We start from the raw sequence: 72089 nt of genomic DNA on the forward strand, positions 1-72089 counted from the left end.
GATTTCCTTGCAATGAAGCAAGATGAGATGAAGACTGTTGATCAGAAGAAGAAAACTCGAACCTGTGTCAAGTGTGGAAAAAGTGGTCATATTGCCATGAACTGTTCACAGGCAATTCAAACCAAACAGGGAGTTTCTAAACTAAAAGAGAAATTAATTGAGTTTGAACCGCCAATTGATAGAACCAAACTTTTCAAAAATTCAAAATTTGAAATTGGTGAATGTTCAAACAGGTTTTACAAGAAAAGAGCTAAATCTGACAACCAGAAATGGGTGTTAAGAAGTCTGTTGATAGTTCTAGCAATGATTCTGATAGGTCAAAATCAGAGGAGCTATCTTCTGGCGATGAATCTGATTCCACAAAATCAGAGGAGCCACAGATTGTAGAAAATGGTGAAGAATCAGTTCCGACTGTGGATGATGAGAATTTTCTACCACTTCGGGCTGAAAATTTTAAGAAGAAAATTGGTAAAGTTGAAATTTCAAACCAATTTTATTCTGACAAAAAGGTTTTTGATGTTGAAAAGGCCTTTAATCCCAAAGTAAAACACATCTTTGGAAAAATGATTGACCGAAAAGTCAAAGGGGTTAAAGAGTTCTATGAGAAGAAGTTGGAAGGTAAGAAACCGAGTGTTGGTAGCTCGGTAACACCCAAGGCTGGTCAGGCTTGGGTGGATATATTCTTTGAATAGAAAAACCTGACTTGCCGGAGCTCCCAGGTTGGTAAGCGAGGAGCAGGAATCAGCATCTTTCTTGACAAATTCATGAAAAGTGATTTCGTCTTTCTAGTGGTACAAAGGTTTGATTGTGCATACTTGAAAGTGGTAAATCAGGGACATTAACTTGTACTTGATTTCCTACAAGTGGTTAAAAATGAACAATGTGATGAGTTTACCCCGAACCTAATCAACTAAACTTATTTTCCGGAAAAACCATTTTGATTAAAACAAACTTAAGTGTTTTTGAAATCTTAATGGGAAAATAGTTTGTTGTAAGGGGGAGTTCTGATTGTTTATGCCAAAGTGGATGGTGAATTGAGGCTTGAAACAACAGTTGTCAACTTTGTTTGTACAGTTTCTATTCAAATTTCTTTAAATGTGTTTGCATTTTAGGGGGAGTAAAACTTTCAGAAAATCCAAAAACATTAGAAAATTTGAAATAGCCAAAAACATGGTAAAATTCAAAATGAGTTTTGGTGTGAAAAGAGGAAATGATAGTACATCAGTGGACTATCACAACACGCTAAAGAAATGTAAAGTAAAAAAGTGATAAACAATCTCACTGCGGATGTGCCAGTAGGTTTTTACACATTCAGTAAATTGTTTTCGAGATATAACCTAAAATTTCAAACTTACTTATCTCGTGGGAAACATTTCTTGGATATATGGGTAGCCCCCGAAATCTTGTTTGAAAGGTCCCTCTTTCTGAGATACTAGGTCTTTATACTCAGTGATATCTGGGGTATTATCCCGGGACTTCTGATTTTGCGGAAGCAATGGCCTAGTCCCCGTATAATACTTTTTACAAATTATTTGAAATATAGCACCGCCCCTAGCAAAAATGATGAAACAATAAAATTTATAATCATTGTTGTTGAAGTAAAGATCCTCTAAAGGGGACTCACCAAAAGTCGAACCGTCATCTCTCTGCTGAACGGAAGTTCTGACCTGAGCTCTCACGGTTTCGCATCTAACCCCTCTACAGATATCATCTGTGGTATACTCACCTGTAAGACTGAATATTGGGATCTTGATACGGGAGTATATTCAAGTAGTGGGACACGCAAATAAGTTAAAGTGCTTAAGACATTAATCTCGTATCTCGAAACAGTTGAAGTTTGTGTGAAAATTTAAATGGATCAGTATACTGACAATCTAGGTGAATTGTTTAGAACTTAAAATGAAATCAAGCTTAACGGTGTTGGCGTTTTGTCTCAGAAACTGATATGATCCTCTTACACAAACTCACAAAAAGATTGTCTGTAAATATTTCTTTACTGCATTCCATATTATTCAAAAATCCAAAAGATTTTAAGTGTGTTTTAGCATAAATTTTGAAAAATCCAAAAAGATTTTCGACAACGGTTGTTGGAAAGCTGATGTTCAAAATCTCAACTGCTAAACATGACGAACAGGTTTGGGAAGATTGTGTTTAAAATGTTTTAAAATCTATTCTGCAAGTGGTTTGTAAGAAATCTGCAAGTAGTGTCTAAGATAGTCAAATATTTATCATAAAAAGCTTATGGTTTGGGTAGAGATTTGTGCAAGATAAGAGCTAGGAGATCTTGGGATAAAAGATTGAAAGACAAAGTTTTGATTTAGAACAGAGAATAAGCCAGTCAACGATCCTGAACCTGTGATTGCCAGACTGCGATCCCAGCTTACTGAGAGGGGGAGTCTGAATGATAAAGAGTCAGGTTCTAATCCTGAGATTGCTGGTGATAATGACTTTAAAGATTCAACATTCGAGGAGGAGAGTATTTGCTCGAAGGGGGAGTTTGTTGGTGATGATACAGAAGAAAAGTGAGAGATTTGAAGGATGCTTTACAGTGTAAGATACTTTGAAAAGAAGCCCGAAGACTGATAAAGACTGAAGAAATACTCGACACTGAAGACGCGTCAACATTCGAGGGGGAGTTTGTTGGTGCATGCGTCTGTCGACTTCGTCTTGTATCGAGTCTTGTACAGAACTAGTTAGATCAGGGCACGAAAATCAAGAAAGTGGAAATTAGTGGTGATTCCGCTTGAAATGACATCAGGTCATGTTCAAGCGAAATCAACAAAATTCTAATTTCGCTCGAGTTAATCTTGGTGATTTCGCTTGAAGCTAACATGTTAATTCCACTTGAGACGTGTTCAAGCGGAATCTGATGCCTATATATAGGCTAGTTCAAGCGAAATCACATATGAGTTTTCCGGTTTTGCAACGAAGTGCTGTCGAAGTGTCGTCACGCTGTAAAACGTCATTATTTCAATCAAGTCGACAGTTTAAAGTGATTTGTGTGCTGAATTAACCTCAGTTTGTCTGTTTCCGCCGTTCAAACTGAGTAAAACTCTTCTGATCGACTCGTTCGGGTCTGAATACGATCCTACATTACAAGAGTCATTAGCACGAAGATTTAGACTAAGAGAGCTTCCTAGAAGACCAGGATGCTTCAGAGAATTCAGATTGAGAGTTTGTTTGTGAATTTCTTTGAATTGTGCAAGTTTCAAGTGAAGAAGTGAGGCCTATTTATAGTGATTTCCACTTCACAAGATCAATCCATGTGTCCTCAGGTGGTTTATGATGCTAACAAGTGTCTAGTGGTTTTCTAAAACAGTTAACATGTGTTGGTGCATCCATTTGTCGACTATGTCTTGTATCGAGTCTTACGTTGTATAGGATTGAACAGGGCACGAAAATCAAGAAACTTGTAGTAGAGGTGATTTCGCCCCAAATGACATGTGGTCATTTGGAGCGAAACCCCATTGTTCTGATTTCGCCCATGTGTCAAAGCCCTGATTTCGCTCATAGTGACAGTGTATGTAGGAGCGAAATCATATCACCTATAAATAGGTGTGTCTAGGAGCGAAATCAAAAGCATAGTTTTAGGTGTTTTCTTCCAGTGAGCCACGAAGTGCTGCCGAATTGTTGTCAGAGCTTGTAATTGATCAATTGAGCAATAATACAACAGTTAAAAGTGAATACGGCTGAGATTGCACCAAAGCATTAGTTTCCGCCTCTTGTTTTGGATAGGAATTCTTCTGATCGACTCATTTAGGGCCGAAAACGATCCTACAAGTGGTATCAGAGCTCAGGAGGAAGATTTCTTGCCATTTCAGCTGCATTTTCTGATTTTCTACACCTTCTTTGTCAGTTTTGAAAATTTTTCTCGGTAAAACCAGCTCAATTTCACACACAGCACCCGTAATCATATATTAATCAATCCTTGAAAGTTTCAAAGCTAAAATCGACCTAAATCTTAGTATTTTTGAGGTTTCGCTCATAGTGACTCGTGAAAATGATGACGTCATGATGATTTTGTTCGTAGTTGACATCTGATTTCGCTCGAAATCACAAGTTAGTTGGTATTTCGCTCCAAGGTTCAAAGCTGATTTCGCTCTTGTTGACCAAAAGATCTAATTTCGCTCATAAGTACAACCTGATTTCGCTTCAAGGGCTTAGTGTGATTTTGCTCCAACGACTTAGTGTGATTTCGCTCCAACGACTAAGTGTGATTTCGCTCCAGATTACACACTACATCTGATTTCGCTCCAAGGTCAATTAGGGATTTCGCTCAAAATTCAATTTTTGCCTAAACTTGGAAATTTGTGAACTTTTGGGACATTTGAATTGTTTGACAATTTGAACAATGGACAACGAATTTTACAACACCTTTGCTAGTCCAATGAACATAACTCAGAGTGCCTTGCTTGAAAATGAAACCGGAACGTCTCAAAAACCACCTAAGCTCATGGATATTGATGATTACAATGCGTGGTCTGAACGGTTTGGAAACTGGGTTGAGGCATATCATTTGGATGCTTGGGAACACACTGAAGAGCCATATGAAAGGCCCACAAGGAATAATAAGGAGTTAACAATTAGAGAAATGAGTACTGAAGATAAAAAGAAATATAGATATGAGAAATTGATGGTGAGTCTGCTTCAGCAAGCGATAAAAGAAGATATTTTGATACTGCTTCAACATGATGGAACTGCTTATTCAATTTGGACAGATTGGAAGCGAAATTTGTTGGAAGCGATGATATGCTCAAAAACAAAATGTCTCTCATGAAGAAAGAATTTGATTTGTTTCGTGGTTTGAAATCTAAGAACACCAAGCAAATTATCGAGAGATATTGTAACTTGGTGAGAAATATGTCAACACTTGGTATTAAAAAGGATACTGATGAATTGATTAAAAAACTTGCAGATGCGCTACCTCATGAAATCTGGGGAACATTTCTGATGATGCTGAGATCCAACAGAAAAGATTATAAAAATATGACACTAGGAGATTTTATCAAACATCTGGAAGCTCAAGAGATGGAGCAAAGGAAGATCGCCAGGATGAAGAATTATGATGGAGAACAGGACATCAGCTTGTATTACAAGAGTGGTGTTACTGGAACTACAAATTTTTCTCCAAAAGTTGAAACTGCTTTCAGTGTGAAAGACTCTTCTGAAAAGAAATCTCAGGGATCAAGCAGCACAAGATTTTCATCATTCGATCCAAACATTTCTGCAACGAAGAATGGAAGAAAACTTCAGTGCAATATTGTATTAAATCTTGAGAGTGATCAAGATTATTCTGAAGAAGTTGCTAAAAATCAAATGTCTTTGTTGGGAATGGTGTTGGAATCCTATAGTAGTTTTGTGGCCGGAAAGATCGGTAATCCAATGCTCACGAAAGAGGATTACGATCAAATCGATGCCGAGGAAATGGAATTGATGGATATTAAATGGTGCATGGCCAGTGTGTTGAGACGAGCCGAAAAGTTTAAACAAATTACAGGCCGAGATGATTTTCGTGAAGCTCATGTTTCACCTTTAGGTTTTGATAAGACTAAAGTTACTTGTTTTCATTGTAGGGAAAAGGGGCATTTCAAGAGAGAGTGCACAAATCGAGAAGCAAGTGGAGCTCAGAACCCTTTCGAAAACAACGACTATCACAAAAAAGCGATTTATCATCAAATCACACCACCAGCACCTCATCAGGCACAAACTGCTCATGGAAGAAGTATTGAAGATTCAAAAAGAGCATGTCTAGTTAATCAGGGCAAATATGATAATTTTAGCTGGGATAAATATCTTCCAACAAACAGCAAAGTGTGTTTGGCAGAACAAGATGATGAAAAGTTAGCTGAAGGTTTCTGTTGGGACAATTTTTGTCCAGACCAAGAATTCATGGCCAAAGAGATGACCAAAGACACTTCAAATGTTAAAGCTTTCATTGCAAATGCCTACGATTTGAAATGGGCGGAAAAGTGCAGAAAAGTAATGGAAGCTGTTGAAGAAAGACGAAAAAAGATTGAAGAAGAGGAAGAAGAAGAAAGGCTAAAAGCTGAGGCTGAAGCTGAGAGAAAGAGAAGGAATAAATTTTTCAAGTCAAACAGAACAGTCAAAGATGTTCCAGAATTTGAGATCAAAGTTGATACTGAAGCAGTTAAAGTTCCTGAAAAGTGCATGAACTGTGTTTCTTTAATCAAGCAGAACAATGAGTTGTTGCACAACATATACAGATTGAAAGAATCATATGATACAATGAACAGAGAAATCAACAAGTACACTGATTCAAACTGCGAACAAGCTGTAGCTATGAATACACTCAAAGGAGCATTATCGAACAGCTTAATAATGTCAACTTTCACATAAAGAAGTGTGCTGAGCTGGAATTAAAGCTGGAAACACAAAGAATCAAAACTGAAAGAGTCAACAAGTTATTAGAAAGTTACTCATGTTCTACTTTTGTTGTTGACAGGATTTATCCAATCGTGGAGGAATTGAAGACGTTTGATGGAGTAAAGACGTCAGAAGAGAAGAAATCTGTGACAGAAGAGAGAGATAAAGTGGAGATTTCTGGTAAGAAACCGAGTGTTATCTATCATAGATGTCCGCCCCCGGTCGAAAATGGATATTAACCTCGAAATCCAAATTCCGAGAGAGTCAAAAAGGCAATAAACTTACAATGGGAGTCTGGGCCGTCGGATAACTTGCCAGAAAATATTGATGTCACGTATACGTCATCCGACACTGATCATGAGTCAAAGTTGATAAAAAGGGTAGTCGATCAAGTGTTAGATAAATATGATTGTGAGGAATCAAAATCGGAGTCCAAATCCAAGTCAAAGTCTGAGTCCGATACGTCAAAGCCAACAATTAAAAAGGACAAACGAGTTTATGATACAAAATTTTTGCTATCAAAATCTAATTTGGATGATGAACCGGTCAAAGTGGCATATACTTTGAAAGATTCTGACAAATTATATTCTGATGAAACTTTTCCAATAAGAAGTGTCAGATTTGAAATGATTCAAAAGGTTTTCAAAATTACAGAAATTAATATTTCTGAAATAAAAGATTTAAATCTTATCGGAAAACCTAAACAATACACTTCAAGAGAACAACAAAGAATTAACAAGAAAATGGGTTACAATTGTGGTTATAGTTTCCAAAAGAAATCAAACCATAATCGTAATTTCAAAAAGAAAGGTCTTGGATTTAATCAACCGAAAAATTATAAAAATGAAAAAGTTTATAAACCAAAAACGGTGTTTGTTTCAGGAAAAACATCAGAGGATGAGAAAGAACAAACATTCAGAAAGCAGACAAATCAAGAATTCCTTGCCAAGAAGCAAGAAGAGTTGACGAAGAATGTTGTTCAAAAGAAGATTGAAAAGAGAACCTGTTTTCAGTGTAAAACTGTTGGTCATGTTGCTAGGGACTGTCCAAAGAAATTCAAACCAAAACAGGAAGTCTCTGGTAAATTGAAAGAGAAAGTTGTCGAAAAAACTGAACTTTCAACCCGAAAGTTTACTGGCTTTGAAAATTCAACTTTTGAGAAGGGAGAATGTTCAAAGAGTGCTTCGAAAAGAGAAGAAAATGTAAAAAATCAAAAATGGGTTGTGAAAGGTTCAGGTAACAATTCTGGTGATGAATCTAATTCCACAAAATCAGAGGAGCCACGTGTTGAGAAAAAGGATGAAAGAACAGTTCCAACTATGAATGATGAAAATTTTCCACCTTTGCGTGCTGAAAATTTTATGAAGAAAGTTGGAAAAACAGAAATTTCAAATCAATTTTATTCTGACAAGAAGAAATTTGATGTTGAAAAGACTTTCAACGGAAATGTGAAATGTATTTTTGGCAAAATGATCAATGGTCAAGCCAAAAGTGTCAAAGATTTTTATGCTTCTAAAAGACGTGTTCACAAGTCCGTTAAAAGTAAAGATGAAGAAGATGTTGTTACACCCAAGGAAGGTCAGTCTTGGGTGGATATATTTTTCAAAGAATAAAAACCTAACATGCCGGAGCTCCCAAAATGATAACCGCGGAGCAGGAATCGGCATCATTCTTTAAAATTGCTTATAAAATTTGTTTTGAAAAGCAGGAATTGCCGGAACTCCCAGGTTTGTAAGCGAGGAGTAGGAATCGGCACCTTGAGAATTCAACCAACAGATGTTAATTGGTTGAAAAACTGGTTTGATATGTTTGATTGTGATTGATACAAGTGGTTTAGAATTTGAGGCCATTTGATCCTACAAGTGGTTAATCAAGGTCATTAAATTGAACTTGAGTTAACTATCATTCATAAGATTGGTAAAACAAAGTGATGATTTGATCCCCAAACTTTACAAGTGGTAAAATCAACAAAACTTATTCTCCGGAAAAACCATTCTGATTAAAACAAACGTAAGTGTTTTGAAATCTTAATGGGAAAATAGTTTGTTGTGAGGGGGAGTTCTGATTGTTTATGCCAAGCGAATGGAAATTTGAGGCTATTCAAAATCAGGTGTCATGTTCTGTACAGTTTGTTTTTCTATTTTCATTAGATGTATTTGAATTTTAGGGGGAGTAAGAAATTTTCAGAAAATCCAAAAACATCAGAAAATTTGAAAAAGCCAAAAACATGATAAAATTGAAAATTTATTTTTTGTTGCATAAAAGAGGAAATGATAGTACATCAGTGGACTATCACAACATGCTAAAGAAATGTAAAATCAAAATGTGATAAACAGTCTCACTGCGGATGTGTCAGTAGGTTTTTATACATTTAGTAAACTGTAATGAGATATAATAAATTCAAACTTGCTTATTCTCTGGGTTAACAACTTCTTGGATATATAGGTAACCCCTGAAATCTTGTTTGAAAGGTCCCTTATTCTGAGATACTAGCTCTTTATGCTCAGTGATATCTGGGGTATTATCCCGGGACTTCTGCTGAATGGAAGTTTTGACCTAGTCCCCGGATAATGCTTTCCGCAAAAGCTTGAAACATAGCTTCGCCCTCAGCAAGCTGATGAAACAATAAAATTGATAGTCGCTGCTGTTGTAATCAAAAGATCCTCTAAAGGGGACACACCGAAAAGTCGAAGCCGTCATCTCTTTGCGTATACGGAAGTATCGACCTGAGCTCTCACGGCCCTCGCAATTTAACCCCTTTACAGATATCATCTGTGGTATACTCACCTGTAAGACTGAATATTGGGATCTGGATACGGGAGTATATTCAAGTGGTGGGACACATGAATAAGTTTAAGTAATTAAGATACTAATTGCATATCTCGAAACAGTTGAAATTTGTGTGAAAATTTAAGTGGACAAACATACTGACAATCTAGGTGAATTGTTTAGGGCTTAAAATGAAATCTAGCTTAACGGTGTTGGTGATATGTCTCAAAAACTGATATGCACAAACTCACAAAAATATTGTATGTAAATATTTCGTTTCTGCATTTACTTTCTTTTAGAAAATCCAAAAAGATTGTAGTGTGTTTTAGCATAAATTTTGAAAAATTCAAAAATATTTTCTACGACTGGTGTTGAGAAGATGATTTTTGAAATTCCAAGTGCTAAACATGAAGAACAGGTTTGGGAGAGAGTATGTGAAGTTGCTAAGTTTGCATAATAAGAGCTAGTAAAAGAGTCTGAATATAAAAATCATTATTGTAGTTTCTTGCAAAAGTTTCTAACAGTTTAAAAAGTTTATCTTTTAAGAAAATTTATGTGTTGGGTAGAGACTGTGCAGGTGTAAATCTGAGCCAGGTGACGATACTGAGCTGAAAGAGAGCCTGATAACGACCTTGGAATGAATCTTGAAGCTGAGAATTCCAGACTAAGATCCCAGCAGATTGAAAGGGGGAGTCTGAAGACACCGTAATAAAGCATGGAAAAGCCAGTGCTGATTCTGGATTTGCTGATGCTGATGAAGTTTAAATGATTCAACATTCGAGGGAGAGAAGTTTGTTGATGATAAAGAGAGAGAATGAGGATTCTTGCAATGACAAATACTTCAGAGGAAGATCGAAGACTGATAAAGACTGAAGGTTGATATCTGAAGACTCGACACTGAAGACTCCGTCAACATCCGAGGGGGAGTTTGTTGGTGCATCCGTTTGTCGACTATGTCTTGTATCGAGTCTTACGTTGTATAGGATTGAACATGGCACGAAAATCAAGAAACTTGTATTAGAGGTGATTTCGCCCCAAATGACATGTGGTCATTTGGAGCGAAACCCCATTGTTCTGATTTCGCCCATGTGTCAAAGCCCTAATTTCGCTCATGTGGTAATGTTGTGATTTCGCTCATAGTGACAGTGTATGTAGGAGCGAAATCATATCACCTATAAATAGGTGTGTCTAGGAGCGAAATCAAAAGCATAGTTTTAGGTGTTTTCTTCCGGTGAGCCACGAAGTGCTGCCGAAGTGTTGTCAGAGCTTGTAATTGATCAATTGAGCAATAATACAACAGTTAAAAGTGAATACGGATGAGATCGCAACAAAGCATTAGTTTCCGCCTCTTGTTTTGGATAGGAATTCTTCTGATCGACTCATTCAGGGCCGAAAACGATCCTACAACATGCTGCTGTTTTCGACCCAGTATTGCAGAGTATCAGAATGGAGATTTCAGGTTGCAGAGCTGGGCAGCTGGCAGTATGGCTGGAAAACCATCTTCGTCGCGCCACGCGCCAGACCAGGTAGGTCCTGGCGCGCCACGCGAGACAACACGTTTCAAAGTTTGTTTGTTTGTTTGCATGTTCAGCCCCTGCACTTTCTGAACATGAATAACTGAGTTTTTCAGCATGCATGGTCAATGTAATCAGGTCTGGGGTGTCCTAGGGAGTGTAGCCATGCATTTGTAAGTCTTGGATGCTTTGAAAATGTCCCTCGATTGAAGAATTGCTATATTTACACTTTTGACCCTTGTCTTGGAATTTTTAATTTACATCACAATTTTGAACCGGAACTTTATGAATTCTTTATCAGATATTCATGAGGTTATAATAATACATTACAAAGCTTTGGAAATGTTAAAAGGCCATTCAGAGGTAAGAATTAACATGTTGACACTTTTAACCCCTGTGTTTTGTAACTTTTAAATTTTTAAGCGCAAACGGCTTCTAGTGTCTGACAATTTATTCAATAACGAATACGAACATTATATAAAGTCATTCAGTGGCACAAGTTTGGCATGTTGACGCTTTTGGTCCATCTAATTACATCTTTACACTGTTTGACAGTTTTAGTCCCTCAATTTATCTTTTAACGTGATCAGGGTTTAAGACACGTGTCACCACTGTATTGGACATGATTTTGCGAGGTGTTACACCTTCACCATCAATCGTGGCGTGTTTATTGATATTAGTACCAACCACAACATTCTCATTGTCTGTGCTTTCATTTTTCCCTTCTTTGGTGCTTTCATACATAAACTTTGACATGCTCTTTAACAAGGTCAGACATGGTTGTTTGGATGTTCAAGCTTTGATTGATCTAACAAAGTCTTCATCTTGTTATAGCAGTCTTCTAATTCTTTGTAGGGGGCATTTCCTGTAAAATGAAAAAGAAAAATTAAGTATGGCGTTTGTTTTACTTTCGTGCTTTTTGTGAAATTCTTAATTGTATAACATACCTCCTCAGCTTCATTCATGGCGTTCTTTTCCATCATACCATTCTCTTGTTTCTCACAAGCATCTTGTTCACCATGTTGTGTTAGTACTATGTATAGAGCATGGTTTCCTGAGGCAGAAACTTCAAACACCCTATTTTGGCTTTCTAAATCCTCTGTAGCAATTCTTTAAATATAAGCTTCTTCCTGCTCATCATCCATAGCCATGGCTTTTTGCACATCAGGGTCGAGATCTACATGATTGTTAGCGACAGATGTGTGGTTTTCCATTTGTGGTGTTTTTTAAAAGTCTTCAGCATATTCATTATCAACATCATGATCAAAACCATCATTATCATCAACCTCATCATGAACATTATTAGCACCATCATCAACATTATCAACATCATTATCATCATCATTGCAACATCACCACCATCAGTATTATCTTCATCAACAACCGGTATAATTTTAGCCCTTTTGGACGTGGCTTTTTTCGAATAACATATTCAAACTGTGGCTTCTTAGCCTTCCTAACAGTTGTTTTCTTTTCAGCCTTCCCATCATGGTGTTTCGGTTCACCACCATGTATCCTGTTAAGTAATGTTTCCACGAACATTTCTAGAACTCTCACTATAACCCATTCTATTGGGTAACCTTCTTTTCTATTGAACCTTTTTTCTCTCGCAAGCATCATTCACCAAAGCCAGCTGCATTAAAAGATATTGAGTTTTTAGGTTGTTGTTGAGCAAACTATGCTATATAAATTTAGTTCATACCGCAAGTACGATTAAGGGCCCTGTGAAAATGCTTTATTGGCATCCATGCACTTTTTTCTTGTTCAAAACATTCAATGAGGTAATCACACCACTTCATTTGGTTTATTTCATTATGAAAAAATTGTTGGTTAACAGTTGCGTTATCACTTGCATACCCAATGACGGTGAAGAATGCAACAAGGAAGTTTAGTTTGAAGTTTCTTCCATAATCATATATTTGAGGTTGAATGTTATCAAAGTATGACTTCATACCTGGTCTTGCTATCCAGGCCGTCTCATCTCTCTACTCAGCGACTACTTGGTCGCTTTTTGATGATCTTTTCACCTTTCCGGCCACATCCCCGTTTGGGATACCCATTAATGAGTGGATTAATTCTGGGTTGATATCAATACAAAAGGCTCGATACATTTCTCGTATTTCGTGCCCTGATCTATCTAATCTAATACAAGACTCGATACAAGACGAAGTCGACAGACATATGCACCAACAGACTCCCCCTTGGATGTTGACGAAGTCTTTAGTGTTGAGTCTTCGGTATGTCGCATCTTCAATCTTTATCAGTCTTCATGCTCTCTCCAAAGATTCTCCATTGCACGGATCCTCAATCAATCTCTTTCTCTTCTTCTCTCTCTCTTCCAGAATCTCAACCTGTCTCTATCTTCTCTTGATCAGATCTCTTGATTCCTTAAGTTCATCAGCATCTGCAGCTTGCGTGGACACAGTTTCAATGATTAGAAACTGGTTCTATACACTCCCTCTTGGCTGTCTTTAGAATTAGCAGCTGGCAAGATCATCAGGATTCGAATCTGGCTCTTACGACTTCAGACTCCCCCTTTCAATAAGTTGGGATCGCAGTCTGAAATTCACATTTTACAGGCCTTTAGATCAGAAACCTGACTCTTGCTCTAGGATCGTGACCTGGCTCACACTTTGCAACTTTCAAAAGTTCAGGCCCGTTGCCTGACTCTTCGTATTCACAGAATCTGGAACCTGGCTTTCCGATATCTTCAGGAGTCGTATCCTGGCTGCTTCTGCCTGCAAACACTCTACCTCAAACATAAATTTCACAAATTTAACAATTTGACAATTTATATATCACTTGTAGGTATCGATCAGAATGATTTAATCTTTAATGACCACATGAAAGAAAAACCACTTTTCCTCATTTCTAAAAACACACTCCCAAACCAAATATTCATCATGTTTAGCACTCATAATTTTGAAAATCAGCTTTCCAACATCAGTTGTCAAAAATCTTTTTTGATTTTTGTTTTTAATGAATTGCAGTAAAGAAATATTTACAAACATTATTTTTGAGAGTTTGTGTAAGAGGATCATATCAGTTATTGAGACAAATCACTAACACCGTTAAGCTTTTAATCAATTTAAGTTCTAAACGATTCACGTAGATTGTTAGTATACTGATCCACTTAAATTTACACACAAATTTCAACTGTTTCGAGATACGAGATTAATGTTTTAAGCACTTAAACTTATTCATATGTCCCACCTCAGAATATACTCCCGTATCCAGACTTCTATATTCAGTCTTACAGGTGAATGTACACTAATGACATCTGTAAACGGGTAATGCGAGACCATGAGAGCTCAGGTTAGAACTTCCGTTCAGACAAAGAGATGATGACTCGTCTTTCGGTGTGTCCCGTTTGGGGATCTTTTCTTCAACAGCACATGATTAGCATTTTTCAATGTTTCATCATTTTTATGCTGAGGGTGAGCTTTACGATTAAAGCGGTGCAAAGTATTATACGAGGACTAGGCTATTGCTCCCGCAAAATCAGAAGTCCTAGTATAATACCCAAGATATCACCACGCATAAAGACCTAGTATGTCAGAAATAGAAAATATTTCAAACAAGATTTCGGGGGTTACCCATATATCCGAGAGATATTCCCCACGAGATAAGTAAGTATTTGAAATTTATGTTAATATCTCGAAAAAAATTTACTGAATGAGTAAAAACCTACTGACATATCATCAATGAGACCGTTTATCACTTTTAACTTTCCGAATCTTTAGTGTGCTGTGATAGTCCACTGATGTTCTATCATTTCCTCTTTTCACAACAAAATTCATTTTTGAATTTTTTCAATGTTTTTGACTATTTAGATTTTATCATGTTTTTGGATTTTTCAAATTTTCGAAATTTCTAATAAAATTTTTACTCCCCCTAAAATCAAAAATATGTTTCAATTTTTGATTTTCAAGGAAAATTTGAAAACAAACTATACAAATAAAGTGACAAACTGATTTTTCAAGCTTCAATTCTCCATCCATTTGGCATAAACAATCAGAACTCCCCCTGTCAACAAACTATTTTCCCATTATGATTTCAAAACACTTAAGTTTGTTTTAATCAAAATGGTTTTTTTCGGAAAATAAGTTTTGTTGATTTTTCCATTTGTAAGATTGGGGTTATGATCATCACATTGTTTTCCAATTACCACATGAATGAAAGTTAAAACAAGTTAAATTTAATGACCTTGATTAATCATTTGCAGGTGAAAACCTCTATTTCAACCATGTGTAGGTTCAACCATATCATTCGAAAATTGAAATATGACAATTTTAAGAATAACTACCACTTGTAGGTTGAAATACCATTTGTAGAAAGATGCCGATTTCTACTCCATACTTACCAACCTGGGAGTTCCGTCAAGTCCACACTTGACAAATTTTAACAAATTTTTCAAAAAAAACAACTTTTCAAGAATGATGCCGATTCATGTTCCACGATTACCAACTTGGGAGCTCCGGCAAATCCAGATTTTCAGTCATGATAGGTTCTATCCCAGTTACTAACCTGGGATGACCCATCTTCATCTTGTTTCTTCATTTTCTTTTTATAAAATTCCTTTACCCCTTTGACCTTCCCGTCAGTCATTTTTCCAAACATATTTTGAATTGTGGGGTTAAAGGCTTTTTCAACATCAAATTCTTTCTTTTCAGAAAAAAATTGATTTGAAATATCAACTTTGCCAATTTTTGATTTTAAATTTTTAGCCCGCAAAGGTGGAAAATTTGCATCATCCAATGGCGGAACTGATTTCTCTTCTTTTAGCACAACTTGTGGCTCCTTTGACTTTGACGAGTCAGATTCATTACCAGAAAATAGCTCCTCTGATTTTGATGAATCAGAATCATTGCTAGAACTAACATTAGATTTCTTAACAACCCACTTTTGGTTGTTAAGCTTCAGTTTTCTTCTGTAAACTCTTTGAAAATTCACCAACCTCAAATTTTGAATTTTTAAAAACTTTGAATTGTTTGGTTGGTGGTTCATTTTCAACCATCTTTCCTTTCAGTTTACCAGAGACTTGCTGTTTTGTTTGGATTGCCTTTGGACAATTCCTGACAATGTGACCAACTATTTTGCATTGAAAACAGGTTCTCGTCTCCTTCTTCTTCTGAGCAGCTTCCTTCATCATACCCTCTTGCTTCTTAGCAAGGAATTCTTTGTTTGTCTGTTTTCTGAACACTTGCTCTTTTTCCTCTTCTGATGATATCCCTGAAACAAATACAGTTTTTGGTTTATAAATTTTCTCATTTTTATAATTTTTCGGTGGAATAAAACCAAGACCTTTCTTTTTGAAATTACCGTTATGGTTTGGTTTCTTTTGAAAACCAGAACCAGAACTGTAACATTTTTTCTTGTTTAACCTTTGTTGATCTCTTGAGGTGTAATTTTTTGGTTTTTCAGAAAGATTTACATCTTTTATTTTAGAAATATTAATTTCTGTTAGTTTGAAAACATTTTTAATTATTTCAGTTTTAACACCTCTTATTGGAAACTCTTCATCAAAATATAATTTGTCAGAATCATTCAAAGTATATGCTACTTTGAATGTTTCATCATTCAAATTAGATTTTGATAACAGAAATTCTTTATTATAAACCTGTTTCCCCTTTTTGACTGATGGACTTGAAGTGTCAGACTCAGACTTTGACTCTGATTTTGACTCCTCCGTTTCATCTTTATCCAACACCTGATCGACAACTTCTTAATTATCTCGGACTCATGATCAGTGCCGGATGATGTGAACGTGACATCAATGTTGTCTCGCAAGTTATCTGAAGGCTCAGATTCCCACTGTAAATTGGTTGCCTTTTTGACTCTTTCTGAATTTGGATTTCATGGAGAATATCCATTTTCAAGCGGGGGTGGACACTTGTTATAATTAACACTTTGTTTCTTACCGGAATTCTTCACTTTAGTATCTTCTTTTGTTTCAGACTTCTTCTCTTCAGATTTGACTTCTTCAAATGTCTTCATGCCTTCAGCTATGGGATAAATCCTGTCAATCACATAAGAAGAACATGAGTAACTTTTCAATAATTTGTTTACTATCTCAGTTTCGATTCTCTGAGTTTCCAATTTTTGTTCAAGCTCAGCACACATCCCGATGTAATAATTGATCATTTCCTGCTTTATCATGTATGCTCCATTGAGTGTTTTCATGGTTGTAGCTTGTTCACTGCTTGACTCGTTGTATTGATTCATGGCTTTATTCAAAACATCATACGATTCTTTCAGTCTATTCGTGTTGTGAATCAACTCATTGTTTTGCTTTTTCATAGTCTCACAATTTTCACAATTCTCAGACACCTTTTCTGGAACAACTTCCTTTTTAATCTCAAAAGCTGGAATTTCTTTCTGCTTTATCACTCGAACCTCTTCTTCATCATTCTTACCTTTCTTTGTTTCTGCATCTCTCTCGGCTTGAAATTTTAAAAGCTCTTTCATCCTTTCTACATCATAATCATCATCACTATCATCTTGTTGTTTAACCTCCTTTTTCTTTGCCATTCGAGCATTTTCAGCATTTCTCTCATCATCTCTCTCGGCTAGATACTTTAAATGCTCTTTCATACTATTTTCCCAATAATCATCATCATCATCTTCAACTTTTTGAGCAACAAACGCTTTATGATCTGCTGTTCTGTTAGGATCAAAATCATCCCAATTGAAATCTTTTGGAAGCTGATGTGTGTAAAATGCAACATATAAATCACATCAATTAAGGCATAAAACTAACCCTTTTTAAGTACTAATGTTGGAAAAAGAGTGTTTTTGTCTTCCTTTTGTATTTTCAGGATGAAATGAGCTCAAAATCACAAAAGAAGCAAAAAGACAACTAATTCTAGCATAAATACAAGAAAAGGAACAAAAGTAGACTGCCCGGACCCTCAACGGCACCTCCCAAGGCAAAGAAGAGAAAACAGAGACTGAACACGCCCCGTGTCCAGTGAACACGGGGGCGTGCCCAGAAAGCAGCAGAAAAGACAAACCAGTAGAAGCTTCCATTGCCCACCACGGGGCCGTGTCCAGCGGGCACGGGGGCGTGGTGAAAGTACAGCAGGCGCATTAATTGTAATTGCGAATTACAATTAATGAAGAGAGAGAATGTCAGACGGGCACGGGGGCGTGTCCAACGGACACGGGGCCGTGCCCAGCCTTCTGTTCAGCCTATAAATAGGGGTGCTTGGCTTCATTCCATTTCATCCCTTGGCACACCACCTCTCTCACACTTCATCCACCACCCACCACCACCATAACACCATCATCCACCACCATCATCCATTGTCCATCGTAGAGTGTGTGAGTCGTCTCGGGATCCAAGATTGATCGTAAGAGTTCTTGACAATCAAGGCCATGTTTGCCTAAGTCTCTTACATCACTTGGTGAAGACAAGTGTTTAGTATAATACTTTTTATTTTTAATCTTTTGCACTTTTTATTTGGTTTTGTATTAATGACTTTAATAACTAGTTACTTATGTTGAAGGTGATCTTTCCTTATCGTTTGTCCGTGGTGTCTTGGCGTTATTTTACTGTCTATATAAAATAAAAGATTTTCACCATTCATATCTCCACGGTCTATATGGAGGTATGTTGGCTACCTGGTCGGGGGTTAAGGGAACGGTTTGGTAAGGGTCTTGCCCTTGTTCAGCGTTTAGAGGTCCTGCTTGGGACCTGGGTCAAATTTAGTAGGATCTCCTTCAATGCCCATAGGTATTGGATGGCGGGGATCCAAACTCTTTGACCCCCTCATAAGTTAACTACTATTAATACTATAACCCGGCTATTTAGGACTGTATCCCTGCTGACTCAGACTACTTAGCCGAGGGTAACGTCACCGCCGAAAGCGGGGCCTACCACAATTTGCATTAATAACTTAATTCATTATCTTTCAATAATCCGACCCTTTAGGATTGTATCCTTGCTGACTCAAACTACTGGGTTGAGGGTAACGTCGCCTTCAAAAGAGGGGCCTACTACAATAACTAAGATAATCTCTTAAACAAGTGCAAAAGTGCGAAAATAATCAAAGGTTATACTAACACACGTGTCGGATCCAAGTGATTCATCTTGTCTATCTGTTTTTATTTTATTTTATTTTTCAGCATTTAGTTAGTTTTTATTTTTCTTAGTTTAAAACATTTTTCTCACTTTTTGATTTGGTTAGACGTTGAGGATAAACCGGTATTAAAAGCTCTTGTGTCCTTGGACGACCTCGGTATCTTACCAACACTATACTACGTCCACGATGGGTGCACTTGCCCATATGTGTGTTTAGTGTTAGTAAATATCGTGTTTTATAAATTTAAAACTTGGCTAAAAGTGTAAAAAGGGGCTTAAATATACATCTAAAATATATACACACCGACACGCATCAAGTTTTTGGCGCCGTTGCCGGGGACACAAGGATTTTAAGAAAGTTAGGAATCAACGGCCTAATCATATTTTTATTTTTCTTTTATTTTTTAGGATTTTTTCTTAGATTTTCAGCTTCTGCAGAGCTCAACACGGGGTCGTGCCTGGTCGGACACGGGCCGTGTTCAGCATCGTCACTGGCAGTTTTTGTTTTCCAAGTTACAGAAGGCTGACCACGGGGCCGTGCCGGTGCAACACGGGGCCGTGTCCAACTTCCAGTAACTGGGATCTGGAAAACAATCACTGAAATTCCGACCACGGGCCGTGTTCGCTCAACACGGGGCCGTGGTGAACCTTCTGACCAACATTCTTTTTTGTTTTTATTGCAGGACTTGGAACCCGACGCCACCCTCACGTAGTGTATGAGCTCCAGTTCCAATAAAGACATACAAGAACCACTAGAAGAACCCGAACGCTTTCTCAGAAAAAGGTTAAAAGCCAAAAACCAAGAGAAGGTTTCGGGTAATCCACCTCCAATGGCGGACCAACGTACCCTTATGGATTATCTACGACCCACCGTAGGTAATCTAGGCGCCGCTATCAATGCTCCGAATGTCGAAGCCAATAACTTCGAACTTCGGCCACATTTGATACAAATGCTCCAAAACTCCGCAACCTTCCATGGGCTTGCGGACGAGGATCCCCATCTACATATAACTAATTTCTTGGAAATATGTGATACCTTTCGGATCAATGGAGCATCAAACGACGCCATCCGCCTCCGTATGTTTCCCTTCTCACTAAAAGACCGAGCGAAAGCTTGGCTCAACACCCTCCCAGCTGGATCGGTAAACACCTGGGATGAACTAGCCCAAAAATTTCTATATAAGTATTTCCCTCCTTCTAAAACTGCTAAGTTAGTGGCTGAAATTAATACATATTCACAAGAGGACGGGGAATCCTTATATGAAACTTGGGAAAGGTTCAAGGAGCTATTACGCAAGTGTCCCCATCACGGCCTCGCAATATGGCAACAAGTATCCACTTTCTATAATGGATTGTTGCCACACACTAGGCAGACACTTGATTCTAGCTCCGGGGGACTTTTAGGTAATCGACGCCCACACGAAATATATAATCAAATTGAGGAAATTGCTCAAACCAATTTTCAATGGCACACCCCCCGGGGAAATAAGTCTATCGCCCCGGGCGCCCATAAGGTCGATGAAAGCACTTCTTTACAAGCCCAAATCGAGGCTCTTTCTTCAAAGATAAAAAAATTGGAAATGACAAAAACAGTCTCGGTTATGGCTTGTGAAGGGTGTGGTGGGTCACATGAAAATTGGAGTTGCATGAAAGAAACAGACGATCAACAAGAAATGGTAAACTACATTGATAATAGACCTAGGCCGTCGGGTCCTCCAACGGGAACTTACAACCAAGGATGGCGAAACCACCCAAACCTTGGTTGGAGGGAACCCGGCAATAGTAGTAACCAACAAACCCAACGAACAAACTTTCAGCAACCAAGAAATGAGTCACAAAATTTCACTCAACAACAAGGTGGACGAGAAAGGCTCGAAGATACTATATCTCGCCTCGTCTCTGACACAGATAAGAAAAACTCGGAAAGATTTCTACAATTAGAATCTAATTTTAGAAATCAACAAGCTAGCATTCAAAACATAGAAAAACAATTAAATCAAATAGCTCAAAATTTTTCCGAGAGACCGCAAGGCGCATTACCTAGCAATACCGAAACAAACCCAAAGGCGCAAGTTCACCTCATCACACTACGAAACCGCACCGTAGGGCCTGCAGAAGTACCACCGCCAACGGAAGAAACAGTACCGACACCTCTGCAGGAGAAGAACTCTCCTCCATCACCAGAGCCGACCAAGGCTCCTCGAGTTCCGTACCCCGGTAGGTTAATTCGTCAAAAGACAAATGAGCAATTCGCAAAATTCGAAAGTCTGTTAAAACAATTGCACGTCAATATTCCTTTTATCGAAGTCCTAACCCAAATGCCCAAATACTCTAAATTCATGAGGGACTTCCTTACGCATAAGAGAAAAATTGAAAATTTGCAATTAGTTAATTTAGGCGAAGAATGCTCTGCCCTCGTGCTCAATAAACTTCCCCAAAAGAAAATCGATCCCGGAAGCTTCACGATTCCATGCTCAATAGGGGAATCGCCCGTTCGCAATGCCTTAGCCGACCTAGGAGCTAGCATTAACCTCATGCCCTCGTCAATGTTCAAAAGGCTCGGCTTGGGAACCACGAGCCCTACAAAAATGAGCATACAACTCGCTGATCGATCCGTCAAATTCCCACAAGGTGTCATCGAGAATGTCTTGGTAAAGGTAAGCAGATTCGTTTATCCAGCTGACTTTGTCATACTCGATATGGAGGAAGACACCGAGGTCCCCCTTATACTAGGGAGACCCTTCCTTGCCACAGCCCAAGCAGTGGTGGATATGAATGACGGGACACTCACCTTGAGGTATGGGGATGATGAAGTGAAATTCGGAGTTGGGAAGAGAATAGAAGATGACGACCCGGTCAATTACATGAAGGTTATTGATTCGAGCTTGGATGCTGCTCTCCGACGGTGTAACATGGGACGCCAAGCATCCCACTTAGAAAATATATAACCTCGAATCGGGTCTAGCCAAGGACCCTTATAAACGTGGCGCACCACGGAGGCATTCCGCGGAACTATCCTTAGTTTAGTTTAATCTTTTAGTCTTATTTTGCAGAATAAAACACACTCATGGTGGTAATGGATGAAAAAGGGAACGAGAAAAATGGAACCATGCACGAAGAACAGAGCAACCCGACACAAATCTCCATCACAGAAGGCTCAACACGGGCCGTGCCCAACCAACACGGCCCCGTGCTGAGCCACCTGCAGGAAAACACCCAGTTCAGGTAACTGGACACGGGCCGTGTTCAGCGGACACGCCCCCGTGTCCAGGCTTCTGTTTAAATTCTCTAATTTTTGTTACTGGCACTTGACCACGGGGCCGTGCCCGGTCACCACGAGGCCGTGTCCAGGATGCCAGTAACAAAAATCTTTGCTTTTTAAACCACTTTTACACATTCTAATCAACCAAAAAACCTTATTTTTGGACACATTGAGGACAATGTGTAATTTAAGTGTGGGGGGGGTGCTAAAACCTTGAATTTTGCAAATCCTAAATACAAGCCTTACACAAAACTCTATTGGAACCGCTAAACACCCCAAATTTTTTTCAAAAACTTTTTCAATTTTTTTATTATTTACTTGTCTTAGTTTAAGTTGGGAATAACAAGTTCTAAAAAGGTTATATTTTTACAAGTTTACAACCGATGGCGTCGTGATAACAAAGAACCAACATGAGAAAATTATGAAACGACATAACAAGTCTAGTTAAAAATTCGATTATATATACTTGATCACATTAAAAACCCATTCCCACAAAAGTGAGTTTTGAGCCTTTATTGAGCATAAAAATATACATATTTAGACTAAATGCTCATTTTTCGTTTCTTGTGTGAATAGCCGCTTGGTTCTTACAAATCTAGAACTTGCCACAACAATACATTCCCGGTCCTTACCAACTTAAACCCAAGTAAGTAAGTGATGGAGGCATTAGGACTAACCATTTTTTTTTCAAAACCATTATTTTTCATTTTTTTTTATCACCTACCCAAAATCCCCCTAGATAGCCCCTTTGAGCCTAAACCTTTCATTTCATTACCCCAAAAACCCTTTTTACCCACCAAAAAAAAACCTTTTTTATTTTTCACCCTTTATTTTAGTAACAAGCTCGGTTTTTCGTAAAAACTCACCTTTTTATGTGATGAAAAAAAAAGCACAACAATGATGAAGTCAAAAACAAACAAAAGCTATATAAAAGCTTGTTTGGAGAAATACTTCAAAATAAAAAGTCACTAAAAACAAGGTATTTCACGAAAACCGAAGCTTTTTACGATTTTCGCCCTTTTTACTAACCACTAACCCAACCACCCACCTTTAACCCAAGCCTAACCCTTCACCCCAAAAGTCCTCTTGATATTTACAAAGGTAAAAAGTTAAAAAGGAGGAGGATTGATTGCTTGGCAAGCCTATGGAAGGCGTAAGTTCCATGCCGCTCTCGAGTGATTCACTAAAAATATACACCTTCGGCCGAGTGTTGAGTGATCCCCCGTGAGGTATGTGAACTTGTATATAAATGGAATTTTAATAAGGCATGCTATGCCCAGATAAGTAATTTATCTTATGAAACGTTCAAAATAAATCATAACGAATAGGATTGTAAATAAATAAAAATAAAACTTACAAAGACCTTGGATTCCCGACACTCTAGGACAAGCTAAAAACTTTCTCTTCTACCTATTCCATTTGGGAGTGTAAGCCACATTTAAAGAGTTTTGCTTGAGGACAAGCAAAAGTTCAAGTGTGGGGGTATTTGATGTGTGTAAAATGCAACATATAAATCACATCAATTAAGGCATAAAACTAACCCTTTTTAAGTACTAATGTTGGAAAAAGAGTGTTTTTGTCTTCCTTTTGTATTTTCAGGATGAAATGAGCTCAAAATCACAAAAGAAGCAAAAAGACAACTAATTCTAGCATAAATACAAGAAAAGGAACAAAAGTAGACTGCCCGGACCCTCAACGGCACCTCCCAAGGCAAAAGAAGAGAAAACAGAGACTGAACACGCCCCGTGTCCAGCGAACACGGGGGCGTGCCCAGGAAGCAGCAGAAAAGACAAACCAGTAGAAGCTTCCATTGCCCACCACGGGGTCGTGTCCAGCGGGCACGGGGGCGTGGTGAAAGTACAGCAGGCGCATTAATTGTAATTGCGAATTACAATTAATGAAGAGAGAGAATGTCAGACGGGCACGGGGGCGTGTCCAGCGGACACGGGGCCGTGCCCAGCCTTCTGTTCAGCCTATAAATAGGGGTGCTTGGCTTCATTCCATTTCATCCCTTGGCACACCACCTCTCTCACACTTCATCCACCACCCACCACCACCATAACACCATCATCCACCACCATCATCCATTGTCCATCGTAGAGTGTGTGAGTCGTCTCGGGATCCAAGATTGATCGTAAGAGTTCTTGACAATCAAGGCCATGTTTGCCTAAGTCTCTTACATCACTTGGTGAAGACAAGTGTTTAGTATAATACTTTTTATTTTTAATCTTTTGCACTTTTTATTTGGTTTTGTATTAATGACTTTAATAACTAGTTACTTATGTTGAAGGTGATCTTTCCTTATCGTTTGTCCGTGGTGTCTTGGCGTTATTTTACTGTCTATATAAAATAAAAGATTTTCACCATTCATATCTCCACGGTCTATATGGAGGTATGTTGGCTACCTGGTCGGGGGTTAAGGGAACGGTTTGGTAAGGGTCTTGCCCTTGTTCAGCGTTTAGAGGTCCTGCTTGGGACCTGGGTCAAATTTAGTAGGATCTCCTTCAATGCCCATAGGTATTGGATGGCGGGGATCCAAACTCTTTGACCCCCTCATAAGTTAACTACTATTAATACTATAACCCGGCTATTTAGGACTGTATCCCTGCTGACTCAGACTACTTAGCCGAGGGTAACGTCACCGCCGAAAGCGGGGCCTACCACAATTTGCATTAATAACTTAATTCATTATCTTTCAATAATCCGACCCTTTAGGATTGTATCCTTGCTGACTCAAACTACTGGGTTGAGGGTAACGTCGCCTTCAAAAGAGGGGCCTACTACAATAACTAAGATAATCTCTTAAACAAGTGCAAAAGTGCGAAAATAATCAAAGGTTATACTAACACACGTGTCGGATCCAAGTGATTCATCTTGTCTATCTGTTTTTATTTTATTTTATTTTTCAGCATTTAGTTAGTTTTTATTTTTCTTAGTTTAAAACATTTTTCTCACTTTTTGATTTGGTTAGACGTTGAGGATAAACCGGTATTAAAAGCTCTTGTGTCCTTGGACGACCTCGGTATCTTACCAACACTATACTACGTCCACGATGGGTGCACTTGCCCATATGTGTGTTTAGTGTTAGTAAATATCGTGTTTTATAAATTTAAAACTTGGCTAAAAGTGTAAAAAGGGGCTTAAATATACATCTAAAATATATACACACCGACACGCATCAAGTTTTTGGCGCCGTTGCCGGGGACACAAGGATTTTAAGAAAGTTAGGAATCAACGGCCTAATCATATTTTTATTTTTCTTTATTTTTTAGGATTTTTTCTTAGATTTTCAGCTTCTGCAGAGCTCAACACGGGGTCGTGCCTGGTCGGACACGGGCCGTGTTCAGCATCGTCACTGGCAGTTTTTGTTTTCCAAGTTACAGAAGGCTGACCACGGGGCCGTGCCGGTGCAACACGGGGCCGTGTCCAACTTCCAGTAACTGGGATCTGGAAAACAATCACTGAAATTCCGACCACGGGCCGTGTTCGCTCAACACGGGGCCGTGGTGAACCTTCTGACCAACATTCTTTTTTGTTTTTATTGCAGGACTTGGAACCCGACGCCACCCTCACGTAGTGTATGAGCTCCAGTTCCAATAAAGACATAAAAGAACCACTAGAAGAACCCGAACGCTTTCTCAGAAAAAGGTTAAAAGCCAAAAACCAAGAGAAGGTTTCGGGTAATCCACCTCCAATGGCGGACCAACGTACCCTTATGGATTATCTACGACCCACCGTAGGTAATCTAGGCGCCGCTATCAATGCTCCGAATGTCGAAGCCAATAACTTCGAACTTCGGCCACATTTGATACAAATGCTCCAAAACTCCGCAACCTTCCATGGGCTTGCGGACGAGGATCCCCATCTACATATAACTAATTTCTTGGAAATATGTGATACCTTTCGGATCAATGGAGCATCAAACGACGCCATCCGCCTCCGTATGTTTCCCTTCTCACTAAAAGACCGAGCGAAAGCTTGGCTCAACACCCTCCCAGCTGGATCGGTAAACACCTGGGATGAACTAGCCCAAAAATTTCTATATAAGTATTTCCCTCCTTCTAAAACTGCTAAGTTAATGGCTGAAATTAATACATATTCACAAGAGGACGGGGAATCCTTATATGAAACTTGGGAAAGGTTCAAGGAGCTATTACGCAAGTGTCCCCATCACGGCCTCGCAATATGGCAACAAGTATCCACTTTCTATAATGGATTGTTGCCACACACTAGGCAGACACTTGATTCTAGCTCCGGGGGACTTTTAGGTAATCGACGCCCACACGAAATATATAATCAAATTGAGGAAATTGCTCAAACCAATTTTCAATGGCACACCCCCCGGGGAAATAAGTCTATCGCCCCGGGCGCCCATAAGGTCGATGAAAGCACTTCTTTACAAGCCCAAATCGAGGCTCTTTCTTCAAAGATAAAAAAATTGGAAATGACAAAAACAGTCTCGGTTATGGCTTGTGAAGGGTGTGGTGGGTCACATGAAAATTGGAGTTGCATGAAAGAAACAGACGATCAACAAGAAATGGTAAACTACATTGATAATAGACCTAGGCCGTCGGGTCCTCCAACGGGAACTTACAACCAAGGATGGCGAAACCACCCAAACCTTGGTTGGAGGGAACCCGGCAATAGTAGTAACCAACAAACCCAACGAACAAACTTTCAGCAACCAAGAAATGAGTCACAAAATTTCACTCAACAACAAGGTGGACGAGAAAGGCTCGAAGATACTATATCTCGCCTCGTCTCTGACACAGATAAGAAAAACTCGGAAAGATTTCTACAATTAGAATCTAATTTTAGAAATCAACAAGCTAGCATTCAAAACATAGAAAAACAATTAAATCAAATAGCTCAAAATTTTTCCGAGAGACCGCAAGGCGCATTACCTAGCAATACCGAAACAAACCCAAAGGCGCAAGTTCACCTCATCACACTACGAAACCGCACCGTAGGGCCTGCAGAAGTACCACCGCCAACGGAAGAAACAGTACCGACACCTCTGCAGGAGAAGAACTCTCCTCCATCACCAGAGCCGACCAAGGCTCCTCGAGTTCCGTACCCCGGTAGGTTAATTCGTCAAAAGACAAATGAGCAATTCGCAAAATTCGAAAGTCTGTTAAAACAATTGCACGTCAATATTCCTTTTATCGAAGTCCTAACCCAAATGCCCAAATACTCTAAATTCATGAGGGACTTCCTTACGCATAAGAGAAAAATTGAAAATTTGCAATTAGTTAATTTAGGCGAAGAATGCTCTGCCCTCGTGCTCAATAAACTTCCCCAAAAGAAAATCGATCCCGGAAGCTTCACGATTCCATGCTCAATAGGGGAATCGCCCGTTCGCAATGCCTTAGCCGACCTAGGAGCTAGCATTAACCTCATGCCCTCGTCAATGTTCAAAAGGCTCGGCTTGGGAACCACGAGCCCTACAAAAATGAGCATACAACTCGCTGATCGATCCGTCAAATTCCCACAAGGTGTCATCGAGAATGTCTTGGTAAAGGTAAGCAGATTCGTTTATCCAGCTGACTTTGTCATACTCGATATGGAGGAAGACACCGAGGTCCCCCTTATACTAGGGAGACCCTTCCTTGCCACAGCCCAAGCAGTGGTGGATATGAATGACGGGACACTCACCTTGAGGTATGGGGATGATGAAGTGAAATTCGGAGTTGGGAAGAGAATAGAAGATGACGACCCGGTCAATTACATGAAGGTTATTGATTCGAGCTTGGATGCTGCTCTCCGACGGTGTAACATGGGACGCCAAGCATCCCACTTAGAAAATATATAACCTCGAATCGGGTCTAGCCAAGGACCCTTATAAACGTGGCGCACCACGGAGGCATTCCGCGGAACTATCCTTAGTTTAGTTTAATCTTTTAGTCTTATTTTGCAGAATAAAACACACTCATGGTGGTAATGGATGAAAAAGGGAACGAGAAAAATGGAACCATGCACGAAGAACAGAGCAACCCGACACAAATCTCCATCACAGAAGGCTCAACACGGGCCGTGCCCAACCAACACGGCCCCGTGCTGAGCCACCTGCAGGAAAACACCCAGTTCAGGTAACTGGACACGGGCCGTGTTCAGCGGACACGCCCCCGTGTCCAGGCTTCTGTTTAAATTCTCTAATTTTTGTTACTGGCACTTGACCACGGGGCCGTGCCCGGTCACCACGAGGCCGTGTCCAGGATGCCAGTAACAAAAATCTTTGCTTTTTAAACCACTTTTACACATTCTAATCAACCAAAAAACCTTATTTTTGGACACATTGAGGACAATGTGTAATTTAAGTGTGGGGGGGGATGCTAAAACCTTGAATTTTGCAAATCCTAAATACAAGCCTTACACAAAACTCTATTGGAACCGCTAAACACCCCAAATTTTTTTCAAAAACTTTTTCAATTTTTTTTATTATTTACTTGTCTTAGTTTAAGTTGGGAATAACAAGTTCTAAAAAGGTTATATTTTTACAAGTTTACAACCGATGGCGTCGTGATAACAAAGAACCAACATGAGAAAATTATGAAACGACATAACAAGTCTAGTTAAAAATTCGATTATATATACTTGATCACATTAAAAACCCATTCCCACAAAAGTGAGTTTTGAGCCTTTATTGAGCATAAAAATATACATATTTAGACTAAATGCTCATTTTTCGTTTCTTGTGTGAATAGCCGCTTGGTTCTTACAAATCTAGAACTTGCCACAACAATACATTCCCGGTCCTTACCAACTTAAACCCAAGTAAGTAAGTGATGGAGGCATTAGGACTAACCATTTTTTTTTCAAAACCATTATTTTTCATTTTTTTTTATCACCTACCCAAAATCCCCCTAGATAGCCCCTTTGAGCCTAAACCTTTCATTTCATTACCCCAAAAACCCTTTTTTACCCACCAAAAAAAAAACCTTTTTTATTTTTCACCCTTTATTTTAGTAATAAGCTCGGTTTTTCGTAAAAACTCACCTTTTTATGTGATTGGAAAAAAAAAAGCACAACAATGATGAAATCAAAAACAAACAAAAGCTATATAAAAGCTTGTTTGGAGAAATACTTCAAAATAAAAAGTCACTAAAAACAAGGTATTTCACGAAAACCGAAGCTTTTTACGATTTTCGCCCTTTTTACTAACCACTAACCCAACCACCCACCTTTAACCCAAGCCTAACCCTTCACCCCAAAAGTCTTCTTGATATTTACAAAGGTAAAAAGTTAAAAAGGAGGAGGATTGATTGCTTGGCAAGCCTATGGAAGGCGTAAGTTCCATGCCGCTCTCGAGTGATTCACTAAAAATATACACCTTCGGCCGAGTGTTGAGTGATCCCCCGTGAGGTATGTGAACTTGTATATAAATGGAATTTTAATAAGGCATGCTATGCCCAGATAAGTAATTTATCTTATGAAACGTTCAAAATAAATCATAACGAATAGGATTGTAAATAAATAAAAATAAAACTTACAAAGACCTTGGATTCCCGACACTCTAGGACAAGCTAAAAACTTTCTCTTCTACCTATTCCATTTGGGAGTGTAAGCCACATTTAAAGAGTTTTGCTTGAGGACAAGCAAAAGTTCAAGTGTGGGGGTATTTGATGTGTGTAAAATGCAACATATAAATCACATCAATTAAGGCATAAAACTAACCCTTTTTAAGTACTAATGTTGGAAAAAGAGTGTTTTTGTCTTCCTTTTGTATTTTCAGGATGAAATGAGCTCAAAATCACAAAAGAAGCAAAAAGACAACTAATTCTAGCATAAATACAAGAAAAGGAACAAAAGTAGACTGCCCGGACCCTCAACGGCACCTCCCAAGGCAAAGAAAAGAAAACAGAGACTGAACACGCCCCGTGTCCAGCGAACACGGGGGCGTGCCCAGGAAGCAGCAGAAAAGACAAACCAGTAGAAGCTTCCATTGCCCACCACGGGGCCGTGTCCAGCGGGCACGGGGGCGTGGTGAAAGTACAGCAGGCGCATTAATTGTAATTGCGAATTACAATTAATGAAGAGAGAGAATGTCAGACGGGCACGGGGGCGTGTCCAGCGGACACGGGGCCGTGCCCAGCCTTCTGTTCAGCCTATAAATAGGGGTGCTTGGCTTCATTCCATTTCATCCCTTGGCACACCACCTCTCTCACACTTCATCCACCACCCACCACCACCATAACACCATCATCCACCACCATCATCCATTGTCCATCGTAGAGTGTGTGAGTCGTCTCGGGATCCAAGATTGATCGTAAGAGTTCTTGACAATCAAGGCCATGTTTGCCTAAGTCTCTTACATCACTTGGTGAAGACAAGTGTTTAGTATAATACTTTTTATTTTTAATCTTTTGCACTTTTTATTTGGTTTTGTATTAATGACTTTAATAACTAGTTACTTATGTTGAAGGTGATCTTTCCTTATCGTTTGTCCGTGGTGTCTTGGCGTTATTTTACTGTCTATATAAAATAAAAGATTTTCACCATTCATATCTCCACGGTCTATATGGAGGTATGTTGGCTACCTGGTCGGGGGTTAAGGGAACGGTTTGGTAAGGGTCTTGCCCTTGTTCAGCGTTTAGAGGTCCTGCTTGGGACCTGGGTCAAATTTAGTAGGATCTCCTTCAATGCCCATAGGTATTGGATGGCGGGGATCCAAACTCTTTGACCCCCTCATAAGTTAACTACTATTAATACTATAACCCGGCTATTTAGGACTGTATCCCTGCTGACTCAGACTACTTAGCCGAGGGTAACGTCACCGCCGAAAGCGGGGCCTACCACAATTTGCATTAATAACTTAATTCATTATCTTTCAATAATCCGACCCTTTAGGATTGTATCCTTGCTGACTCAAACTACTGGGTTGAGGGTAACGTCGCCTTCAAAAGAGGGGCCTACTACAATAACTAAGATAATCTCTTAAACAAGTGCAAAAGTGCGAAAATAATCAAAGGTTATACTAACACACGTGTCGGATCCAAGTGATTCATCTTGTCTATCTGTTTTTATTTTATTTTATTTTTCAGCATTTAGTTAGTTTTTATTTTTCTTAGTTTAAAACATTTTTCTCACTTTTTGATTTGGTTAGACGTTGAGGATAAACCGGTATTAAAAGCTCTTGTGTCCTTGGACGACCTCGGTATCTTACCAACACTATACTACGTCCACGATGGGTGCACTTGCCCATATGTGTGTTTAGTGTTAGTAAATATCGTGTTTTATAAATTTAAAACTTGGCTAAAAGTGTAAAAAGGGGCTTAAATATACATCTAAAATATATACACACCGACATGCATCAGAAGCCTTTCATCATCTTGATCTGTCAGACATGCTTTACTCTCAGCTGAAATATATTTGTCCCAACTGAATTCTTTTGACGATGCGGCAGGGGACGATTTATAACGCGATACTCGTCTAGTTCGTTTATTAATTCTCTCGTGATATATTGTATAATAGTTTTGTTAATTTTGTTATTCGTATATTACAATTTATAAGTTATAAATCTCTAGATAAATCCTTTGTACATGAACTTTGTTCTTTTGGATTTATAAACCAACAAAATAAATGCAGCTTTAAAAATTTATTTATTAATAAAAACAATAACTTTGAAGCAACACATGCATTGAACGCACAATGGTTATGTAATAGGTGAATACCTAGAAGTAGTAAATGGTTACGGCCTCTCAAAAAATTCAATATGCCCCAAAAAAATTATGTAACTATTCCAACATATCTAATATTTCATTTCAGTTATAGTTAAAAATTCAGAGAAGGATATGAAAAACAAACGTATTGAGGTCAACCCATCCCATCCCGACTCAATCAAGCCCATAGATAGTTAGTACTTTTATTAGTCTTGAGCTTATAGCACATTTACACATGTTTTGATATGTTGTTCCCCTAAATAATCCATAAGACTAAAGATTGTCACATTTCTGTTCATTTGGGTAAGGGGCTGTTTGGCAACATCTGAATGGTTAAGTGCTGAATCAATAGTAAGAGGCCTGAACCAGTAAGAGGTCTGAACCATTAAGAGCCTGTATAATGCTTAACCGTTCAGAGGCAAATGTCTGACAAATTCAGATTAGAGGTCTTAACCATTAGACTCTGTATAATGCTTAACCATTCAGAGGCGAATGTTTGAACCATTCAGACATCTGCTCGTGAAACAAACAGTCTGAATCATTAAGTGTTGAACCAATAAGAGGTCTGAACCATTAAGAGTCTCATTAAAAGGTAAACAAACAGCCCCTAAATACTATTTAGTATTTACAAAATTTAATATTGCAACTCGCATGAGTCAACGTGGAAGAAATAGTTGCACAACTAAAAATAGTACAGTTTTACCCACAAATCTTGAGAACGTGCTGATGAAATATGTGTTGTTAACTATCATTCTTTTACTTTAAGACAATGTGTATTGAGACACTAACATAAAGCCCCTATAAAGCCCCAAATACCACTACGAAGGGTTTTATGAGACAAAAAAATGGGGGAGACGCCATATATATAGCGCTAGGTATGGGGGATGTTTTCAAAGATTGGACCAATCACAAACAAGCAAGGTTTTTATAACTAATTAATAAAATTGAAAATTAATAATTAGGTAATTATGTGTAGGGGCTTTATAACTACGGGCTCTAGTGATATAACGCCCCATAAAGCCCCCGTGTGACGTGACATGACACGTGTCGTATAACGTCTCACAAGAGGCTTTATGACTATGGATGACCTAAGAAAAATGAAATTAAGTTTTACATACATCAATTCCATCAGGAAAGCAATGCTAAAAGAGACCCGGTCTAGGTCGTCTAGTAACATCTTTTATAGCATTCATCAAAATGCAGTTACAAGTATAGAAAATAAAAGACCTATAAAAATATTTAAAAAATACTAATCATAGAACTCGAATAAGGGAATGTATTTAAATATAAACCCATTTCACTTTGGGTAATTTTAAGCTCTTATTTTAACTCAGTTAAGATAAAATTTTCTAGCTTCATATTTTTAACCATATATCCAGATATAAAACAACCCAATATAAACGGGTCAAAATTTGTTACACCATAAAGTGAAAATTATAAGGAACAATACCTCTTTAGAATCTTTGAAACCGACTCTCAGTCTAGACCACATTTATACTACTAGACTACAAGATTATAAAATAAATGACAATTTGTAAACGAAAGAATGTAAAAGTGGTACGATCATGTGTACATAGCATAAACCATATATGGTTAAAAAGAAAATGAGAAAGTTATTATATACCAATGTTATGTGTTTTGATAAAAACATTAGATGATGTGGTTATACGATTTTTATAGTTCGCTATGTAAATTTAAATTTTTATTTAATGTATAAAGATAAAATAATCACAAATCATGAGTTATAAAAGTTTTGCGAATATTTTGTAGTTTGTGATATACAAAAGTCAATAATGTAACCGAATAGATTATACTAGTTTTGTGCATTTTAGTATGTAATATAACTAATATTTACATTTTATATTATATTAATTTTATGCATTTTGGTATATTAGGTTTTATATTAATCTTACGTTAACATTCATAAAATACACAATTTAACTACAATTAATATACTTTATAAAACCATATTCCCAAAATACTTTATTTAAATACAATTAATATTCGACTAAAACTCAAGTGGATAACATGTTTTAAACTATAGAGACTCAAAGAAACGAATAATTGGGCATTATGTTAGTTTGGTTAACTGGGTTAGTTATACTGACTCAAGTTGTAGTGCTTCTACAAGACATAGGACTCAACAAACAAAATTTTTAAAATGAGGACGTAAGTTGACACCGAGTTCTTTCCTAAAGGACGGAAATTGCAGTTTACAAATTCTAATATTCTCATTATACTCCTTTTTTTTTAACTTTAAACCTTACTATTCTTGTTAAAGATTTAAAAATAGATGTATTTAATTAATGTTATGTTTTTAAGAAAATTTCTCAACTCAGTTTTGTTATTACACTTGTTTATAAATTATAATAAAGACTTGTAACATAATATTTATAATAATGACTAACTTAACCTTTAAATTAAGGTAAATAAGATTATATTATGTATTCAAAATAAGATTACCTAGTTATAAATAGTGAAAAAGAAAGAAAAATCAAGTAATAGAATCAAAATTCAAAACACCATAAGCACCCTCCATGTAACAAGTTTACCAACTCGCGTATACAATATCAAGAAACATGCATTCCATTCCACAATCCACAAAACCAATCATACAAAAACCACCAGGGGCAATATCGTCATTACAACAACAGCACGTGACCAACATGAAAACAACGACGACGCATCGGAAGATTCCGTTTTATCAAACTGCAACGAATCGACGGCTAACGGCATATTCAACTGGTCCGGACTACACTTAGACTCATGAGAAGGGTGCGCAGTGTACATGATGGCGCGCAATACAGCAGAAACCGTCGGTATGTACGCCGTCTTGTTACGTGCTAGCAGCCACGTCAGTCCCATCAACTGACAGTCTAAATTCAACATCTTACTCCTCCGGTCATCTTTTATTGTTCCATTTTTACCCTCCCCATTTAGCTGCAACAACAATAAAATATTCAAAATAAAAAAAAAAAGTGTATGAAGGATGTCTCTCAGTTTACAATTTACACAACGGTCAACAAACCTTCTCCAACGCAGTCAAACACTTGGTGCAGCCGGAATAAGAAGAGTTCCGGCAGTTCTTCTCTAGGTTTTTCACCGCCGCAGTCGGCGTCGCGTTACGAGACGAAGTCGACAGGTTAAACGCCGCCGGACAGCTGAGCGAACCGATGTGGTGGAGGCGGATGCCGCAAAAGCATAAAACGGCGTCGCATGACGCGTTAGGTTGAGGAATGTGAATATTCCGCTTCTGTAACGAGCTTTGTAACGAATTGACGCATTTCTGAGAGTCGTCAGGCATCACCGGCATCGTTTCTAAGGATGTTGAGTTCAAGGATTTCAATTCCAGTGCCGATCGAGCGTGTGCGGCGAACAGCCACGCGGCGAGAACGGGGCAGCAGCGGCTCCAGTCGAGGTTACGGCCGCAAGCGGCGTTAACGCCACCGAAGAGCTCAGCGGATAAATCTAGGCGGCAGGTCGGAGCGGCGGTTTGGACGGGAAAGGAGGGGACGGTGTTTGGAGAAGAGGAATCTGGGGGTTTGAGAGGTTGAACAGGCTGAGAGAGTAAGCCTGAAAAGGATGGGTGAAACTGAAAACAAGTGAAGAAGAGGAGGAGAATGAGAGTCACGGGATGCAGCATGGTATAGGATGGTAGGGTAGGGTTTGAACTTTGAAGATTCAGAAGATCTTCATGAGAAAGGTGTGATGATATATTAACAACGAAAGTGAAGGGATTCGTGCGAACAGAGAGGGTGTCTGAAAAGGATTTGGATGTTTGTGGGTTGGGGTCTTTCTCTTTTGCCTTTTTGTACACTTTGCATATATAATAATATATAAGTTTTTATATAAAGAGGAATTTTAATAATATCTTATTTTTATTTTTTAACTTTAAAGTAATTGAAACTTTAACTTTATTTAGTATAAAGATTATCTTGTTAAAATGACAAGTTTAAAAATTAAGTTAAAAGTTGAAGACACTTCAGTCGAATCTAACTTAAGTTAGAGTTCGTTTGCTTTAAAAAAAAAAAACTCAAGAGTAAACTGTCATTTTGATCCTTGTGGTTTGGGCACTTTTACCATTTTAGTCCAAATTTAAACTTTTTAAGTCTAAGTCTTTGTGGTTTCACTTTTATTGCCATTTTAGTCCAAAATCCAAAAACCCCTTATTTTGACTGTTGGAAGCTGATTGTTTTATCCTTTTGTTCAGGGGCATTTTGATTATTTTAATTTTATTATAACATATTAATATCTAAAACACATGGCAGACCAACATCTTCTTCAAAGTTCAAACATAAACCCACCCAAACCACAAACCCTACCTTTCACAAACCGGATCTTCCCCAAACAATGACCACTCATCACCTCATCATTAACAACAACCATTTCACTCAATGGCCGATCAATCCAAAACCGTTAGTAACGGTTGGTCCCGCTTTGATTTCATGGTTTAGGTTCATTTGGCCTTTATATAATATGTCCTAAATAAGATATGACATATGTAAGTAAGTTTGATCCAAATCTGTAGAATTGAACAAGTTGTAAAACACAAGATGTTAGAAAGAGTAGTAAAGCTAATTAGTTTAGTTTTAGGAAAAATGGGTGCGGCATTTTGATCAAAGGCGTACCCACCTATTGCCCAAGGTTGGGGGCGCACCCCTGGAAAAAAAATAATTTTAGTGCTAAATTTCTGGTAAAATACCAAGAATTATAATACGAAAGTAATACGAAAGTAATACCAAAATTCCAAGAAAACAAATATATAATTTATACCCAAATTTTGGATAAACCGAACACGAACATATGAACTACACATATATATTCCGGAAATAGATATATAATTTGACAAACAAGTTGAACGGTATTTTGGGAACCGAAAGAACGGAAATTACAATTTTTACAAGTGTTACAAAAATATATCATATTTTTGTCAAATAGAAAATACATTATTTTTTAGTGGAGAAAAATAAATATATATTTTCTTGAACAATTACAAGATATACTATTTTTGGAGAAAACATATATATTTTCTTAAACAAATTAAGAATATATTATTCTTGGGGTGAAAAATGGATTTATATATATTTTCTAAATTAATCTTGAAAATATATTATTTTTGAGGTTTATATGAAAATATAAGTATTTTTGCCAAGGAAGTATTATAACAATTTTCCATAAAAGTTTTCTTAAAATATATATATTTTAAGAATACAAATTGGGGATTTTATTAGTTAAAAATAATATTCCAGAAAATGTAAATACAAAAATTAAGTATATGAATACTTAATAAATACAAGAAAATACGTATTCTCGTACGTACGAATACATACCGGAATACACCACAAATACTTGGCAAAATACACAAGGATAATTATACCCATGCTTGGGAAATATTTATGTGAAAAATACATAATGAACTAAGTTGGGAATTTATTGTTTTAACAATATTTCAAATAATGAGATGAATAAAATTTAACTTAAAATATTATTATTTTAACTAATAATTATATACTTTGAAATATTATAACAACATCAATAATGTAACTCAATAAATACCAAGGTTTCCAAAACAAGTCTTAATGAACAACTTAGACAAAGAGTCGTTACATGACCTAAACGTCTAATAAAACATGGTACGTGTGTAGGTAGTTGTACGACTCATAGAAGGACCTTTGAGCATACGAGATAGCAGGACGCAAACTTGTGAGTTCATGTCCCCCTTTTCTTTTAACTGTTTTCGGATTTATAACTCTCGGGGATGAAATACATGTTACATATGTTTCAATGGTATGATTTGGCCATGAAATGAACTATTAGATCTTGTGAGCATAGGCTAAAACTGAAATGCCAATAACTCTCATAAGAAACATGGACAAAGGTTAGATCTAACGTGTCACACCCTGACTTTTGCGGAAGCGTGGTTATTTGGTGTGACTTCTTAATACCATAGCATTCAATCATAACAACGATATATGATAAAAACCAAAAGATACTCATCCATTAATTTAGTTTCGAAAATACCACACCATTCTTGTTTGAAAACATCGACACCCAAATTAAGTTACAAACCATAACATGTTTAAATGAGTTCACAAGGACTCGACAAAAGAACTTAAACAAACCCGAGCTTAGGAACATGTATCTCGTCCAGGAGTAGGATACATCCCTTAAACTCTACGACCACGGATGACATCTTTTATTTAAACGTAGCTTGAAGACACATGCACACACCTGCCAGATCCACTAGTTCCTTGAAATACATGTAATTTAAAAATATCAACAAAAGTTGAGCGAGTTCATGTGTTTGTATAAGTATGTATAAACCTTTGTAAACAGTGTATGTATGTATGTATGTCCTGGTATGAAAGCAAACAAGGAAAAGATCACCAATGGTTTGCAAGGCCACTAATATGTGTGGCAGTGTAGGAAGACTCAAACCTAGCAAAGTTGTACCAGGCTTCTGGCTGGAAGACATAGTCACCCTATGGGCCACCCTGGTCCTCATGGATGAGGGCTCGCTACACCCAAATAGATCTATCACTCATGCCCCTCGGTCCTGATACGAGGATTAATGGTCCCAAGTATCCGCCTACCCTATCACATGATCTATGGTTCTTTCCTAGGCTAATCATACCAATAGTATTCGTATGTAATCCCTTTTGTAACATGTATTTCACCCCCGAAGTTAATAAACAAAACAGTTTAAAGAAAAGGGAGACATGAACTCATAGTATTGCGTCTTCAGAACTAGTAACTTCGATCTCGTCCGCAAACACGACTACCTACAATGTACTAGTGACTATTAGGCGGACGGGTCGTGCCTTTGGTTAGTATTGATGTTTTGGAGTTACGCTTCTAATGTTATTCCAAGTTGTATAATTATTTGTCAAAATAATTAATATTTCAACTTAAATTATATTTAGTCTTGGAATAATTGTTAAACAGTATTTCTGTATTAATACTTCTCAAGTATTTAATTTCGTATTTTTCTTCCCAAGGATGGGGTATTTTATACATATACCTTTCGTATTCTCGTATTTGTATTCTCAAAATAATATATTTTCAAGTCTCACTTTAGAAAATATATATAACTTATTTGTCAAAAATAATGTATCTCAAGAAAATATATATTTTTCTCAAATATCATATATCTTCTAATATTCTAGGAAAAATATATTTTTACTTTCCAAAAAATAATATATTTTTCTCCTTGTCAAAATATGATATAACTTTGTAATATGTTCAAAAATCATATTTTCACTTCTTTCGTTTCCAAAATAATATTTGCCAAAAATATACTTATAAGAGTATTTTTTTTCGGAATATTTTGTAAGTTACGTTTTTGCCTTCCGTTCCACAATATTAAGTGTGTAACTTATATATTTATTCCTTGTGATTTTTGGTATTATGTTATGTTATATTATTTTACCCTAAAATAATATAACTATTTCACAAAGTATACAAGTATTCACACAAGTGTCTTAATATATATATATATTCTAAATATATATATATTTACCCATTTATAAAACCAACCTCCAATATTTGTATTTTTGTTAATTATGGCAAGGTTTATATTGAAAACCATAGTTAAAATACACTAGTAAATATTTGTTAGAAAATATTTCTAAGTGTTTGTATTTTTAGAAAATTTTTGTCATAGTTTCCTTTGAAAATGGAGGTGTCCATGCTATTTAGCATATCATTTTCTTTTCAAAATCAACACACAATGATCAACAATCAACCCTAAACAATATTATACTTACCAAGTGCAAAAACTATACAATTTACATAACAACATGAACTTGATCTTTTCACAAAAAGTTGTAGTAACTTGGTAAAGTGTTTAGTGGGTTTAGTTACCCTTTAAAGTGTGTTTATTCCTTTGAAAATCTCATTCTTAAGGAAACTAGGTGTTTACAACTTGTAAACACATTTTCACAAAAAAGTTCATTTATTAGATCTTCTTGTTTCATAAGTGTTTATACACTTGTTTTTCCACTAAAAATAGTGTAGGTTTAAGTAAAAACCATGATCTTCCAAAAATCATATTTTAAACTTGGTTCTCTTGGAAAATCATTCATAAGTCTTGGATCTATAAGGTTACTAACTCACTTTGTTTATTATTTTACAAGAAATCTCTTCATTCATCAAGTTCATGTTCATACAAGAAGATGATCATCTTATGTTGTCACATAATCATCCTCTCACTTGCTAGATCATGTGTTTAATCACAATCTAGCAAGCTCTTTGTGATGATCAACATCACAATCTCAAGTAAACAACAATCAATTATCATACATATACTAAGCAACATCATTTCATCCATATTCCATCACATGTTAAGCTTTTGTTCAAGATTCAAGATTATGTCTTTTAGTGTTTTAGTGATTATCAACATACTACAACTTTTAACCAACTAAATATGAAGTAAACAAGGGTTACAAAGATCTTACTACTAGCTCTAAGATAGGGAAGAAATAAGATGAAAATGGAGTGGATAAAACCTTGTGTGAGTGGTCCTTCAAGATCATGAACACCGAGCTTCCTAAAACACCTTGTTACACCTTGAGATGACCTTGGATTGCATGAACTTGAAATGAAAACAATGGTGGTGGTGGTGGCTACCTTCGGCCGAGAGGAGGGAGAGGAAGAGAGTGAGAGGTGAAGTGTTTGTGTGTTGATGGTTATGATCCTCTAAGTCCTCTTATAAACTCATTTTAGTGTATTACCCATTGGTTAGTATGTTGGGATAGTACATAACACAATCTTCTCCTAAATCAAGAGAAGATTACAAGATATAGGCAAGATTATGGAGATCAAGGGTGGGCCACCCTTGAACCGTCCATGAGAAGGGGGGGTATAATGTAAGTTGAGATGATAAGTGGGTAATTAGTTGGAGGTTAAGTGTAATGTCTAGTGTTTTAAGTATATGATGCATTATATAGTGTGTTAAGGTGTTCGGGGACGATAACTAGCCAAGAAATAATAAAACAATGTTTTTAGCAATATTTTGGTGTTCCGGGAAATGTCCGGTTGTTCGGTTAGATACCGGTTCGTTAAAGTGTCAAGTTATTCCGTTTAGTGTTCTTTAAGTACCCTTTTGCGACACTTTTAATTCCCGACACTTAGGAAAGCATACAGGACCATTTTGCCATATTTTTGCATGTTACTAGTTTATTAAAATGCTGAATTTTGCTGAAATATGCAGAATTCTGCACTTTAAGTGGGTTTTTGGCACTTTCCGGCACTTAAACTATCACCTAGTGACGTAGTTCTATGGTCCTTACTTCCCTACACTCCATACTAGTGTAGTACCTTGTCTCTGGCCCATACGGGGTCTCAAAACATTATATGTCTATGTACTGACATTGTCAGCATATTTCTGAGCTATCCGCTAACGATGCTAACTGTGCTTTGTGCATCGTTTATGTCACTAAAGTTTATATGCAATAAATGACGTGACAATATGAAATGTGATGCACATGTATGTATGATACAGAAATCAGGAAGCAGTTTAAGTCATCAGTTGTAATTAAGCACAGTCATTAAGCACAAATTAATATTAATTAATTGTACGGATACCTATAATTATGAGGGTTTCCACATTCTCCCCCTGTTAAGAAAATTTCGTCCCGAAATTTTAGTTCTGCTACTAGATGCAGGGGTCTTGGGGAACAAATGTGGGTATTTGGCTTTCATGCGATCCTAATGCTCCCAAGTAAACTCTGGGCCGTGACGTGCATTCCATCAAACCTTGACGAGTTTGACACTACTCCTGCGTGTTTTGTTGACCTTCCAATCAGTGACCTCAACGGGTTCTTCAGTAAGGTGGACTGTGTCATCAATATGAACTTCGTCGGCAGGAATGACAACTGTTTCTTGAGCTGGATTCTTTTTCAGGTTAGATACATGAAATGTATCATGAACGCCATTTAGCTCTGCAGGTAGATCCAACTTGTAAGCTACCAGACCAATCCTTTTTAGGATTTTGAATGGTCCAATGTATCTTGTGTTCAACTTCCCACGCTTCCCAAAGCGTGCTACACCCTTCCAAGGTGAAACCTTTAACAAAACCATATCTCCTACCTCAAACTCTAGAGGTTTCCTTCTTCGCTCCGCATAACTCTTTTGGCGATCACGAGCCGCCTTGATGCGTTCTCGGATCTGGAAAATCTTGTCAGTCGTTTCTTGGACCAATTCCGGACCAACAAGCTGTCTATCACCCGCGTCTGCCTAGCATAACAGTGATCGACACTTACGCCCATAGAGGGCTTCAAACGGTGCGGCTTGAATGCTTGCATGATAACTGTTGTTGTACGAGAATTCTACCAAGGGTAAGTGAGTGTCCCAACTACCACCCAAATCCATTACGCAAGCTCGTAACATGTCTTCCAACGTTTGAATCGTTCGTTCACTCTGTCTGTCTGTCTGCGGATGAAAGGCAATACTCAGATTCAACTGAGAACCAAATACTTCTTGGAAGGACTGCCAAATCCTTGACACGATTCTTCCATCTCTGTCAGAGATAATCGAGAGAGGCACTCCATGACGTGCAACAATCTCTCTAAGGTATAGCTCGGCAAGCTTACTCGTGTTGTCTTTCTCCTTGATTGGCAAAAAAGTGTGCAGATTTCGTTAAACGGTCTACAATCACCCAAATCATATCATGGCCCTTGGGCATCCTTGGTAACTTCGTTATAAAGTCCATTGAAATCTGCTCCCATTTCCACTTGGGTACTTTAGGTTGCTGCAGAAGGCCTGAAGGCTTTTGATATTCGGCCTTTACCTTGGCACAAGTTAAACACTTGCCAACATACGTTGCAACATCGCCTTTTAATCTTGGCCACCAATAAAAATCCTTTAAATCTTGGTACATTTTATCCGATCCTGGATGGATCGAGTACTGTGACTTGTGAGCTTCATCAAAAATAACATTTCTCAAACCACCAAACAAGGGAACCCAAATTCGTTTCATGAAGCACAACGTTCCTTCCTCGTTTGGTACCAACTGCCTCTCCATCCCATAGAGATATTCATTCTCAATATTCCTTTCCTTAAGAGCTTCTCTCTGCACGGCACAAATGCGCAACGAGAGGTCCGTCTGAATGATCATTTCCAAAGCCCTAACCCTTATGGGCTTGATCCTTTCCTTCCGACTCAGGGCATCTGCGACCACATTCGCCTTCCCTGGGTGATACTTAATCTCACAATCATAATCGTTTAACAGCTCCACCCATCGACGTTGTCTCATATTAAGCTCTTTCTGATCGAATATATGCTACAGACTCTTGTGATCAGTAAAGATCGTGTATCGCGTATCATACAAGTAATGTCGCCAGATCTTCAAAGCAAACACCACCGCGCCTAATTCCAAATCATGCGTTGTGTAATTTTTCTCGTGGACCTTCAACTGGCGCGATGCATATGCTATAACCTTCTGTCGCTGCATCAGCACGCAACCTAAACCTTGACGCAAGGCGTCGCAATATACCACGAAGTCGTCAGTGCCTTCGGGTAGTGACAAAATCGGTACGTCGCAAAGATTGTTTTTCAACAACTAAAATGCTTCTTCTTGCTTGTCTCCCCATTCATACTTCTTGTCTTTCTGTGTGAGGGAGGTCAAAGGTTGAGCGATTTTCGAGAAATCCTCAATAAACCTGCGTTAATATCCTGCCAAACCTAGGAACTATCGAATCTCGGTTGGCGTTTTCGGAGTCTCCCAATTCTTGATTGCCTCAATCTTTGTGGGATCCACATGAATTCCATTTCCGTTAACCACGTGACCAAGGAACTGAACTTCACACAACCAGAACTCGCACTTCGAGAACTTTGCGTATAATTTCTCTTTCTTAAGCAGCTCTAAGATAGCCCTTAGATGTTGCTCGTGCTCTTCCTTCGTCTTGGAATAAATCAAGATATCGTCAATAAACACAATCACAAACTTATCAAGGTACAACTTACAAACTCTGTTCATCAAATCCATAAACACGGCTGGCGCGTTTGTCAACCCAAACGGCATAACCAGGAACTCGTAATGTCCATATCGAGTTCTAAAGGCCGTCTTTGGAATACTTTCCTCAATTGGTGATATCCTGATCGAAGGTCGATCTTGGAGTAAAAACTCGAACCTTGTAATTGATTGAGCAGGTCGTCAATCCTTGGCAAAGGATACCGATTCTTGATAGTCAACTTGTTCAGCTCGCGGTAGTTGATGCACATGCGGAAACTACCATCTTTCTTCTTAACAAACAAAACTAGAGCTCCCCAAGGCGAGAAGCTTGGTCTGATAAATCCCTTGTCTAACAATTCCTGAAGTTGTGTTGACAGCTCTTTCATTTCTGAAGGTGCAAGTCGATAGGGTGCCTTAGCTACAGGTGCGGCGTCTGGAACTAAGTCGATATGGAATTCGACTTGTCTTTGTGGTGGCAATCCTGGCAAGTCTTCGGGAAAGACTTCAGGATATTCCTTCATGACTGGAATGTCTTCTAGCTTTGGCTCAGCGGCTTCTTTATCCACGATGTGCGCCAAGAAGGCAACACATCCTTTCTGCAAACACTTTCGAGCCTTCAAACAACTGATGATCCTTAAGGGCGTATCGCGCTTCTCTCCATGTACCACAATCGTTTCTCCATTCGCCATCGGAATGCGAATGATCTTCTCGTGACACACAATCTCTGCTTTGTTGCTTGACAACCAATCCATCCCCACTACCACGTCGAAGCTTCCCAACTCGACGGGCAGAAGATCAAGCGAAAACTCGTGTTCTCCCAGTTCTATCACGCAACCTCTGATGACTTCGTTCGCTTCTGCTAGCTTTCCATTCGCTAGTTCTATCGAATACGGAATGTCTAATTTACTAGCTACCAACCTAAGTATATTCTTAAATTCTAGCGACACAAAACTATAATCGGCACCAGTATCAAACAGTACAGATGCAAAGCGTTGATTGATAGGGAACGTACCAGTAACTACATTTGGATCTTGGCGAGCTTCTCTCGCTCCGATGTTGAAAACTCTTCCTTGAGCTTGATTGAGCTTTGGGCATTCTCGCTTGAAGTGCCCCATATCTCCACAATTGAAACAACCTGGTCCTCGACCATTACCATTCCCATTACCACCTTGAGCGTTGTTTTGGTTGCGATTTCCACCCCCAGCTTGATTCCCAAAATTACCTCGATTACCATTTCCGCCATTTCCTCCTTACGGGCGGTTTCCATTCCCATTACCTCCACGGTTGTTGTTTCCAAAACCCCTTTGACCACCACTGTGATAACTCGAGTTTCCAAGATTCCACTTTAACATTTATCGCACGTTCACTGTTTGTTTAGTTGTTTACTTGCACAATTGGTTTACTTTGTAACTGTATATGTTTTGGTCCAATAAAGGGTATTGTGATTGTGCATGGTTATGTGTTAAGTGTGACAAATACATGAACTTGGTGATGAAACTGTAAAATTATATTGTGATGGGTGTTTTATGTAAAAGATGATACTTAGGGATGTATAGAGTAATTAGTGAAATTCTAATCATTCTTAACCCTAATTCTCTCCACTAATCATCACACAAAATCAATACACGTACTTTCACATTCTCCAATCCTCTCTGCAACCATCCTCTTCATCATTGGCACAAGCTCTTCATCACTCTTGATTCCTCTCTTTGTCTAGAATCAATCCAAGGTAATTGTTTAATGATTGTTTGTTGTTAATCGTTGATTGATTGATTCATGCTAAAACCCTAGTTCTTCATATGATAGTTCTGTGCTTATTGATTTATTCTGATTATTGAGAAATGAATATGATTGTTGTGTTATCATTTGCCAGATGATTAAGATGTATGATATGTTGGAACTATTGATGGTTAATTTGATTTCTGCACTATGAAAGTATGAAATTAGGGTTTTGATCGTAGTCTGCGTGAATGTAACTGTTACGTTGATAAACTGAGACTTGGTTTTGATTACTTCATGATTTCTAGTCCGTAGATTATGTCAGGGTTTTTGTGAAGTCACAAAAGTCTGAGTTTTGATTATTATGTTTGTCTGAGTTTCTTGCTTGATTGATAAAGGTCCGAACTTTGTAAACACATGAGGTCTGAATTTCATTAAGGCAATGGTCCGAACTTTTATTAAATCAAGTATAGTCCGACTTCCATGTGATGTGTGTAGTCCGACTTTTACAATGCCTATAAGGGTCCGAACTTATGATAATGGGTTGGTCCGACTTTGCTATGTGGAATAGTAGGTCCGACTTTTATTAATATGTATAGGGGTCCGAGTTTTAAGAGTGTGCTTGGTCCAAGTTATGATGAATCATGAGAGTCCGAATTTTAAACAAACACATGAGGTCTGACTTTTTGTTAGACATAGGGATGTCCGAATTTTAAAGGGGGAACCCCCCCCTGTCTGACTTTTGTGAGGGGAAGCCCCCTGTCCGAGTTTGTAAGGGGGGAACCCCTGTCCGACTTTTGTGGCTTAAATAGTCAGGGTTTCATGCTTGTTATTCTTGTCCGACCTTTTGTTTGTGATGCATGATGATCCGAACTTTGTGAATACTTGTTGGCCTGAGTGTGTTAATTCAGTTAAGTGTGTAACCCTGATTAAGTGAGTATTTGATGATGATATTAGAATAAACTATGAAAGACTGATATGAGGTATGAATGAAATGAAATTTATTAACTGCTTATACGATACATGAGATTTACTGTCAAGCACTCTGTGACATAGAATGTATGTGAAACTTAACCATCATGAACTGACTGTGTGTAAATGCATTACCTTAGGCCTTGATTGATTGATTGATTGATTTGTTACGAGCACATAGTTTAGCATACCGAGCAAACCATGGTGAGTTCACACTCTTACCAAGGCATGGGATTCCTGGGGTTTGGGAATGGGATTGAAGGAATGAGATTGGATAGATTTATACTTACACTGTTACTAGACTATCTACCATCGTCCTCGGTTGTGCAGGACACATACGTAAAACCTACGTATACTTATACTCATCACTGTCCTCAGGTTGCGAAGGACACTCACGTAAAACCTACGTGAACTTATACTCACTACTGCCTCGGTTGTGTCAGGCACTTACGTAAAACCTACGTAAACTCCCGCGTACCCCTGTCCTCGGCTGAGAAGGACACTTACGTAAATCCTACGTAAACCTTGTACGTACTACTGTTCTCAGGTTAAGAAGAACACTTATGGTTACAAATAGTCTAGTGTATATGCAACATGTGAAGCCCCCACCAATAGAACATACTATCGGCCCAGTAGACCACACGTTACAAACGAGCTTACTATTACGCACTTACTTTGTGTGAACTCGCTCAACTAGTTGTTGACTCTCTGTTAGATGCCTTGCAGGTCGTTAGGTACACATGGAGCTTGCATGGGGAGGCACGGTCGTTGTGGACAAGGATCGTGATGCTTGATTAAACACTATGACTTTACATACTTTATTTACATTGGGCTTTTACTCAATTGCTTCCGCTAAACTTTGTTATTATACTTATGTTTTGGAACACCCTTCATATGGATTGGTTTGGTTCAAATACAATTACTTTACTATATACATTGTTCTATATGATTGGTGGCTTGATCCTGGTCAGTCACGCTCCCAAGCGGGTGATACTCCGCAAGTGGATTTTGGGGGTGTGACAACCACGGCCAGTACCAACCCAGCATGTTTCTTTCGAGTGACCAACTCTTCCACAAGATTCACATTTTCCAGCTCGACATCGTCCATTGTGATGCAACTGACACGCATCACATTTGGGCAAAGTGCCCATATACCCCTTTCCTTTGGCCTTGGCCGGTGAGCTTGTCTCATCCTTCTTATTCGTACTGCTGGTACCTTTCTTAAAATTGGAGAACTTCCGTTTGTTCTCACCGGATGACTCAACGTGAGTCTCCTTTTTCTTCTAGTCAGGGGTCGAAAACTTGTTTAACCTGATAGCTTCTTCAGTCAGTGATACACTCAAATCAATAGCCCCAGTAATTGTTGCAGGCTTTGACGATGTCACCATACTCATAATCTAAGGTGCCAACCCCCAAATAAAACGTTCAATGCGTTTGAATTCAGGATCCACCATATACGGCACAACGCGTGACAAGTCGTGGAATCTTTGCACATATTCCACAATCTTTGGTCCGTCCATTTTGAGGTGCCAGAATTCAGTTTCCAGTTTCTGAATTTCGGCCCTGGAACAGTATTTCTTCCTCATGAGCTCCTTCATTTCATCCCATGACATGGCGTAAGCAGCTTCTTTCCCCAGGGTTTGGACTTGAAGATTCCACCAGGATAAAGCACCATCTAGAAAGAGTCCTGAGATGTAGGTGACTTGTTGTTCAGGAGCACACTTGCTCATCCTTATCACAAAATTCGTCTTCTCCGTTCATCTGACAAAGGCTACAGCACCCCCTGTGCCGTCGAAATTCAATGGCTTACAGTCTAGAAATTGTTTATAGGTACAGCCTGTACAAGTAACATCATTCACAGCAAGCATTAGCGTTTGCACATGGAGTATCCAAATGTAATGTAATGTGTCTATAGCGACTTATCATTACCATGGGGTGGGTTGTTTCCAGAGGTACCCACGCTATGTTCTGAGCGCTGGGCCTCGTGCTGTGCAATAGCCTGTGAAATCCGTTCCTGTAATTCCGCCTCAGTAGTGGGCAAGCGAGTTTCTCTTCGTGGAGGCATCTTCTATAAGAAGATTATATAGGTCAGGTCTCTATGCATATAAGTATGTAGTAAGTACGTAACATGCATTTGCAATACCATTTATTAATGCAAATAAACACTGGATAATATCTTTTATCGTTTGTAACCTCATGGATGTTATGTGTTTACTTAATATCATCCCAATCATAACGTAAACAAGTAATTCAACAATGCATGTAATGAGAATGATGCGATTGAGCTATCATATATCAAGACCACAAGTACAGTTTTACAAGTTTCACAATGTATCATACATAAAAAGGGACTCCGGGGTCACATCACCCCTGTCCAAATCGTCTACCAACTACGACAGTCAAAAGTCAAAAGTCAATCATGTGGCCTTCAAAAAGTTGTGCAATCTGGCTCAATAGCTGCACTCTCATCAAAAGTATGTTATCTGCATAAAACCAAAAACCTCTAAGCTGATGGTGGAGGAGGAGGAGGTGGAGGAACAAAAAGCAACGTGCGCAAATGCGCCAAATCCTCCTCAAGTGCATGAACGATACGCAGCAGGTAACCAATCTGCTTCTCCATAGTGAGGAAACGGATGTCAAAATCAGGATATGGTAGGAGAGGAGCTGGTGGTGTCATGAATGGTGACTAACAAGGACAAGGCGGAGGACGCGGGATCCTCTCTAACTCCATGACTCTCCTACACAGCATCTCCTGCTGGAGCTGTAAGGACATAAGCAGATCATCCCTCGAGTATCCAATGTGGAAGGGATGGTATGGATCAGACACAGGCATCATGTTGGGCGGGAACCAAATCAGTGGCTCGCCCATGGGTGCAGAAACAAAAGGAGCAGTGTGTGTGAACTGTGGCATGAAATGATCGGCTGCTGACACAGAAGGTATGTGACTGGGCTGCTGACTCGATGGTCCTTCCCCTCGACGGGGAGGAGGGATATCCTGAAGGAATGTGATTGGCAAATCTATGCGGTGCATATCTAACACGTGTGGATGAAATGGGGCGATATCAACGGGTGCCTGGGTAGATGCAGGTGGGGGAGTAACGGGTCTAACAAAAGGAGGGTAGTCATCATCGTCCTCGATCCACCCATTACGGGTGTGAGCATATCTGGGGTCTACATGGGTAGCAAAAGGAGCACGATCAACAAGTTGTGACAACCCTCACCAAACCAGGTATCCGTACAAATTAATTAATATTTAATTAGTGCTTAATTATTGTGCTTGACTACAATTACGAATAAACTGCTTTCTGTTTTCTGATATATACATATTCATGCATCATACTGTATTACTGTCACTCCATTTGTTACACACAAAACAATAGTGACAAACTTGATGCACAAAAGCACAGTTAGCACAGTGAGCGGATAACCCAGTAAACATGCTGACATTGCCAGCACTAGACAGACATTGTCTCTGAGGCCAGTATGAGCCGGGAATAGATTACTACACTAGTAGGGAGTGTAGGGAGGTGAGGATTATAAAACTTCATCACTAGGTGATAGTTATAGTGACCGGAAGTGCCTAAAACATACTTAAAATGCAAAATTCTGCACTTTATGTAAAAATTCAGCATTTAACATAACTAGTAAAGTGCAAAAACTTGGTAAAATAATACTAGACACTTTCCAAAGTGTTGGGAATTTATTGTGTCACTAAAAACACTATAAAAGACACTTTAACGGATCAATATCCAACCGAACAACCGGACTTTATCCGGAACATAAAAATATTGCCAAAGACATTGTTTTTACCTTTCTGAGCTAGTTAGGGTCCCCGAACACCCTAACACCCGTTATATTCAATAACACACATAGATATCCTAACTAAAACCATTAGAGTTCAACCAAGTCCTAACTATATCATCACAATCCAACCCTTACCCCCCCCTCTTTGCGACGGTTCCCCATAGGTGGGGACACACCCATGCCTTCTTGATTATTTTATTAGTTGTTGTTGAATATCTAGGATGCATATTACATAATGGTTATAGCAAGAACATGGTTTATAAATAGATTCACTAGTTAACACTTCTCTTTCATAAACCATCAACAACCAACTCAAAACTCTCTCCCTCCTACACCATTCGGCCACCACCCTACCACCATCAACCACCCACTTCCAAGTCTTGCTCAACCATTTTACATACATACAAAGGTGCAAGGGATCATACAAGAAGGCTCGGTGCACTCGGAAGCTCAAGAACCTCTCTAGATTTCTTTTATCCACCTCGTTTACGTCTAGTTTCTTCCCTAGCCTTGAGCTAGTAGTAAGTGTCTCTAATCATCATCTTGATCTTGTTTATGATGGTTAATAGGTGATATAATGGTTAAAAATCAAGAACACACAAGAACATAACATAAAGTCTTGAACATAAGTGATTAATGATGGATAAAGAGAAGCTAGTGATGTAAATCTTGTAAATCTTGTATAGTTGTGATTACTTGATGTTGTTTGTTACTAAAAGTGGGATGGATCATCATCTAACCATACTAGATCATGTTCAAGAACATGAACTAGAAGTATGTTAGTGTTAGAATTATGAAAGATGATGAAATCTTCCATTCATGAAACATGAACTTGAGTAAATGTAATTTTTCTTGTAAAATAAGGTTCTAAACTAGTAGATCTAAAGATCTACAAGTGGTTTTTCGGAAGAACCAAGCGGAAAATGCTAGTTTTGTTAAAACCCGGATATTTTATAAACAAGAAGCATTATAGTAACTAAACAAGTGTGTAAACACTTGTGTAACAACGAAATTTCATAAAGAAATATTTTTGTAAACCTTGACTAGAAGTGTCTAAACATGTTTTTTTAAAGATCACAAGACCTACTAAAAGTAATGGTAACTTACTACATATTTTTACACAACTATCAAGTTCATGAATTTGTGATTTAGACTTGTTTTGTCAAGTTTGATGTTTAAATATTGTATGTTGATGATTGTTAAATTGCTTGATTGAATTTTTGAAAAGAAAATGATACGCTTGTAAGCGTGGCCACCTCCAGTTACAGAGGAAACTCTGGCGAAATTTTTCTAGAAATATGACACTTAGAAATATTTTTGTAACAAATGATCATAAATGTGTTTTTGACTTGGTTTTCAAAACAGACTTCGCCATGATTTTTATTACAGAATTACCAAGTATTCGGAGGTGGATTTTCGTAAATAAAACTTGTTAAATAAATTTTTAGAATATATATTGTATAATAAAACGCTTGTGTGACTATGTGATTATTTTGTGAACTAGATATATATTATTTTTAGGGCTAAAATAATATTACTTGAAATATCATGAAAATACGATTTCCAAAATAATATCAACGCTCTCACAAAAATGAATATGTAAGTTATATAAGTATCGTAATAAAACACGAACTTTAAAAATGTAACTTATGTATTTTTCGGAAAAATACTCTTATTAGAATATTTTTGGTGAAATATTTTTTTGGGAAGACTTATGGAATAAAATATAATATTTTTGGGAAAAAAATATATATATTTTGGAAATTAAAACATTTTAGACAAAGTAATTAAAATATATTTTCAAGTGAGTCTTAAAAATATATTTTCGGAATTATAAAACACACATGTATTAATACCCTCATCCTTGGGAAGCAATATATTTATAAGAATAATTAAGAAGTGTAAATACGAAATTGTTGACTAACTATTTCCCAAAAACGTTAAACCTTAAGCCAAGGCACGGCCGTCCGTCTAATAGAAGTTAGTACGTGTAGGTCGTTACGCAGCAGGTTGATTGGGATTGACTATTTCGAGACGCACTTCTGTGAGTTCATGTCCCCCTTTTCTCTTAACTGTTTTCAGTTTTTATACTTTGGGGGTGGAATACATGTTACAGTAATTACGGATACTTTTATACATGGTATGGTAAGCTTAAGGAGGGTTACTACTTAGATCATGTGAGTGGGTAGGCTGGAACTAGATGCCATTAATCCTCATAGTAGGACCGAGGGTCATTAGCGGTAGATCTATCTGGGTGTAGCGAGCCCAACTCCAGGCCCACTGTACGGACCTTGGGGTGACTTTGAGCCCGACGCAAAAATCTGCTAGGTTTGAGTCTTCCTACAGCACTTCACACATATCATTGGCTTTGCAACCCAATGGTGATCTCTTTTTCCTTATTTGCTACATACCAGGGATTTTCATACATACAAACATATTACAAAGGTTTTTACATACTCACTTTTACATGAACTCGCTCAACTTTTTGTTGATTTTTCAAATTACATGTATTTCAGGGAATTAGGGATCTGGCAAGGTATGCTATGTCTTCATGCTGCGTAGGAGAAGTGATGTCATCCAAGTTTAGGGATTTTGACTTTTGCCTGGGCGAGTCACAAGTCTTAAACAGTGTTTATTTCATGTTTTATGGTTGTGTCTTATGAACAATGTTTTTTTATTATGTTGTGTTGTAATCCCACTGCATGTGTCAACTCTTGAAAACAATGTTGTTGTATTTTATTTTTAAAACTTGAATTAATGGATGATCATCATGGTTTTACTTTCATATAGCTTGTTGTGATTAAGCTATGGTATTAAGAAGTCACACCAAATAAACCCACGCTTCCGCAAAGCCAGGGTGTGACAGCTTGGTATCAGAGCTTTGATCATAGCGAACTACGATTCCTTCTCGAGTCTAGACTATGATCACTAGGGCTGTCACGAAAACATTTTTACATTGCATACATTACGTCCAGATCTAGGGTACAAAATATTTTTACAAACAAAAGTATGAGCACTTTTTCAAAATTTATGATTCAGTCGCCACGACTGGGGGAGTTCAGTCTTAGAGACTGAGGGAGTTCAGCCCTAGAGGCTGGGAGGTTCAGTCATGTAGACTGAGGGGTCCAATCTCAAAGATTGGGGAGGTTTTGGTCATAGAGGCCAGGGAGTTAGTCTGAGAGACTAGGAGGTTCAGTCTGAGAGGCTGGGAGGGTAGTCTAGTGAGACAAGGAAGAAATACTTGCTTGCTTATAGGTGACTAACATGTTTATTTGATTACATGATTGATTATTTGTGCATATGTGTGTTTGTGTTACAGACATCATGCCTTCTTCATCACACACTGGAGTTTCAGACACTACAGATCCCATGACGATAGTATCAGATGACAGAGATTCGTCGGAGCGAGAGGTCTACACTTCCGACACCACCAGTATCGATGATGACGATTTCCAGCCCTTTGTGCTGCCTGACGCCGTAGCCGAGCCTGCTGATGGCCATCTCGCTGGGGATTTACCACTCGCGGTGATCCCTGCTCCTGTACCCCTTGCTGCTTATCCGGTTGTTGATATGCCCCTCGATGTTGTTTCTGACGACGACGTCGATCTGTTTGAGGAGGACCCACCTAAGGCTGACCTTGAGGGTGAGGCCCCTATTGCTGCTGACATCATCCTACCTATTGCTGATGCTCCTGAACCTGCATTAGAGCATGACCCTGTTCATGACGATGCACCTGATGTTGCTCCTTTTGTGGATGATATACCTGTTGACGATCATCCTGTTGTTGCTCCACCATTTGTGGATGATCATGTTGCTGACGTTCCTGTTGATGCTCCACTTTTGATAGAGGATCCTGTTGTTGCACCACTTCCTGATCCCGTGCCGGTGTTGTTCGACCGCGCACCTTTTGCGACCCATATAGATCCATGTTACGCCGACACCCGTAACGGGTGGATTGATGATGACGATGATTACCCACCATTTGTGTTCCCTGTTACACCCCCTGTAGCCCCCGTTTCAGCCCCTGTTTCAGCTCCCATTGATGTTCCCTTGCTTCCCACATGCACCACGGATGCTCACCGCACCGACCTACCTATCACGTTTCTTCAGGACATATCTCCACCACGTCCTGGGGAGGGTTCATCTCGACAGCCGTTTGGTCATACACCTTTCGTGTTAGGAGGAGGCCAGTTTGTACCCCAGATTTCTCATCCTACTTTTGTTCCCACTGTTGCACCATCTACTGCACCATTCTTCACTCCATCTAGCGAGCCATTCCTATGGACTACGCCCCTGTCATGCCACTGTCTGATCCGTATCACCCATACCACGTTGGGTATTCTACGGAGGACATACTCACATCGTTGATGATACAGCAGGACGCATTGACGCATCGTATTCAGGTTTTGGAGTCAGCTCCACACCCACCTTGTCATTGTCAGACCCCACCTACAACATCACACCCTCCACGTCCACTGTCCCCCGATTCTGCCGCTCGCTTTTGGACTCCTGAGCAGCAGATAGCATACTTGCTGCGCACCCATCGCGCTATGGAGGAGGACTGGTTACATATGCGTCGTTTACTCTTCTCTTGTTTTCCCCCTCCTCCTCCGCCATCAGCATAGGCCTTTTGATTCGACGCAGGTAGACTTTTGGTGAGACGACCGCGATTGTGCAGATTACACAGCTTTTTAGAGACCGCATTTTGATGATTATGACTTTTGATGTTTTGTATATTGGTTGTTGTTTTCACTGATTAGATAGTTTGGACTAGGGCGATGTGGCCCTTAGTCACTGATGATGTACGATACAGTTATAAACTTGTAAACCTTACATTGTGGTCTTGATTTATGATAGCGCAATCGCAGTATTCTCATTATATGTGATGTTGGATTGATTGTTTATATTCTATAACATGTGATGTTATGTGCTTGATTTATTTGTAACATGAGATGTTATGTGTTTGATAAATGGTATACGCATAATTTATTTACTATGACCTGACCAACGCGTAACATCTTTTAGAAGATGCCTCCAAGACGCGAGACACGTATGCCTGCCAACGAGGCAGAATTCCAAGGAATCATTGCTGTCGCCATAGCGCAGTACGCAGCCTCACAAGGAAGAACCAGCGGGAGAAATTCAAAAAACAACGGCAATAACAATCCACCCATGGTAATGTTAAGTCGTTTGAGACATACTACAATACATTTGGATATTTATAGCACGTCCGCTAATACCATTTGTATATTCCAACGTATGTGCTGGGTGCACTTACAAGCAGTTCTTCGACTGCAAGCCCGTGAATTTCGACGGCACAGGAGGTGCTGTTGCGTTTGTAAGATGGGCCGAGAAAACTGAATCTGTTCTTAGAATGAGCAAGTGTGCTCCCGAGCAACAAGTGACCTACATCTCAGGGCTATTTCTGGACGGAGCCCTATCCTGGTGGAACTTGCAAGTGCAAACTCTTGGCGAAGCTGCTGCTTATGCGATGTCATGGAATGAGCTAAAGGAGCTCATGACAAGAAAGTACTGCTCGCGTGCTGAAATTCAGAAGCTGGAGACTGAATTCTGGCACTTGAAAATGGAAGGTCCCAAGATTGCGGAGTATGTTCAGAGATTCCACGATTTGTCCCATGTGGTGCCATACATGGTTACACCGGAGTTCAAACGTATCGAGCGCTTTATCTGGGGATTGGCACCTCAGATCATGAGTATGGTTACTACTTCCAAGCCCGCAACCATCACAGAAGCCATCGATCTTAGTGTGGCGCTTACTGAGGAGGCCATTCGCTTGAACTAGTTTTCGAATGTTGAGTAGAAGAAGAAGAAGGAGACTCACGTAGAGTCGTCTGGTGAGAATAAAAGGAAATTCTCGAACTTCAAGCAGGGTACAAGCAATGTTAGCAAGAAAGGAGAATCAAGCACGCCAGCTAGAGCTGCAACCGGTGTTGAGAACAAAGGAAAGGGCTATATGGGCACACTGCCCAAGTGTAACACATGCCAGCGCCATCATTCTGGCCGGTGTGGACCAAAAACATGTGAAGCTTGTGGGAAAGTTGGCCACTTGAAGGATACTTGCTGGGTTAGTGCTGGCCGGGGTGGCCAAGGAGGTTTTGGGAATAGGAACAACAACCGTGGTGGTAATGCAAATCGTCCGCAAGGGAATAATGGCGGAAATGGAAACCGTGGAAACGTTGCGAATCAAGCTGGTAATGGGAATCGCAACCAAAACAAAGCTCAAGTTGGGAACGGAGGTGGTAATGGTCAGAGATTGGGCTGTTTTAATTGTGGAGATATTGGACACTTTAAGAGGGAATGCCCAAAATTGAACCAAGCACGGGGAAGAGTCTTTAACATTGGCGCAAGGGAAGCGCGCCAAGATCCGAATGTTGTCACTGGTACGTTCCCTATAAACCAACGCTTTGCATCTGTTCTGTTTGATATTGGTGTCGACTATAGTTTCATATCGTTAGAATTTAAGAATATACTTGGATTGGCTACTAGTAAGCTAGATATTCCATACTCGATTGAATTGGAAAATGGGAAACTAATTGAAACCAATGAAGTTGTCAGAGGTTGTGTCATTGAACTGGGAGAGCGCGAGTTCACCTTGGATCTACTACCAGTCAAGTTAGGAAGCTTCAACGTGGTAGTAGGGATGGATTGGTTGTCGAGAAACAAGGCTGAGGTTATTTGTCACGAAAAGATCATTCGCATCCCAACAGAAGAAGATGGAGAAACAATCGTGGTTCACGGAGAGAAGCACGATACGCCTCTGAGAATCATCAGCTGCCTGAAAGCTCGAAAGTGTTTGCAGAAGGGATGTGTTGCATTCTTGGCACACATCGTGGATAAGGAAGCTGCTGAATCAAAGATCGAAGACATCCCTGTCGTGAAGGAATATCCTGAAGTCTTTCCAGAAGACTTGCCAGGATTGCCACCCCAAAGGCAAGTGGAGTTCCACATTGACTTGGTTCCAGGCGTCGCGCCTGTAGCCAAGGTACCCTACAGACTTGCACCTTTGGAGATGCAGGAGTTGTTAACACAACTCCAGGAGCTATTAGACAAAGGATTCATCAGGCCAAGCTTCTCACCTTGGGGAGCTCCAGTTCTGTTTGTCAAGAAGAAAGACGGTAGTTTTCGTATGTGTATTGACTACCGGGAGTTGAACAAGTTGACTATCAAGAAGAGGTATCCTCTACCAAGGATCGATGATCTATTTGACCAGTTGCAAGGCTCAAGATTTTATTCAAAGATCGATCTTCGATCTGGATATCATCAACTAAGGATACAAGAGGAAAGTATCCCGAAAACAACTTTTAGGACCCGATATGGACATTACGAGTTCTTGGTTATGCCGTTTGGGTTGACAAACGCGCTAGCTGTTTTTATGGATTTGATGAACAGAGTTTGTAAGCCGTACCTCGACAAATTCGTGATTGTGTTCATAGATAATATTTTGATTTATTCGAAGACGAAGGACGAGCACGAACAACATTTGAGAGCTATCTTGGAGTTACTGAAAAAAGAGAAGTTGTATGCCAAATTCTCAAAGTGCGAATTTTGGTTACGCGAAGTCCAATTTCTTGGACATGTGGTTAATGGAGATGGAATCCACGTGGATCCCACAAAGATCGAAGCAATCAAGAATTGGGAGACTCCAAAGACGCCAACCAAGATTCGTCAATTCTTAGGTTTGGCTGGTTATTATCGAAGGTTTATTGAGGATTTCTCAAAAATCGCTCAACCCTTGACCTTCCTCACGTAGAAGGATAAGAAGTTTGATTGGGGAATCAAACAGGAAGAAGCATTCCAGTTATTGAAAGACAAGCTTTGCAATGCGCCGATCTTATCGCTACCAGAGGGAACTGATGATTTCGTGGTATATTGTGACACCTCGCGTCAAGGTTTGGGTTGCGTGTTGATGCAACGCCAGAAAGTTATAGCTTACGCATCGCGCCAATTGAAAGTTCATGAGAAGAATTATACCACGCATGACTTGGAGCTAGGCGCAGTGGTATTCGCGTTGAAGATTTGGAGACATTATTTATATGGTACGAAGTGTACAATCTTCACGGATCATAAGAGTCTGCAACACATATTCGACCAGAAGGAGCTAAACATGAGACAGAGACGCTGGGTCGAATTATTGAACGACTACGACTGCGAGATCAAGTATCACCCAGGGAAGGCGAATGTGGTCGCCGACGCCCTAAGTCGAAAAGAAAGGATCAAGCCCATAAGGTTTAGGGCTTTGGAGATGATTATCCAGACAGACCTGTCATTTCGCATTCGCGCCGCGCAGAAAGAGGCTCTGAAAGAAAGGAACATTGAAGAGGAATATCTCCGTGGAATGGAGAAACAATTGGTGGTTTGAGAAAGGTTATTTTCGATGAAGCTCACAAGTCACGGTACTCTATCCATCCAGGAGCGGATAAGATGTACCAAGATCTTAAGGATTATTATTGGTGGCCTAGGATGAAAGGCGATGTAGCAGTTTATGTTAGCAAGTGTTTAACGTGCGCCAAGGTAAAAGCTGAATACCAGAAACCTTCAGGGCTTCTGCAACAACCTGAGATTCCCAAATGGAAATGGGAACAGATTTCAATGGATTTCATAACGAAGTTACCAAGAACGCCAAAAGGTCATGACACTATTTGGGTAATAGTGGACCGGTTAACGAAATCTGCGCACTTCTTACCCATCAGAGAGAAAGACAACACGAGCAAATTAGCTGAGATTTACATGAGAGAGATCGTTGCACGTCATGGAGTGCCTCTCTCGATCATCTCTGATAGAGACGGAAGGTTTGTGTCAAGGATTTGGCAGTCTTTCCAAGAAGCATTCGGATCTCAGTTGAACCTGAGTACAACTTTTCACCCACAAACAGATAGACAGAGCGAACGGACGATTCAGACATTAGAAGATATGCTGCGAGCTTGCGTTATGGATTTAGGTGGAAGTTGGGATACTCACCTACCATTGGTCGAATTTTCATACAACAATAGTTATCACGCATGTGACACCCCGCGAAAACGCTCAACAAAACTAGCTTCCTTAGTGACTGTTTGCTAAATTTCGGGACGAAATTTCTTTCAACTTGGGGATGATGTGACAACCCGTAACTTTGAGGTAAAAACCCACCTATTTCGTTTTTATAAGTCAAATCTTATACTTATTTTATTTGATGAACTAACCAAATCCATATCGTGTTGAACCAACACAAACCGTTAGAACCAAAGTACATGTCTCGCGTGTTGATTCAACCCATTCGCGTAACTCGGAACTTACGAAGCCCAAACCATAGCTTGAATATTAATTACCCTACGTATACAAAAACAAGTTGGGGGAATAGTGCCACACAGTTGTGTTTCCCTATTGGACCATACCATTTTTAATTTAATTTTATTCACAGTTTAAAAGTACGCTTTCGTCCTTCATTTAAAATTACGTGTGACACCCCAGGAAAACCAGTGAACGATATAACTTACCTAGCTTCCTCAGTGAGTGTGTACCAAATTTCGGGACGAAATTTCTTTTAAGTTGGGGATAATGTGACAACTCGAAATTCCAAGATTTCTAATTGGCATTTATTGCACGTTAATTGTTTAAGTTATTTGTTACACGACCTGTTTGTTTCGCAACTGTGCACGTTTGTAATACGTCATATCATGTTGTGATTGATATGTTATATTTGATGTACAGCATAAGTGTAATTGTTGATATATGAGTGTACGTTGGTTAATATATATATGTTGTATGAGTAATAAAATGAAACGCATGCCAAATATCCCTCATGAAAACACCCTATCGAAAACACTCTATGGCCGAAAACACTTCATGTGTTTTCATCCACTAACTAGCCAACGAAAACCAGATGGGCTTTGGCCCAGATCATTGTGTTGATTGTTATTTGTAGCCGACCCAATCTGTTGTGGTTGTGATTAAAATTACAATCGGCCCAAACCCCCCCTTGTCCATAAAATTCATGTTGCGTGATTTATTAGAGGGGATAGTATAACAAACCCTACTTTTGCATCTATTGTGCGACGGCATGGATACTTTTCTCCACCTGTTCGAGATTTGCATTTTGTTTAATCAAGAGTCCGGTTAGTGGCTCTCATTTATTCATTTTTCATGTTGTGTGATAATTGTTATGATAATTCTCATGAGTTGTCAATGTTAATTGATTTTAAGCACATCTATTGGTGTCATGAATTAACTGTATGCGATTCTCGTGTGTGGTTTGGATAGATTGGATAGGATAGGAATCTTTATAATCAGATGTATAATCAGTTGTGTTTTTGCATATTGTTTATATTTGAAGTGATGTTGACTTGCAACCCACCATTAATCAAATTGGTCCAATAGAAACATGATAGCAAATTTCAATTGTCGGCCATTAATGTTAGTTTGATAAAAAGACAATGATGATGAGCATATGAGTTATATATGACTTTTAAGTGATTGTTTATTAGGGCCACATGATTGTCTGACAACCGACTTACTTGATAGGGCCTTTGAACCCACTAAAAAGTATGGTGTCACTTTAGTTCATGTAAAGGGCTGCCAATATATATACACTAAACAAACCCCCATTGGACCGATTGTAATAACATATTGCATCTAATAAAATAGCACATGATTTATGGCAGTAGACATGTGGTAGTGCGAATAATATACGAGTCATAGAGTCCGAATTTTTGACATACAAGCTTAGGGGTCCAATGGCATGTGATAACTTAAGAAATTTCAGCAAGTGCATGTGATCACTATTCTTTTTCGGCTAGTACATTATGTGTTGTGAGGCTGCTGTTAAGTGTTTAGTGGGGTGGGCGGTCAACAAAGGCCATTGGTTGTGGCTTCGGCCCAATGGTGCTATAGAAATAGGTTGTGACCGAAAGATATGTGTTCTCCGAAACATAGCTTTGACCGAAACATAACCTTGTCCGAAACATAGCTGGAGTGGACCGAAGGATAGCTATGGTCGAAAGATGACATATAGTTCGAAACATAGTTTTTGGTCCGAAAGATAATTGTGTTAATCATAGACCGAAAGATAAGGGTGGATCGAAAGATGCATGGTTATGAATGTACTTTGAAAGATGGAATGTATGCTTGATTATTTGACATGCCATGCTTGGTGATGAGCGTTAATAATTGCATTCGTGCATACTAGCTGATGATTTAATGTGCAATAATACGTGTTGTGCCGATATGCAAACTGACTGCTATGTGAACATTAAATTGCATGCGTATCATTGCGAACATGAACTGATTTGTTATACGTGCATACAATAGGACGTGATTAAATTCTTGTGAGTGCATAACCTAGCATACCGAGCAAACCAAGGTGAGTTCACACTCTTACCAAGGCATGGGATTCCCGGGGTGTTGGGAATGGGATTGAAAGGTTGATTAGATACACTATTGACACTATGACTAGACTACCACATTACTATCCTCGGATGTGAAGGATACTTATGCTGATCACTATCCTCGGATGTGAAGGATACTTATACTGATCACTATCCTCGGTTGTGAAGGATACCTATAGTTACGAGTAGTCTAGTGGTTATACAACGTGGAACACCACCACCAATAACGTGGAACACCACCACCAATAACGTGGAACACCACCACCAATAACGTGGAACACCACCACCAATAACGTGGAACACCACCACCAATAACGTGGAACACCACCACCAATAAAACATACAAACGGCCCAGTAGAGCCACCTGTTACAAACGAACTTACTATTACGCATTTACTTTCTGTGAACTCGCTCAACTAGTTTGTTGATCATTCTGTTACATGCCTTGCAGATCGTTAGGTACTTGGAGCTTGCACTGGAGAAGCGGGTCGTTGTGGACAAGGATCGTGGCTTTTCTGTTGAGCTATTATGACACTTAAAACTGTTAACTACTACTGGTTTATTTACTATGCTTCCGCTACATTTTGAAACGATGATTTGTTTGACCACCTTTTGTATTGAATGGATGGTTTTCAGTTATTTTACTTAATATTAAATGCATGTTCAATATGATTGGTGGCTTGATCCTGGTCAGTCACGCTCCCAAGCGGTGATACTCCGCAGGTGGATTTTGGGGGTGTGACATTACGGTTTTGCCCTCAGCTCAAAATAAAATTATAACTTTGCCCTTAGCTCAAAATTACGCTTTTGCCCTCGGGTCAAAAACTCTTTTTTGATTTTGTTCCCAGTTTAAAATTACGGTTTCGCCCTCCGTTTAAAATTACGTTTTTGCCCCCAGCTTAAAATAAAATGTTGTTTTTTCCTCTAGCTCAAAATTACAATTCTGCCCGCAGCTCAAAATTATGTTTTTGCCCACAGTTCAAAATAAAATTATGTTTTTCCCCGTAGCTCAAAATTATGATTTTGCTCTCAGTTTAAAATTATGATTTTGCCTCCAGTTCAAAATATAATTACGATTTTGCCCTCTGTACAGACATACATGTTATGAGAGTGAAATATTCAGCTTATTGCCCCGCAACGCGGGCGGTGCAAAAACTAGTTGTATACATTTGAAACAGTTGGCTAAAAAACAATAATGAAATAAAATACATACAATTGAACGAACCATCTAAACATCAATTGAATTCTTTATATATTTTTTTTTATTTTATTATTATTATTATCTTTTTTTTTCGATTGGTGGGAAGCCCACATCCCATGTGATCCCATTCTTCTTTTATGTGCACAATAGGAATTATATATTCCTAAACAAAAACCATCACTGTGTGTTCTGGTGTGAGGTGCGGCCCAAGAAAGAAGCAGCCAACATAAGTCTCGGCCCACTTTAATCCCACCGCCCACACCATGTTGCCCTTTTATTTACGTAGCATGTTTAATTATTGATATCCACCCAAAAAAAAGAACTCTCATTAACCCTAATCAGATATTGTGCTCTCTCCCTCTTCTACCTCCTGTCGCCCAACAAGTGACCCAAGAATCCCTATACTAATTCAGTTCAAGGCTCGACATCACTCCATTCTTTGCTAGGACGTGATTTACCAACCTTGACTGTTAGCTATTTTTAAGAGTCAAACCGAGCAACCAAAGGTGAGTTCACACTCTTTCCAAGGCATGGGATTCCCAAGGGTTGGGAATGGGTAAATGAACTAAACGGTAATTACAACCATCCTCTGGGAGTAGGATGCCAAGAATACACACTGGACCAAACCTCTATCATTGAAGTCCCTCACTTTATCGACTTAATCGCCGAGGCCTATGGCGAGCGGGTCATTAGTTAATAGCGCTATTAGGTTTAACAAACCTCACACCGTGTCGTTCGAATGGGCGTGTACTAATGGACTATGGGCAAAGGGTCAATGCTGATAGACATTGACTTAGGGCACCTCTTACATTTTCATAGCAGTCGATACACACGGTCTAGTAACACATGGGAAGCCCCCACTAATCTTCGCAAACATGTTTGGGAGACCGCGATACGAATTAATACGATACATGGTTTACAAAACGAACATATGATTTACGAAATGAATACTATAACTAAACAACCAACTGTGAACTCGCTCAACTTTGTTGTTGACTCGTTGTTACATGCCTTGCAGGTCGTTAGGTACTCATGGAGCTTACACAGGGAGGCGCGGTCATTGTGGAACATGGCAGTGTGTGCCATGCTAAGATCATTACTTGATTTCGTACTTAATACTTACAATGGGTTTTACAATTATGCTTCCGCTAAACACTTATCTACGTTTTGGTTTTGAAACACCTTTCATATTGTGTGGTTGAATTTTTACTTACTACTTGTTATGTTCAATATGGTTGGTGGCTTGATCCTGGTCATGTCACGCCTCCAGGCGGTGATACTCCGCGTGTGGATTTTGGGGGTGTGACAACGCAAGTATTCAAGCCGCACCGTTCAAAGCTCTATATGGACGCAAGTTGTTAGTGCACCTACGTCTGCTGACTACGTCTTTCATCAAGTCTTGAATCTGAACAAGATCAGTCATAGCACGGAAATCTAGATCTAGATGTTTGGTATAGGATCGCTTATCTGACACATCTAGGATCGCTTTTATGTCTTGTATAATGTTCTGGATCGCTTTTATGTACATGTTAGGATCGCTTTTATGGCTTTGAGGTGGAACCGCTCATACGGACATGTCGTATGAGCGGTCCAAGATGTCTATATATAGCTAAGGGCGATCCAGCACATAGTTAACGGTGTATTTCTTCCGGTGAGCCACGAAGTGCTGCCGAAGTGCTGTAAGAACTTGTAAGAGTGCTTGAAATCAATACAACAGCGATATTAAAGTGAATACGGCTTCAATTGCACCAGATTATTAGTTTCCGCCTCTTAATCTGGACGAGAACTACTCTGAACGACTCAAACAGGTCGGTATTCGATCCTACAAGTGGTATCAGAGCTCAGGAGGAGGAGTTCTTGCCGTTGTAGCTGCTATTCTTCTGATTTTCTACACTTTCTTCATTTTTCAAAATTTTTCACGGTGAAACCGGCTCAAATTTGCACAGTATGTTCGGAATCATGGACTAATAAAGCCTTGAAAGTTTCAGATTCAAATTCGACCTAGAAAGTTGTTTATTTTGGTGAATCGCTTTTTCGGATCGTTCATTAGGTGACGTAAGCCTTTGAACCGCTCGAAATTTTTGTCTTGAATCGCTCATTCGACAATTTCAGAACCGCTCTTAGTGCATTTTCTGGACCGCTCAAACGGAAATAGTTGGGATCGCTCGAACAGGTTATTCTTGAATCGCTCGTGTGACTGATTGTGGACCGCTCGAATTAATTTTTCCTGGACCGCTCGAAATAGAATTTCTGAACCGCTTATTGAACAAACTGTGAACCGCTCGAACGATAAATTGTGGTCCGCCTGAACAAACAGCTAATTGGACCGCTGATTTAGAATCTAGTTGGATCGCTTATTTGTCAGCTATTAGTAATTTCATTGGATCGCTCTTTTGAACAGTTGTTGAAAATTTGTAAACATTTTGAACAATGGATACGGAATTTTATAACGCTTTTGCTACCCCAACCTCGATTACTCAAAGCGCTTTGATCGAAAATGAAACTGGAACGTCTCAAAAACCACCAAAACTCATGGATATTGATGATTACAATGTGTGGTCGGAACAATTTGGAAATTGGGTTGAAGCTTATCATCTTGATGCGTGGGAACACACTGAAGTACCATATACTAAACCCACAAAAGATAATGTTGTAAATGGTACTCCGCTAACACTTAGAGAAATGAGTACTGCAGACAATAAGAAATATCGAGATGAGAAACTTATGGTGAGTTTACTTCAGCAGGCGATAAAAGAAGATATTTTGATCTTGCTTCAACATAACGGAACTGCATATTCTATTTGGACAGAGTTGGAAGCAAAGTTTACGGGAAGTGATGATATGTTAAGAAATAAAATGTCTCTCATGAAGAAGGAATTTGAATTGTTTCGAGGATTGAAAAATGAAACAACCAAGCAAATTATTGATAGATACTGTAACTTGGTGAGAAATATGACAAAGTTAGGTGTTGAGAAAAGTACTGATGAATTAATTGAAAAACTTGCAGATGCGCTTCCATATGAAATCTGGGGAACCTTCTTGATGATGCTGAAGTCTAACAAAGTGGAATATAAAAAAATGAAACTCGGAGACTTCATAAAGCATTTGGAAGCTCAAGAGATGGAGCAGAGAAAGATCGCTAGGATGAAGAACTACGATGGAGAGCAGGATATCAGTCTGTACTACAAGCATGGTGCTACTGATTCAACAAAGTTCTCTCCTAAGATCGAAACTGCTTACAGCGTTAAAGATTCTGCTGAGAAGACAACACCCCAGGGATCAAGCAGCAGCACAAGATTTTCATCTTTTGATCCTAACATCTCTGTAACAAAGAGTGGTAGAAAACTTCAGTGTAACATTGTGTTGAGTCTTGAAAATGATCAAGACTACACTGAAGATATTGCTAAAAACCAAATGTCTTTGTTAGGGATGATTCTAGAATCTTATAGTTGTTTTGTTGCAGGAAAGATCGGTAATCCAATGCTCACGAAAGAGGATTACGATCAAATTGATGCTGAGGAAATGGAATTGATGGATATTAAATGGTGTATGGCGAGTGTGATGAGACGTGCTGAAAAGTTCAAACAAATTACCGGCCGTGATGACTTTCGTGATGCAAATGTTTCAGCTTTAGGTTTTGACAAATCTAAAGTTACATGTTTTCGTTGCAGGGAGAAGGGGCATTTCAAGAGGGAATGCAAAAACCGTGAAGCTACCGGTGCCCAGAATCCTTTCGGAAACAATGATTATCACAAGAAGGCCATCTATCATCAAATCACTCAACCAGCACAGCAGCATCAAGCACAAACAGCTCATGGAAGAGATGTGGTTGATAAAAGGGCTTGTGTTGTTAGTCAGGGAAAATATGATAATTTTACCTGGGAAAAATACCTTCCAAAAGAAAGCAAAGTGTGTGTAGCTGAACAAAATGACGAGAAGTTGGCTGAAGGATTTACTTGGAATGATTTTTGTACAGATCAAGATTTTATGGCCAAAAATACTTCTCATGCTTTCTTTGCTAATGCTTATGATTTGAAATGTGCAGAAAGATGCAGAAAAGTCATGGAAGCTGCTGAAGAGAGACGAAGAAAGATTCAAGAGGAGGCTGAAGAGGAAGAGAGATTGAAGGAAGAAGCAAAAGCTGAAAAATTGAGAAGAGCTCATTTTTTAAATTCAGGCAGGACAGTGAAAGAGGTTCCTGAATATGAAATTAAAGTGGATGCTGAACCGGTCATGGTCCCAGAAAAATGCATGAATTATGATTCGTTGATTAAACAGAACAATGAGCTGTTGCACAACATTCACAAGTTGAAGGAATCGTATGATACAATGAACAGAGAGATCAACAAATATACGGATTCTGATGGTGAACAAGCTGAAGCTATGAACACTTTGAAGATAGCTTATTTGAGACAGCTTGATACAACGAACTATAACATTAAAAAATGTGCAGATCTCGAGCTTCAGTTAGCGACACAAAAGATAGAAACTGAGAAAGTCAAGAAATTATTGGACAGCTACTCATGTTCTACTTTTGTTGTTGACAGGATTTATCCGGTGGTGAAAGATTTGAAGACGTTTGAAGAAGTGAAGATATTTGAAGAAGAAAAAACCGTGACAAAAGATGAAGAAAAATTGAAGACTTCTGGTAAGAAACCGAGTGTATCTTACAACAGATGTCCGCCCCCAGTCGAAAATGGATATTCACCTCGAAATCCAAATTCAGAAAGAGTCAATCAAGCAATCAATTTGAAATGGGGGTCTGGGTCGTCGGATAACTTACCAGAAAGTATTGATGTCACATATACGTCATCAGACACTGATCATGAGTCAAAGTTGATAAAAAGTATGGTCGATCAGGTGTTAGACACAGATGACAATGAAGAATCAAAACCGAAGTCTAAATTCGAGTCAAAGTCTGGGTCCAGTGCGTCAAAGCCAACAGTCAAAAAGGACAAACGGGTTTATGATAAAGAGTTTTTACTTTCGAAATCTAATTTGAATGATGAATCAGTCAAAGTGGCATATACTTTGAAAGGTTCTGACAAATTATATTCAGATGAAAGTTTTCCAATAAGAAGTGTCAGAATTGAAATGATTCAAAAGGTTTTCAAAATCACAGAAATTAATATTTCTGAAATAAAAGATTTTAATCTTAATGGAAAACCTAAACAATACACTTCAAGAGATCAACAGAGAATTAACAAGAAAATGGGTTACAATTGTGGTTATAGTTTCCAAAAGAAACCAAACCATGATCGTAATTACAAAAAGAAAGGTCTTGGTTTTACTCCACAGAAAAACTATAAAAATGAAAAAGTTTATAAACCAAAAACAATGTTTGTTGCAGGAAAAACAACAGAAGCTGATGTGACAACTCGAATTTCCAAGATTTCCTATTTTTGCATTTATTGCACGTTCTTGTATTGCTTAGTTGATTATTTGCACAATTAGTTGCTATGGAACTGTAACGTTTTAATATAATGAAGTGCATTGTGTGATTGTGCATGACAATGTGTTAATTATGATAAACTTGTCAAATGTGTGAACTTGGTGGTGAAACTGTGTAATTAATTGGAATAGTGCACTATTGTAAAATATAATACTTGAGGATGTAGAGGACAATTAGTGGAATTCTAGTAATACATAACCCTAAACTCTTTCACTAATCATTTGGCACAAAAACCAAAGCACGTACATTCATCTCTCTAGTAATCATCATCACCCAATCATTGGCAAGACATCACAAGTTTGATTCCTCTCTTTCTCTAGGATCAACACAAGGTAATTGATAATCATTGTTTATTGATTGTTGATTTGTCATCTATTCTTGATTCTTGTAATTCCTGCAAACCCTAGTTCTTGATATAATGGTCCTGTAATTGCTGAATTGAATCTTGATTATCGTGTTATGATAATGGTTAGTCGTAAAATCATTGTTGATGGCAAAATATGCTTGGTAATATGAAGTTGTTAGCTGTTAAAATGATTTCCTGCTATGTAAAAGTGATGAATTTAGGGTTTTTGTTCGTATGAAATTAAGAATGTAACTGCTACAATCGAACTGGAATATGAACATTTGTTTGTCTGAGTTTAATGATATGTGCAAAGGGCCGAGTTTAATGCTTGAATGTAGCCGAGTTTGTGTGAATGATTAAGATCTGAGTTTGGCACTCTAGTCCGAATTTGATAACCTCTTCACAATGGTCCGAGTTTAAAGGGAACCATAGGGTCCGAGTTTAACTAAAGCATGATGGTCCGAATTTAAAGGGAATCATAGGGTCTGAGTTTAATTAACACATATGTCCGAGTATAATGAGTTCATATGTCCGAGTTTAATGTGCTTTCAATTGGTCCGAATATAATATCTCATAAGGTCCGAGTTTAATGAAATGACAATTGGACCGAGTTTATTGATGACATTGGGTCCGAGATTAATAGGATGTCACTTGGCCCGAGTTTAAGGTGAATGACATGGTCCGAGTTTAATGGGTTGTCCTTGGGCCGAGTTTAATGACATGGTCCGAGTTTAATGGGTTGTCCTTGGACCGAGGTTAAGGTGAATGTCTTGGACCGAGTTTAATGGGTTGTTTTTGGACCGAGTCTAGTGGATCACCATTGGTCCGAGTTTAATAGATTAAAGGTGGACCGAGTTTGCTATGCCACCCATGTCCGAATTTATATGAGAATCTAGGTCTGAGTTTGTATGTTGATTAATGTCTGAGTTTGTATGATGATTACATGTGCTATCTGAGTTTTTGAACAGGGGAGACCCCTCCCCCCCATACTGTCTGAGTTTTAGAAGGGCAAGGCCCTGTCTAATATTATGTGATGTTCAATTTGAAACAATGAACTGTGTGATACAATAACAGCAGGTTCTGTTCTGCATGATGTGATATCTATGTTGCTGTAATTGTGGTATATTACTGTGCTTATGTGCAAACCATGTTAGTTGAATCAGTAATCGATTATCATATACAGTTGATTGAACGCCAAGACTTGTAAACCCTAATTGATAATTGGTTTCAAACACTTACATTATATCATGTGCAATATATCCTAGGTCGTGTGTAACGGACTTAGGCAATTGTTAAACCCTAGAACATAGCATACCGAGCAAACCAAGGTGAGTTCACACTCCTACTAAGGCATGGGATTCCCGGGTCGTGGGAATGGGATAAAGGTTACCATTGACTAAGAACGTATATATGCTTTTCCTAGACTATCACCCACCATGGTCCTCGGATGTCAGAACGGTTCCGTAGGTTAGGATAACACCTACGTGGTCATATGCCAATTACTGCCTCGGATGTCAGGCACGCACGTAAAACCTACGTGTACGCATTACTTACTTCTATCCTCGGTTGTGAAGGATACGTGCGTAAAACCTACGCACACCCCATACGCGCTACTGTTCTCGGATGAAGAACAGGGATGATACGAGTAGTTGATACGAATAGTCTAGTGGTCACATAACATGGGAAGCCCCCACCTGTATAACTTACTATTGGCCCAGTAGAGCCACCCGTTACTTACTGTTACGCATTTACTTACTGTGAACTCGCTCAACTAGTTTGTTGATCATTCTGTTACATGCCTTGCAGATCGTTAGGTACTTGGAGCTTGCACTGGAGAAGCGGGTCGTTGTGGACAAGGATCGTGGTTTCTACGTTGAACTATTATGACATTTAAAACTATTAACTATTGTTGGATTATTTACTATGCTTCCGCTACACTTTGAAACTATGGTTATGTTTTGAACACCTATCGTATTGGATGGATGGTTTACATTTATTTTACTTAATATTAATTACATGTTCAATATGATTGGTGGCTTGATCCTGGTCAGTCACGCTCCCAAGCGGTGATACTCCGCAGGTGGATTTTGGGGGTGTGACAGCTGAAAAGGAGAAATCTTTCAGAAATCAGACAAATCAAGAATTCCTTCCTAAGAAGCAAGAGGGCATGAAGAAAGAAGACCCGAAAAAGGTTGAAAAGAGATCTTGTTTTCAGTGTAAAGCTGTGGGTCATGTTGCGAAAGATTGTCCAAAGACATTTCGACCAAAACAAGAAGTCTCAAGAAAAATGAAAGAAAAAGTTGTTGAGAAGACTGAACTGTCAACCCGGAAGTTCACAGGCTTTGAGAATTCAACTTATGAGAAAGGAGAATGTTCAAAGAGTGCTTCCAAAAGAATAGACAATGCTACAAATCAGAAATGGGTTGTAAAAGGTTCAGGTAACAAGTCTGGTGATGAATCTGATTCCATAAAATCAGAGGAGCCACGTGTTGAGAAAAAGATTGAAAAGAAAGTTTCAAAAGTGGACGATGTGAATTTTCCGCCACTAAGTGCTAAAAATTACAAATCTAAAATCGGAAAAGTTGATATTTCAAATCAGTTTTATTCTGACAAGAAGAAAATTGATGTTGAAAAAACTTTCAATGGAAATATAAACGCATCTTTGGAAAAATGGTCAGTGGTAAGGCCCAAAGCATTCAGGATTTTTATGCTTCCAAAGGATGGGTTTACAGGTCAGTTGAAAGAAACAATGAAAACGATGAGGTTACACCCAAGGAAGGTCAGGCTTGGGTGGATATATTTTTCCAAGAATGAAAACCTGACTTGCCGGAGATCCCAAGATGGTATTGCGGATCATGAATCGGCATCTTTCTAAATCTGTTTGTGAAGTTGCAGGACTTGCCGGAACTCCCAGGTTTGTAAGCGAGGAGTAGGAATCGGCATCTTGAGAATTCAACCTAAAGATGGTAAATTGGTTGAAAAACAGGTTTGAAGAGCTTGAATTGCTAAACTTACAATTGGTTAAATAGTTGTGATTGGTGTAGATCTTACAAGTGGTTAAATTAGGGTCGTTAATTTGAACTTGATTAAATCATCATTCAAGAATTTGGTAAACAAAGTGATGATTTGAACCCCATTTTACAAAAGATAAAAACAACGAAACTTATTTCCGGAAAAACCATTCTGATTAAAACAAACTTGAGTGTTTTGAAATCATTATGGGAAAATAGTTTGTTGTGAGGGGGAGTTCTGATTGTTTAAGCCAAACGGATGGAGAATTGAAGTGTTTTGATATCAGTTGTCATGTTCTGTATAGTTTGTTTTCAATTTTCTTTAGATGTATTTGAATTTTAGGGGGAGTAAGTATTTTTTTTAGAAAATCCAAAAACATTAGAAAATTTGAAAAAGCCAAAACATGATAAAATTGAAAAATGAGTTTTTGTTGCGATAAAGAGGAAATGATAGTACATCAGTGGACTATCACAGCACGCTAAAGAATTGGAAAGTCAAAATGTGATAAACAATCTTACTGCGGATGTGTCAGTAGATTTTCGCACATTTAGTAAATTGAAACGAGATATAAATCTAAA

At 38.8% G+C, this 72089-nt stretch overlaps 1 protein-coding gene and 2 non-coding genes across 3 annotated transcripts; all 3 read right to left on the reverse strand.

The window, feature by feature from the left end:
* Nucleotides 1-19958: 19958 nt before the first annotated feature.
* On the reverse strand, nt 19959-20065 carry LOC118483493. The gene has a single exon (XR_004870782.1). It is a non-coding gene; the product is annotated as a small nucleolar RNA R71 (small nucleolar RNA).
* Nucleotides 20066-26084: 6019 nt separating this feature from the next.
* LOC118483532 lies at nt 26085-26191 on the reverse strand. Its single transcript, XR_004870822.1, has one exon. It is a non-coding gene; the product is annotated as a small nucleolar RNA R71 (small nucleolar RNA).
* Nucleotides 26192-34175: 7984 nt separating this feature from the next.
* On the reverse strand, nt 34176-35458 carry LOC110885288 (uncharacterized GPI-anchored protein At4g28100). The gene is made up of 2 exons (XM_022132968.2): nt 34700-35458; nt 34176-34611 (listed from the first exon to the last, which is right to left on the reverse strand). Exons 1-2 carry the CDS (start codon nt 35312-35314, stop codon nt 34282-34284), a joined length of 945 nt encoding a protein of 314 aa, XP_021988660.1. The 5' UTR covers nt 35315-35458; the 3' UTR covers nt 34176-34281.
* Nucleotides 35459-72089: the final 36631 nt, after the last annotated feature.

This window comes from Helianthus annuus, chromosome 10 (assembly GCF_002127325.2).
Source record: "Helianthus annuus cultivar XRQ/B chromosome 10, HanXRQr2.0-SUNRISE, whole genome shotgun sequence".
Lineage (NCBI taxonomy): Eukaryota > Viridiplantae > Streptophyta > Magnoliopsida > Asterales > Asteraceae > Helianthus > Helianthus annuus.

Bases quoted from the DNA above. Each gene is read 5' to 3' on its own strand.
- LOC110885288 (XM_022132968.2), bottom strand. From the start codon at position 35,314: ATGCTGCATCCCGTGACTCTCATTCTCCTCCTCTTCTTCACTTGTTTT. The intron at 34,612-34,699 runs GTTTGTTGACCG...TTGTTGTTGCAG, and splicing joins GTTTGACTGCGTTGGAGAAG to CTAAATGGGGAGGGTAAAAA.